General features: G+C 40.3%; 3 protein-coding genes across 3 annotated transcripts; all 3 read left to right on the top strand.

Moving 5' to 3' along the window:
• Positions 1-35,363: 35,363 nt before the first annotated feature.
• Positions 35,364-48,636, top strand: csf3r (colony stimulating factor 3 receptor; the record flags this gene model as incomplete). The annotated part of the gene is made up of 15 exons (XM_083903737.1): positions 35,364-35,427; positions 36,237-36,533; positions 38,583-38,715; positions 38,827-38,993; positions 40,173-40,342; positions 40,452-40,602; positions 40,904-40,986; positions 41,119-41,326; positions 42,962-43,150; positions 43,985-44,086; positions 45,613-45,759; positions 45,840-45,980; positions 46,092-46,188; positions 46,284-46,362; positions 47,857-48,636. 15 exons carry the CDS (start codon positions 35,364-35,366, stop codon positions 48,334-48,336), a joined length of 2,508 nt encoding a protein of 835 aa, XP_083759863.1. The 3' UTR covers positions 48,337-48,636.
• A 1,134-nt stretch (positions 48,637-49,770) lies between these two features.
• Positions 49,771-60,071, top strand: mrps15 (mitochondrial ribosomal protein S15). Its single transcript, XM_083910803.1, has 8 exons — positions 49,771-49,981; positions 55,170-55,238; positions 55,344-55,416; positions 55,510-55,558; positions 55,726-55,810; positions 55,917-55,975; positions 57,559-57,750; positions 59,786-60,071. Exons 1-8 carry the CDS (start codon positions 49,849-49,851, stop codon positions 59,891-59,893), a joined length of 768 nt encoding a protein of 255 aa, XP_083766929.1. The 5' UTR covers positions 49,771-49,848; the 3' UTR covers positions 59,894-60,071.
• Positions 60,072-60,949: 878 nt separating this feature from the next.
• LOC310924242 (cornifelin-like) lies at positions 60,950-64,001 on the top strand. Its single transcript, XM_083885905.1, has 4 exons — positions 60,950-60,975; positions 61,822-61,960; positions 62,075-62,211; positions 63,861-64,001. The coding sequence occupies exons 2-4, from the start codon at positions 61,852-61,854 to the stop codon at positions 63,957-63,959; spliced, it is 345 nt and encodes a 114-aa protein (XP_083742031.1). The 5' UTR covers positions 60,950-60,975; positions 61,822-61,851; the 3' UTR covers positions 63,960-64,001.
• The last annotated feature ends 8,088 nt before the right edge of the window (positions 64,002-72,089 follow it).

Raw genomic sequence — 72,089 nt, 5'->3', positions numbered from 1 at the left:
TCATTCACTGAAGGCACAGCACCATGTCACGAGGCCAGAAAGGAAACAATGCAAGGAGCACTTGACCTTGACTTTTCATTCAGTCCACTTTTTTTAAAGGCAGGCTTCAACAAGAAAAAGAACTATCCAGCCTTTCTTTGCCAGAAAAATAAATATTTTTTCTGGGTTTTCAGGGAGATAGAGATGATGGAGGCATGGCAGCAATCTCCTGGATCAGCCATTACAGCCTAAGAACTCTCTGTCTATTTCTCTTTTCCCATCTAGGCTTATTTTCCCCTTTTCTATACAGCATCATTTTCTCCCCCCTCCCTCTTTGCCTCCCCTCCATATAAAAGCCTTAAGAATGTTAGCACCTAGCAACACCTGCAGGGCTGGTCCAGATGTGCAACTGATCAGACTGATGTTCCCACCAGACTACACTTACCAGATGTTTAGGTGATTCATGTTCCAAATGCACATGTCATGTGATTATTTTGGCTGCAGTCATGATTGACTGATCACGCCTGAGGGACATGTTACACTAGTTTAATTGGCTCAGGACACAAGAGATTGTAGAATTTACCCTGGACACTTTCTATACTATTGTTCAAATGCATGAATAAAAAAATATCTGAAACTTCTGAAGAAGTAAAGGAATAGTTTTTGTAGTTTTTTGTTTGTTTGTTTGTTTTCTTTAAGAATCCCTCTTGTGACATAGAGGCTCACTCTCAAGACAAGGTTGTTACCAGGGGCATAGGAAAATGATTTGAATTTGTTTAGTCACCTAAAAAGCCTAGTCACCTTTATACGGAGCCGAAGTGACATGAGAAAAAAAAAAGAAAAAAATTATGAAAAAAAAAAAACACATTAAAATCTCGAGTTTCAAAGTCAGGTTTCCAAAAAAAATTAGATTTTTTTTCAATAATAAAAAAAAAATCATGTCATCCCAAAAATTTGAAAAAAATGTTTTCAAATTATTATATTTGTTTCAATTTTTTTTATCTTTTTTTTCAAAAAAAAATGTTCATATTTTTTTGGAAACTCGAGATCTCGACTTTGAAACTCGAGATTTAATTATTATTTTTTTTTTCGTCATTTTTTTTTTTTTTCTCATGTCACTTCGGGGGCTCTGTACCTTTAGGCTTATCTGATAAAAAAAAAAAAAAACCTACACCTGCTTAATTCCACAGTTATCTTCAAATGCTGCATATGATGTTAACTAACTTATCACAAAGTTAGAAGGCCTTTTCTTTTTTAGCTGGATACTGAAGTCTGTAAACCATTCACACCTCTCACCAAAGTCCATGGAGAAAATCTGCTTTTTTAGCTCTTGGGGACAATAGAGTTGCTGCTCTACTGCTGCCTCTGTGCAAGTCTGAATGAAGGACTATAAACACCATAGTGACAAAATAACACATTTTAATTTACTGGTGGAGGTAGCAATGGATGAACAACTCCACTGTGCCGTGATGTAAAATTGTTGATTTTCTCTATGGACTTTGGTGTGGAGAGTGAGTGGTTTTTAAAAAAGCCACACAAGCTTCAGTTTCCAGATGGAAAAGCTGAGATAACAGCAACAATAAATAAAATTATAAATTCTGATTAAATTTTTGAGCCACACTCCAATAAAACATTATATTTAGAGTAACAGTAAACAAAGCAAAGAGTAAAATAATGATGAAGCAATAGCAGAAAATGTCAAACTAATACTGGTGTGAAAAATAATGACCCTCTCTCTATATGTGCATCGCACTATGAGGCTCAGACTGCGGTTAATGCGTTCTGCTTTCAAGCTAAAGTAATTAGGGCAGTTTGGATTCAGACACAACACCTTGTAAATATGGAATATTTTAGGTTGTGTTGTAGGAAAATGTCCAGAAAGCTGTAATTACTTTGAAGGATATTAATCCATCAGACTCGCAAACACATGCAGACATTGATCTGCCGCAAGAGTTGGTCAGAATTCACCGCTGGGCGTCACGGGAATAAGGACGATCCGTTTAGCTTGATCGCCAAAAACTCTGCGAGGTGTCAGACACCAGTATGTGTTTGCCATTGCTTGGGGATTTTTTTATTCTTTCTTTTATCCAGCTTTTGGTTTCCCAGCCTCTGTAGGACCCTGACATCGCTAATTAATCTCCAGCACTGAGCCAGGGGTTTTTGGGGGACGGCGCCGTGCAAAGCGGAATCCACATTGTTGTGACGACGAGGCCTTGCAAGTAACTGTACCCCCCCCCCCCCCCCAAGTGTATGCCACTCTGTGCAGGTTGGAACCAGTCACAATGGCCATTTTGTTTACGATATCACTTGCAGTTTTACCGCCGACTGCTGCGTCTCCTAATTAAGAGAAGAATTTAAAAGGAGCCGTCGTCGTGCTGTCATTGTTAATTATACTTTTAGGCCTTATACAGCATTTTCAAAACTTCCTCTTTCCGTCCTTGTTTTGGAAAGCACGTAGAGAGGAGCAGATTGCGAGAAGCAGTCTGCGTTCATTAAGTTAAAAGATGACAAAGGCAGGCTGCAAAAAAAAAAAAAAAAAAAATTAATTGTTGTCTACAGAACAGCAAGCTCAGCATGCTTGGTGCAGGCAATGCTTTATAATGAATGTTGTATGAATGGGAGATGAATTGGGGGAGTAGTTAATGTTGTAATGGGAAAATAAATGGTTCGCCTCTTTCGTGTACACAATCATTCTCTGTCATTTTCTGCAGATATCTCACTCAGTGTTTGTTGAGACCATTTATTTTGCCCAGGAACTGTTGCTCCCTGTGTGCGAGTGTGTTTTCTCCATCTCTTTAGTGTGTGTGTGTGTGTGTGTGTGTCTCTCCGTTCACCGGAGTCCTTCTCTTTACTCCCTCTGCTGATTGGTATTCAAACTTTGGAGGCAAAAAACCAAGCCCTAGAGCTTGAGGAGTTCACTATCTGTTGTCCATGGTGGTCTGAGGAGGGATAGAGGAGCAGAAATGAGATAGTAGAAAATGGAAAATGGATTCATTCATTGGGGCTATTTTCATTATGTTCAAGGTTGCCGGGATCATGTGCTTTTATGCGTCTCAAACTTGCTCAAAAGCCACAAGGACGTAAAAAGATACATCACTGTCACAGTACAGGGGAGTCGTGAAGAAGCTATTTTTAAACACTGTTAAAACAACGTTTTGATAATGAGTAGCAGTGCATCCACCGTTCCAGAGGGGGGAGCTGCGCTTCTGAGAGCGGGTGTGCTGAATTATGTCACTTCCGGGTACTGGCCAATCACAACACACTCTGTCTTCTGGGTGAGAGAGTTGAGTCTGAAATCTTGCGGCTGGGGAACAGCATCAGAAAAGAGGATTTCTATCGGCTCGTTTACAGCAACTAGGAGGTTTTTGACCATAAAAACAAGTTAATGTATGTAAGTAGACCTCCATAACTAACATATATGTGCAACAGGACCACTCTATGGGAGCTTTAAACAGCTTGTTTCTGTCATTTTACAGCCTGAAGCCTTAGCGCTGTGCTTTGTCTCAATCAGTACAACCAAGCTATGGTTGGCCATTTCTTTGGACAACTGTCCTCATCCCAGTGTATAATCACTGGCACCTCACAACAATAGGTGGCGATATGCCCCTGTTTCCCGCTTGTTAGTTTCTCCAGGGGCCTGTTTCACAAAGCAGTTTCAACAAACTCTGAGTCTAACCCTGAACTCTGAGTTGATCTACTCTGAGAAAGGAAACTCTGAGTTTTTGGTTTCAAAACAGCTGATTTGAGTTAGTTTGTTCAACTCGGAGTAGTTTCACCTCGAGTTAAGCGCGTGCGCCACAAGTATAAAAAGACAGCATGAATGGAGCCCCGTTTCAACGAGTCACCATGACAACGAGGGAGCGGAGGGTGAGGAGCAGCTACTTTGTACGATGCCAACCGGTGAATAATAACCCATTGTCACTCATTAAAATATTAATAATCCTGGGTTCAACACATTTTTAGACCAGGTGGGAATGTTATGTCGGTATTCATTTCAGGGTCAATTGACTCATGCAAACAGTTTTTTACTGTCCTAGTAGTTAATGGGAACTTAAAGGCGCCATATGTAAGAATGTGGCCAAAAACGGTTACTAAATTCAAATTCAAAACACCGAGGTCTTTTAGGTGTCGTTTTCTGACGTAACTGGCAACCCGTGGTTGCTCGGCAGCTGAAATTCTACTGACTGCAATGATTGGTAGACGGCGGTAGGTGGCGCCACATGACGCCAAAACATGATTTCAAAACATAAACATAATTTGCAGTCTGCAAAATATTTTTTTTACTGCAAATATTTTGTCTGTACTGTTGTTGTTGGTGAGTTCAGTTTGTTATATGAACATTATTCCTGAGTCTCTGTGACATATTAGGAGGATTTTATGGCCAGTTGCTTTAGCTTTATTACATAATGCACCTTTAAGACCTTCAGTAGGTGAATGCATTCATTTCTTCTCAATCATTATGGCAGTGATGCAAATTCCGCAATCATTTCCAGTGAAACACCAAAACATATGAGCATAGTTGTTAGACTATGTGAGTTGTTCTGAATGTTTTTAGTAAAGCTTACTGTTTGCAACTTGGGACAGCTCTAAATATGTTTTCATTTAACATCATAATCATCAATTGTAATCATATTTTACAATTGTTCACTCACTAATGAATTTGAACAAGGGACTGAAGTACAAGATATCAACTTGTCTAACGGTGTCACTGAGCTCCATTGTATATATTGATATTTAGGGTATGCAAATACTAAGTGTACCTCTAATGTTAGTGTGACAGAGGCTTTAGACAGTATTCCAGTGTCTGCAACTTTTTTTATCCAAACCACATTTGGACTCCTCATCTGTCCAAAAGTGTGCCAGTCTGGATAACACCATGTTTTGTTTTTTTGGGGGTTTTTTTTCTCGCTGTTGTCTTCTTTTGTGTACCAGCTTCTTCATTTACTGAGGACAGTGACTGTGGAACATTCGCAGACTGTTTGCATCCAGTTGAATACATGCATGCAATTGTTGTTCAACTCCCATCTATCGCAACTTTTGGCACAATTTCAGCTGGACTAAAAATACTGATGCATTTTTAAATGCCCGGTCATATAATACAATAATTGTTTTTTTTCTATAGTCATGTCAACAAACTGAGTGAGTCTTTTCTTCTTTACAGTTTAAATGAGACAAATGTACAATTAATTTATCGTTATATTGCATTTTTAGTTAAATAAATCTGGTTGTCCGACAGCATTGGTTCTCAAAGTGCGGCCCGGGGCCCAATGGCGGCCCGCAGAAACATTTCTGGCGGCCTCGCAATGAATTACAGTTGATAGTTTTAATCCAGGAGCTACTAAGCTTGTTAAATGTTTATTGGACATTACTGGATACAGACCAATAAGTGTAAACAAAAATACTGGGTATTTACCTGGTTTCTATATGGTGAATTTTAGTGTATTATTGGGTTATAAGCTGGTAATAAGCAGGTAGCTACAGCCCCCAATTACTAGCTATTTACCCAGTAAATATATGGTAACAGAAATGTGTTACTTGGTATTAACCTGTATTTAGAAGGTAAGAACAATGGCCAAAATACTGGGTAATTACCCAGTAAATTATAAAGCGTTATTATATTAACGCTTATATTACTTAACGCTAAACTGTAGAACTGCAATCTGGTCATTAAAATGATTACAAATAGGATTTCTTTCAGTTTTTTTTTTTCCTTTGGCGGCCCTCAGTCCAATGTTGGGTTCCTAATTTGGCCCTCAGGTGTCAAAACTTTGAGAACCCCTGTCCTACGGTATAAAAGCTCTAGCACTATTATGCACTTTAAAAATAACATAACATAAAAAAAAAAAAGGCTGTGATATCCGTTTACCAATTCTCTTACAGTCTGCAACCTCGGTTTCAGGGTTGCATGACGAGGAGGTAAACGTGGAAACCCGAATGCAAAAAAAACATATTAAAGAATGCAAGGCTGCTCGTACTCTCAATGTTTATCTTTCTCACTCACACACACACACACACACACATTCTTGTACTTGCAGCATACTGAGGTCCGGGTGGCTGACAAAGTGAGGACCAGCATTTCCACTTTATAAATCAACACAATTACAAATATCTACTTCATGAATGACATCTACAAAGAACTAATGGTTGCAGTACCATACAATGTCTGCAGGTGGAGCCCCAGAGCAAAAAGTTTTTTTTTTTTTTCGTCCAAAATTTGAAAAATAAATTTTACCTAAAATTTTTGGTCCAGAATTTGACAAAAACGTCATACTATACTATGTCGACCAAAAAAAAAAAAAAATTGGGCCGAAAATTTTCGGTCCAAAATTTGACAAAAAACGTAATACTATACTATGTCGACAAAAAAAAAAAAAAAATGTACCCAAAATTTTTGGTCCAAAATTTGACAAAAAAACCATCATACTATACTATATCGTCCACAAAAACTGAAAAAAAATTTGACCCAAAATTGTTGGTCCAAAATTTGACAAAAACGTCATACTATGCTATGTTGTCCAAAAAATTTTTTTTTTTTTTTTTTTTTTCACAAATTGAGTATAGCATGTTATAGCAACCTAAGGAAGTGATTTCAATGAAAACAAAGTGAGGACCGGCCAAAATGTCCTCACTCCGTAAAAATGACCTCACTTTGTTGGTTAAAAACCTTCACTGGTCCTCAGTATGCCGCAAGTACAAGAACACACACACACACACACACACACACACACAACCCCTGGAAAAGACACACTTGGCAAATACTGTTTACTGATACGCAGATTGGGTTTAAGAGCGGAACGCTGAGCATTTCAATCTAAACAGTAAACACTCTTAATTGGATCGTGTGCTTATGTGCTTTGATGTGAATCCTCTAAGGACTGTATATTATCAGGGCCTAATTGATTCTGATACACACTTACACTACTCTAGAAAATTAGGGGCCTTAAAAAACAAACGCGAACAGTTTTATCACGGTTCTAATATAGCGCCGCGTTACACGCAGCAGCCATTACCGGGAACATTGTGCCGCCGCAGGTGTCAGGAGTTCACCAGTCATTGGGAAAATCCAGTGAGGTCTGCCTCTGTCTGTGTCAACATCTTGTGGAAGTGACACCGCCACCAGACCTCCCCGCTCATCACAAATGAGGCCCCAGAGGGGGTGCGACGAGGGCCGAGCGAGGGGGGCTCGCGGTCGCCCCGAGGTCGAGAGGTGGAGCCCCCCCCCCCCCCCCCGAAACCTGCGTCGCTGACCTCGTTTACTGTCGATTTGCCTCTGGAGGGCGTGTGTGTGTGTGTGTGTGTGTGTCAAGTGGTTTGACCTCATCCATACAGGTCTGCTTTAGAGTTCCTTGGAAAATGTCAGCCAGTGATACAGTGACTTTTTACAGATGGACAAGCCTTATCCACCACCACGGTGTGTATCAGACAGTGTGTGTGTGCAATAGAGAAATCCAAAAAGTTAAAAATAACAAAGACGAGTTTGAGTCGTAGTGGTGTAAATTGTTCTTCAAGGTACTTTATGTAAGAAATGTATTTAACGATTATTCGATTATTAATCCATTACTAAATGAATCGTCAACTATTTTGATAATCAATTCATTGGTTTGAGGGTTTTTTTTGTGCAGCTTCTTAAATGTGAATATGTTCTGGTTTATTTTGCTCCATATAACAAATAAATCATTAAAGGTGCATCACGTAATAAATCTAAAGCAACCGGCCGTAAAATCCTCCTAATATGTCACAGAGACTCAGGAATAATGTTCATATAACAAACTGAACTCACCAACAACAACAGTACAGACAAAATAGTTGCATTAAAAAAAAAATATTTTGCAGACTTCAAATCATGTTTTATGTTTTGAAATCATGTTTTTGGCATGTGGCGCCACCTACTGCAGTCTACCAATCATTGCAGTCAGTAGAGTCTCGGCTGCCCGAGCAACCACGGGTTGCCAGTTATGTCAGAAAACGAAACCTAAAAGACAGATTTGGTATTTTGAATTTGAATGTAGTAACCGATTTTGGCCACATTCTTACATATGGCACCTTTAAGTTCCCATTAACTACTAGGACAGTAAAAAACTGTTTGCATGAGTCAATTGACCCTGAAATGAATACCGACATAACATTCCCACCTGGTCTAAAAATGTGTTGAACCCAGGATTATTAATACTTTAATGAGTGAAAATGGGTTATTATTCACCGGTTTTGGTCTGTGATATAATAGGAAAACTGGAGAAACTAACAAGTAGAAACGGGACATATCGCCACCTATTGTTGCGGAGGTGTTTCACACGACAGTCAATAGGATTGCCAGGATTGCCCTGCCAGTGATTATACACTGGGATGATGATTTATGTATTTATGTTTTGAAATCATGTTTTTGGCGTCATGTGGCGCCACCTACCGCCGTCTACCAATCATTGCGGTCAGTAGAGTCTCAGCTGCCGATCGAGCAACCACGGGTTGCCAGTTACGTCAGAAAACGAAAACCTAAAAGACCTCGGTATTTTTTAAATTTGAACGTAGTAACCGTTTTTGGCCACATTCTTACACGTGGCGCCTTTAATCATACAGTTTTGACATTTATGAAAATGGAATTGGAATAGTTTGTTTCATTCTGTCTCTCTGGCAACCCTGGAGTCCGAGGAGGAGGAGGAGGAGGAGGGACGAATCTATCCAGTGTTTAGATTTGGGATAACAGTACGGGACTGGGATTGAACGCTATGGACGCAGTTTGACGTACATTTAAAGGGGAAATAAGTAGTTTATAGTGCCATCTAGAGGAGAGGCTGAAATTTACAACAAAGACCTGCTCCTCTGCTCACCCCCTCCCTTCCTTGAGCGCTACGGTATCCGCAGCTGGTCAAATGTCGTCCTCGTCGTCTTTCTCCGTGTCAGCAGATGAGGTTCGTGAGGCGAGGGAGAGGGCGGAGCTACCGCGGCCGTAGCAGACGAAGCGGAGAGAGTGGAGGCGGGACTTCCTGCTACAAGTAAAAGCGACGCTTGTTTTGTTCTCTCGCGTTTGTCCTTACAGGCTCCGGTAGAAACATGGCGTCTCGCTGCTAACGGTGGCTATGCAACCGCGGTCCGCGGTCATGTTATTTTACATGACTTTTTGAAACACTACGAAAATGAAACAAAAACTATTATACAGCGACTAGACAATGCAGGAGCACATAATATGTATAAAAAAGTGGATTTTGGGTTATATAAACCCATAAATACTACATATTGTACCTTTAACGTTAACGTACATATAGCCCCCGACACCACGTACAGTTGGGCTTTGAAGCACGGGAGCAGAGGATTAGGTCGTATAGCAACACGTCGAGAGTCGGTGCCACTTTTTTGACATCGCTGTCTCCTCCACCTTGGCCAAACATGGCCGTACTTCGCTTCTTTGGTTTCACGTCACCATGCAATTTGACTTCCATTAGTAGCCGCGCCACATTTCAAATAAAGCACGGCTCCTATTAATTACCAAAGCATGGGCTCGGGGGGTAAAAGGTGAATGTGCAATTACAGAATTAAATCAAGCCCCTGTTTAGCTTGTCACTTCTGACAGAAATGATTTGGGGTGAATTATTAAACGCTTCCACACGCGCTCAGCTGCTCCGTCGTCGGTGCAAGACGAATACTCCGGCTGCACGAATCCACGCTCTGCTCCTTTTTCTTTCTCGCAGATAAGACTTTAGTTATTAAAAAAATGTGTCCCGCGCTGTCCGTGATTAGAATAAACAAAAGAAAAACACTGTTTCTGTTTAAAGTTTACAAAGGTCCTCTGTTTTTTTTTTGACCACTTCAAAAAAAAAAGAGGTCAAGCTTAATGGGATCATTATAAATCTGTGCCGGTTGTGGTAATCATGCAGAAACTGGATGTCATTATCAAGGTTTCAGGTCTACTGTATTAGACATTTTAATGAGCTACCTGTTCAGGCAATTTAAAGTTCTAATGTGATGTTATTAATTATTATGATGGCAAAATATTCAAATCCGCCACTAATGGATTTTTTTTTTTTTTTTTTGGGGGGGGGGGGGGCTATTTACACATTTACTGTTACTCAAATTAGTATTATTATCATTGTCAACCAAGTCTGTGCAGACAGTCTAAGTCTGCATATAAATAGATATTTTAATTGTTTTTAACCCGGCCACTCACACACTCATGTGCAATATTCTCCTCGACAAAATGAAGAAAATGCCTTGTTTTTGTGCAGCGCCGTTGCTAGCGAGCATTCTGCAACGATTGCTCGTAATGAAGCAGTTCGCTGGTTTCAGTGGTTTTGGTTTTGCAGTGTCAATAGTAAATCAGGCCAGGGTGAGGTGTTGTGCTGCAGGAGAAGTAAACAGCAAATGTTCCAGTGTAATATCAATAATGCAGGATTTTGCGTGTACCTCTGCTCGTTCAATCATATAATATGTATCTGTGGCGTTTGGGTTACAGTGTTTGTTGTTATTTTCCGGTGCACTCCACAATTCGCAGATAAAACACACAGACAGTAGAATGGCAGTACGCAGAGGTGTGTTGGACAAATGTGTGTTTGGATTATCCTGGAGTCCGTGAAGCCCCCGGAAAAAACAAGCTGCCACAATGCTGCGTGAAAACTGCGATCCTTAACTGGATCAGACTGAGGCTATACGTCCACACTACGTTTCATTTTAAAACGGCATTTTTTCAAACAAAAAAATGTCCCCTGCATATAAAAAGTGGATGTATTCTTCGAAGCCTTAAAGGTGAAGTAAGTAGTTTATAGTGCCATCTAGAGGAGAGACTGAAATTTACAAAATCTGCTCACCCCCTCCCTTCCCTGAGCGCTACGGTATCCGCAGCCGGTCAAAGAGAGGGCGAGGCACTGCGGGCGTAGCAGACGAAGCGGAGAGAGAGGAGGCGGGACTTCCGCTACAAGTAAAGAGACGCTTGATTTGTTTCTCTCGCGTTTGTCCTTACAGGCTCCGGTAGAAACATGGCGTCTCGCTGCTAACAGTGGCTATGCAACCGCGGCCCGCGGTCATGTTATTTTACATGACTTTTTGAAACACTACGAAAATGAAACAAAAACTATTATACAGCGACTAGACAATGCAGGAGCACATAATATGTATAAAAGAGTGGATTTTGGGTTATATAAACCCATAAATACTACACCAGGGGTCACCAACGTGGTGCCCGCGGGCACCTGGTAGCCCGCGGGCAGCCAATACGGTGCCCGCGGGCTCACTTCACTTCACCTCACTTGCATGTATCCGTATGATCTGTCAGTAAAATATCTTTGATATTGTTTATAAAAACTGGTAATCGTTAGGAGTAAGCACTGGAAGGAATGTGTATGCAGTTGAATGCATAATATTAATCATTTAAATGGTAAACAAACAAAAAAATATTATATGGTAGCCCTCCATATTATTTTTTACCCTTAAGGTAGCTCTCTGACTCAAAAAGGTTGGTGACCCCTGTACTACACAGTGTCCCTTTAAAGGTGCCATATGTAAGAATGTGGCCAAAAACGGTTACTACATTCAAATTCAAAATACCGAGGTCTTTTAGGTTTCGTTTTCTGGCGTAACTGGCAACCCGTGGTTGCTCGGCAGCTGAGACTCTACTGACTGCAATGATTGGTAGACGGCGGTAGGTGGCGCCACATGCCAAAACATGATTTCAAAACATAAAGATGATTTGCAGTCTGCAAAATATTTTTTTTATGTGCAAATATTTTGTCTACAGTCGCCACCATGGGGAATAACTGCTACTTCAATTGTACTGTAACTTCCTAGGCCTTCACTTTTCAAACTTCAAGACGACATCAATTTCTTATAGTCTAACTTTACTTCCCCCCTATACCGTCTGCTTGTTTTTTTGTTCTTAAAAAGTTTTCGATTCAAGAAATGTCTTCTTACAAATGAAACTATACCCAAAACGACTCTAAAGGCCATAGCGCATATGCCAGTTCCTGTATGTGTCGCTGTAACAGTACCACAAAAAATACACCAAGAAGACGTGGAGCACATTGCATGAAGCTTGCTCACTGTAATGTATACAGTCGTATACATAATAAAAACCAAGCCAGGGGTTAGTAATAAAGTTAAAATAAAGCAAATAAGCCAAAACAAAATCCAAATCCAGAATAAGAATGATGAATGAATCAATGATGAGGAAGATAGTGACATCAAACAACAAGGTGGGGCCATGAAATCCTTGTTTTTCCCTTATTGGTTATATATATATATATAACAGAAGACACCAGAAAGAGTGTTTTAGTGTTCCCAAAACAAAAGTATGTATGGATAAAAAGCTAAAATACAAAACTTTTGTGGATTCTCCTAAACTCTGCTGTGTACAAGCCCCCAGTGGAAACTGAAAGCAGACTCTCTCCTCTGCAGCTGTTTACTTATTTTCAGAAAATACTGCAAATAAGAAACAACAATGGTGAGAAGTAATAGCACGGATGTGTGTCAGCTATTTACAGAGCTTTTTGTTTCAAAGCTCACACAGAGTGGTCCTGTTGCACATATATGTTAGTTATGGAGGTCTACTAACATACATTAACTTGTTTTTATGCTCAAAACCTCCTAGTTGCTGTAAACGAGCCGATAGAAATCCCTCTTTTCTGACGCTGTTCCCCAACCGCGAGATTTGAGACTCAGCTCTCAGACCCAGAAGACAGACTGTGTTGTGATTGGCCAGTACCCGGAAGTGACATATTCAGCACACCCGCTCTCGGAAAGCGCAGCTCCCCCCTCTGGAACGGTGGATGCACTGCTACTCATTATCAAAACAGTCCCTTTTATGACTTTGACCCAGAGTCAGAAGACACCGTCGCTCGTGAAACACCTCCACAACGGACGTTATTCTTCTTCTTCTGCGGTTCAATGTACGCAACCGGATGTGCCCGGACTAGTGCCCGGAGCAGGACGATCTGCTGTTCAGGAGAACCCGGTGTTTACGTAACCGGACCGGGTTTTTTCAGAGATCTCGCTGAGCCCGAGATTACAATAAAACACAACGTTCTCAGCAGTGGCTGAACTGTTTGTTTAGAACCTTCAGGGCTTCTTAAACAAGGTAATGGCGCAGATACACACTAAAAAACAGCGTTGATTGGAACTTCCGGTCTAGGTCCACTTTAAGTGTGGCCGTTAACAATCACCCAGGTAATGACTAGGTCATCTTTTTTTTTTTTTTTTTTAAGTCTCCATTTCTCTCCATTCAGACTAAATAAAAGGTTTTCGAGTAGCAGAGTTGTAGCCAGAAACTAAAATGGCCTCGTCGAGACTAAACCAACCACGAGTGACATCCTTAGATGACGGGGGACGTAAAACTAGTTTAGCCCAGGAGTTCTGATTCCACACACCTCCTGAACCGTGAGCCGCACTTAACGACCCAGTTCAATACCTGAATACACAATCAACTATAAGTGCACACAGTTTTTTTCCAAAGGACAGACAGAAAGTAACCACCGGGCAAATTTTGCACGATGCCTCGCCAACACTGGTCGAAGCCCTGGGCCGGTCTGACCTTGTGAACGGCGATTCCTCAAGGTCACATCGATTCGCTCTCGTTTTGTCCAAAGCAGGCGCGAGCGACCTTGTTGTTGACGAGTCTGTCCCAAATAGACGTGGCGTGTCTCTGAATGGACTCCCGCGGGTCGCGGCACTCATCGGAGGAACTTCCTGTCCTTGCTTCAATTTGTTTCCCCCCCCCAAACAAAACCTGTGTCTATGAGCAATGAGTTTCCCAGAGTCTGCATGTGCTTGGTGTTGAGCTCCCCGACCGTCTTCTTCTTCAGTCCCTGCAACCGGGAATCTCAACGTTTGCTCGAGGTAGACCCTGTTCTTACACGTCTCATAAAAACAAAAACAAAATCACATCAGAAGTCGTTGAACTAAAGGGGTCTGACGGACAGCTTCGGCTGTCGTTTCAATTACTCTCCCTGTGAGGATCTATTAGAGTAAGATTTCCGAATCTGCTCCATGTGTCTGGTTTTCTCTAAATTAAATAATTTCCAACGTATCTCTGTAGAAGCATCTTCACTTAAATATACGTTGTTATTTTGAATACTAAAATGATGGACTGTTTGTTAGTGCTGTTTTCCTCGTCCTCTCACTGAGTTCAGAGTGTCACAAGAGTGCCATCTGTTGGTTATGTTGGGTATTGTTTTTGTCCTTTTTTCCATGGAGCTGTTGTACACATTTTTTCACAGGTGTTGCTTAACAGAAGGTTAACCTTTAACAAATCCCGCAGTCTGTTTAGAATCTACTAAACTGCTTTGTTATGTTAATTTTTTTTTTTCAGCTATCCCTGGTTCTTTCAGTTGCATGTTTTACTGAGGGTGTGGTACGTTTTTTTTTAAATAAATAATCTTAAGATGTTTTTACGAGTCAGCTTATATTTTGAATTTGGGAAACAGAACACAGACAGAACACATCTAACGTTATCTTCACACAAATCTTTTTTCAACATGAAAAACCACAGCTGGATTTTTTTGAGGAAAAACACTTCACACGTCAACACCTGACTTTGATTCCTCGTTAAAAGAGAGGGTTTGAGCGTGTGCATGTGCGTGTACAGGTGGACCTGTAAGGGTTACTACACCGATCGACCCACAAAAATCGATCAGTCCGGAGCCGGAAAGAAGTGAGTCGTGTTGTGCACACTCGCCCGGAAACATGAATAAGGAAATGAGTGACGGAACAAAGTAAAGCAATCAACTGTTTGTGGAGGTGGAGGGAGGAGGTGGTCAGGAGTGGCCATATAGCTCGTAAAGGATGCCAGGCTGGAGGAAAAAAGAGCAGCAGGAGGTAAGGTTTTGATGATCACACGTTAAGGTGGTACAATCTGATCTGTTCTGTACTCCCACGGTACCCGCGCACACATTTTGCTTGGAACGTGTTGGACTCGTTCGCCTCTTTACCCTCGATCGATGGATTAATTACCCGTGTACGGTTGGAGAAAAGAGAGAGAGCAGGTGGAGCAGGATCAGCATCAGGACTTTTGCAAACACAAGATCAACCTGCTTTTTTTAAACACATCAGGGCATGTTTACTGCTTACTGCGGGTTCAGCGATCACAACATGGAAAAAGAGGGACTCGGTCCCTCGTCAACTTGCAGAGTCCGAGTATACATGCGGAGGAGAAAAAATCAATTCATTGGCCTTGTACGTCTGTCTCAGCCACCATAGGTTGCGCTGTGTCTCTGTATAAGCTAGTGTCTATTGAATCAGCAGAGTTTCCTTCCTCAGGGTTAACTAACTCAGAGTTTTCACAAAAACCTGCTTTTCTGAAACGGGCCTCAGAACTGTTTCTCATTCTCTTTGAATGGAGCAGCATTACATTTCCTTTTGCTTCACCTTTTTTTTGTGTCGCAATTTCAGAATTTCCTAGCGGCAGCACGAAGGTCGGCCAATCAAAACCCATTATGCAAATATACCTTTCGGCTGATCAAATTGTGTATTTCTGAATTTAGCTCAAACAATGCAAAGCCAGAGCTCTCATACGAGGCCGTCCTCCACATCTCCCCTTATTTATGTCAGACAAGTGCACTCAGCTCCGGTGGACACAGCAGACACTTTTAGCAACATGAGCGACTGTTGCTATGTCGTCAGTCTGGACCGGTGGCCACCGACGTGGTGTCAATAAGGTGTCAATAAGGTACTCACAGGCTCACTTCACTTCAATTGAATGCATAATATTCATCATTTAAATGGTAAATTGCATAAAATGTTAATATAGCGCTCCATATTATTCTGTTCCCTTCAGGTAGCGCTCTGTCTAAAAAAAGGTTGGTGACCCTTGCTCTGGACAAATCTGGGTACTGGCTAACCCCTGATAGCCCCCTCCACTCATTTTCTTCTGGTTTGCAGGGTGAATTTAACCAGGAAGTAACAATTTACTGAATGCACACAGGGGTGAACCCACTGGGTGCAAAAAATAATTCCTTTTGAATGGAAGTTTATGGGGAAATTAGTCTACTTCACACTTGATTTACGACGTCAGTAAACATGTTTCTGAGAAGTTAATGGCCTCAGTCATTATGTCCTTGTAGGCCCCATAAGGGGTTTTATTCGAGCTGTCAAATATAGGTCCCAAGCAGGGTTTTTTTCATGGTTTCCAAGGTGGCCCCACCTGTATTTGCCAACTCCAAGCCCGTGACCACTGTTTTATATGGTCTATGGTTCCTCATCGGCTGTAGTCGACATGCAAGTGCAACGTTTTCCCCCATAACGTGCCGACTGTGACGGTCTTTGTTATTCTTTGTCATCGGGCAAATCATCACACTCTTTTGTCCTTGATTTAAAGCGGACCTAGACCGGAAGTTCCAATTAACGCTGTTTTTTTTGGTGTGTATCTGCGTCACCCGGTCCGTTTTAACGTTGTTAAAGGTGAAGTAAGTAGTTTATAGTGCCATCTAGAGGAGAGGCTGAAATTTACAACAAGGACCTGCTCCTCTGCTCACCCCCTCCCTTCTCTGAACGCTACGGTATCCTCAGCCAGTCAAATGTCGTCCTCGTCGTCTTTCTCCGTGTCAGCAGATGAGGTTCGTGAGGCGAGGGAGAGGGCGGAGCTCCCGCGGGCGTAGCAGACGAAGCGGAGAGAGTGGAGGCGGGACTTCCACTACAAGTAAAGAGACGCTTGATTTGTTCTCTCGCGTTTGTCCTAACAGGCTCCGGTAGAAACATGGCGTCTCGCTGCTAACAGTGGCTATGCAACCGCGGCCCGCGACCATGTTATTTTACATGACTTTTTGAAACACTACGAAAATGAAACAAAAACTATTATACAGCGACTAGACAATGCAGGAGCACATAATATTTATAAAAAAGTGGATTTTGGGTTATATAAACCCATAAATACTACACATTGTACCTTAAATACAGCATTGCTGTGAATTGTATATGGTGTAAGCTTACTGAGGAATTCAATGTCTATATATTATTTTATTTTTAAGGACATAATTTGTGGTGTGGTGTGGTATTATTTGTTGTTTTGTTGCTCCCAATGACTTTTTGCCAACCTGTTGCACTATTACAGCCTGGAGACAGTGTTAAATCACCATATCTTTGGCATAGGTACGATTAGGTATGATCTGTTCCTGGGTTGTCGGATCGAATTTTATTTCACACATCTGTGATTGTGCAGCACATGCACACTTATATTGCAGTATTGAAACATTGACAAGCTCAGAGTCTATTCCCCACCGCATTGCACCAGCTATCCATTGTGCATGAGCTTTTGTGTAGCCCTGCTTGAAAAGTGTCTGTGTTTACCTCACAGTAAGTCTGTGCTTTTTGTCTTGTCTGCCCACGAAACAAGTCTCTCCTCGCTTGAAAAATGTGCAGACATTGAGGTGCTGCATTTTCCCTTCACAGGGCCTGAGCAATTGCTACTTCTGTGCTTTTGAAAAGGGGGGGGGGGGCAGATAAAACAACAAACAGCCCTAAAATAGCTCAGTTGCAGCTGTAGACGGAGAACATATTAGCACCAAGCAACAGCAACAAATAAATAACACTGCAGACCACACAAACACAGTCACAGCCCTCTCTGATTTCCTGTTTATCGTTTTCAGTTTATCACCGAATATTGTCTCAAATCCTCCGGGTTTTTATACGTCGGCACGGCGTCCCCAACAGAACCCAAACAAAACAGTCCATAAAGCAGTCGAATCTTTATATGTTCACAGACCAGCACACAGTAAAAGTTTACAGGACCCGTGGAGAAAGTCGAGCCAGTCAACTTGGCAGCCAGTGGAGCTTGTGTTGCTCATGTTTTTTTTTGTTTTTTTTTTCAGCTTTAGGCGACAAAGTTGTGTAAGTGTTTTCTCAAGAATCTGCTTGAGCCACAGACACAGGCAGCCCATGCAGTGGCATGGTCCTCGAGCAGGAAGTGATCTGCGTATACACTTGGTTATGGTACTTCTGTTCACTGAAATGTTAACTTGACATTGACATCATGAGAAGTTGGAGTGTAACTTCCGAAAAAGGCAATGAGGATAAGGTTGCATTCACACCAGCCCTTCTAAATCGAATCCTAGTTCTTTTGCTCGGAAAGTCTGGATGGTTTGGGGAGGTGTGAATGTGCAGCTGAATTCTGATCAGACAGACAGACAGACAACTTTATTAAAGCTCACATAGAGTGGTCCTGTTGCACATAAATGTTAGTTATGGAGGTCTACTTACATATATTAACTTGTTTTTATGCTCAAAAACCTCCTAGTTGCTGTAAACTAGCCGATAGAAATCCTCTTTTCTGACAGTGTTTTTCTGCTGCGAGATTTCAGAGTGAACTTTCACCCCCAGAAGACAGAGTCTTGTGATTGGCCAGTACTATCCAGCACATCCGTTCTCAGAAGCGCAGCGCCCCCCTCTGGAACGGCGGATGCACTGCTCCTCATTATCAAAACATTGTTTTAACAGTGTTTAAAAATAGCTTCTTCACGACTCCCCGCCACAGTCCCTTTAATGACTTTAAACCGGAGTCAGACCCAGAGTCAGAAGACACTGTTGCTCGTGAAATATAAATAAAATATAAATTAGATAAAATATGCATGGAAAAAATATATACACACATGCATACATACACACACATATACTAAAATAATATGCACAGATACAGTACATATGTATATATACACATACACACGTATACATACATGTTGTACCCCATATTGCCCAAGTGTGCATGTTTTGTGAAAGAAGAAGAACTCTGGTCCGGCCTAAAAATGTAGGTCTTTGTTCGCTTCAAGTGAACCAAATGCAAGAAGCGGACTACGACGCAGGGCGTTGCGATATACACGACCAAAACATATATACGTGCGTGTAGAACGATAGCCGGGAGAAATGTCTGAGCCCGTTGTTGCAGCATATATGTTTTGTATGTTCATATAAAAACCGTAGGATTTGCAGCTCCATGTTTTGCTTATGCGGAGGAAACGGAAGTTAAAGTCCCGCATTGACCAACGGATGAGCGAGTTTTCTCGTTTAGCATTGTCTCGTCTCGCCTTGGTCCGTATCACTAAAGTGTGAAATTATTTTTTGTTATGAAACGTGATGCAGTCCAAGGACGTCACTGATGAAATCTAAACATCTAAAAGAACAAGTATACAGCTTATGTTGTCAATGAACTTCCTCACTTAAAGGTGAAGTAAGTAGTTTGTAGCGACATCTAGAGGAGAGGCTGAAATTTACAACGACGAACTGCTCCTCTGCTCACCCCCTCCCTTCCCTGCATGCAGGAGCACATAATATGTATAAAAAAGTGGATTTTGGGTCATATAAACCCATAAATACTACGCAGCGTCCCTTTAACTGAACACAAGTTTCCGAACACTGTGATTTCTCTCGGAGAGGCTCAGCGAATATCTGCACTGCAAATATCTACATCTGCTAAATCATTTATCGCTAATATTTTAGTTGTTTCAAGCCTAATACGACTCTTAAAGGGATAGTGCGGTATTTGTACCGTGCGATTGTACGCGGCACTGACAGTAAGTCAATCTCCTGATGCCATTTTGTCATGTTGGCTCTCACTGAAAACATCATTTCAGTTTAGGAAATTAGCATTTTAAGCCCGTGGAGATACAGGAGCTGTTGTTGGTATACTGCTTTCTTATGTTGGCAAGAGATACATCCAAAGAAAGGATTTCAAACACCAAAGTCACAATAACACACATCTGAAATGACTGATTGTTATTGTTATGTACAGTCGTTCATTTTCTCTGTGGAATTTGATGTGAGCAGTTTACAGAGAGACAGAAACTGTCAGTATTTATCTGGAAAAAGGTCGTTTCGTGGCGAGATGAAGCGGACATCATCACGTTCTGTGCACGGCCGAGTCAGTGCCGACTCTTTGTCTGTACCTCGTACAACCACGCTTATGTTGACACTTCAATATACACTATGTAGCCAATATGCTTTGGAAAATGACAACACTTACTTTGTACCATCTGTTGGTGTCGGAGCGTGTCAGTGTTTTAGAAGCGAGCCCCGACCGCCGCGGAGTCTGCAGCAGCACGTCGGCAGCAACTTTGGCAGAGCGCAGAGCCCCTAACGCACATAATCACTGTAATTACATTCAAATAAGACAGGAAATAGATTTTGAGCATAAAAATAGGCTTCAGGTGGTGTTCAGGTGTCTTGCAGATTAACATAAAAGACATCACTGTGTTGTGATGCTCACACTCGGCTGTTTCTCTGGCATGAAATGACCACCACAGCCAACAATAAAAAAAATTTTTTTTAAATATGTTTATTCAGTAGCCTTCTGTTGCCTTCATTCACAGAAATAAACATGAGGGGTCAACCGATGATTAAAGAAATTATAAAGAAGTAACAAACACTTATGCCTTTGTGATGGTGTCATATTACTAGTGTGTTTGGCCTTCTTTACATCCCATTTCTATTAAAGCTCACATAGAGTTGGTCCTGTTGCACATATATGTTAGTTATGGAGGTCTACTTACATACATTAACTTGTTTTTATGGTCAAAAACCTCCTAGTTGCTGTAAACGAGCCGATAGAAATCCTCTTTTCTGACAGTGTTTTTCTGCTGCGAGATTTCAGAGTGAACTTTCACCCCTAGAAGACAGAGTCTTGTGATTGGCCAGTACTATCCAGCACATCCGTTTTCAGAAGCGCAGCGCCCCCCTCTGGAACGGTGGATGCACTGCTCCTCATTATCAAAACATTGTTTTAACAGTGTTTAAAAATAGCTTCTTCACGACTCCCCGCCGCAGTCCCTTTTATGACTTTAAACCGGAGTCAGACCCAGAGTCAGAAGACACTGTTGCTCGTGAAACACCTCCACAACGGACGTTATTCTTCTTCTGTGGTTCAATGTACGTAACCAGATGTGCCCGGACTAGTGCCCGGAGCAGGACGATCTGCTGTACGAAACATCGGCAAAGATCATAATGTGTACAATTTTATGGACAAAGGTCACGATGACATTACAAAACAGAACTTTTTTAGGTCAGTATTTTTACTGTAACCTAATTAAAAACAGTGCTTATTATTACAAAATGTAGATTGGATTGAAGCACTGGTATTCTGCTTCTATTTTCGAGGACGATAAATCAGGAACACAACCTTTTGTTTTCTGAGGAATTAACCCTGCATTCAGAATCATCGGGTTAGGGCGGAGAGCCTGTTAGTTTGAGATTGTGAAACTTTAAATCAAACCACAAAGCTGTGATTCTGTCTTTTCCTAGTTTTTGGTTGTGTCTACTAGTGAAGTAATGTACTTTCACTTCTTCATTATTAAACCATCCAAGAAGTGCTCACTTCTGCCAAAACTGTTTTTGCGGGGTCTTTCGTCAGAAATAATGTGGGAACCAGAACTTTGTTTCGGTGTAGAATTAATGATATTGAAGGGCGTATACGCTGGCATGTATTTAACATGTTCGTCGGCGATGCTTCGATTGGGGCTGTTGTGGTCGTTCAGATTGCTTTAAACTGAATCAAGGACTTGAAATGTCTCACAATATAAGTGGAATTGAATTGAATTGTATGATATTCTGTAACAATAATTAAGAATACCAGGGCTATCCAAGGACCAGTTCCCTAAAATCGAAGGACCGAACGTGCAGACAAGATGGGGGGGGGGCGACTTGCAAGAGCTGCTTTGCCCACGGCGTCTACTTTTATTGATTTTGCAGCACACTCGAGACAAGTGCTTGTCCTTGATCAGGGTCGGTCTTTGTCATTTTTTTTGGGTGAGACAGAGATCTTTGGGATTTTGCATTTCCCGAGCATCTCTTTTGCTTAAAGTTACTCTTACTCTTTGTTCTGCACGGAATCTCACGTCAACGGCGAAAGGAGACACGGTGGACAGTGTCCACGGCGTATGTCAAGCAATGCAGGGCATGAAACGGTACAGTAGGTGGCGTCGTGACAAACAAGGGAGACGTTTACTTTCTTTTTTTGCACAAAATTCAAGCACTTTCAATGACCCAGGTCTATTTTGGGCTAGTTTTCAAAAAAAGGATTTCAAAGACCCATGGGAACAAAAAAGAAAAAGGCCAAGATAATTCTAAACAGAAATGAAAGAACTCAAGTTTGTACATAATAAACTTGTCTGTATAAAGACATGTATATTATGCAGAGATGGGGGACAAATGTACTCATTTACTACTTAAGTGAAAGTAAAATGCCCTGGAATAAGAAGTACTGACTGATCTTATTTACTCAAGTAAATGAAAGTAAGCACGAAAGCAAAACTAAAAAATGAATTTTCAACTTCTACATCACTCAGGGCTATTTTTGATTACCTGACAAAAGGAATAAAGATCTAGGCACAAAAAAAAATAGGGACATTTTCTTCGATTAGCGGTTAGCATATACCGTGCGCTAATTAGCATATACCGCGGGACTTTTGTTCCCCCCAAAAAAAAATAAATGCCGGGGGGTGAAGGAGGGCGCTGGACGTTTGTACGCGGAGCACCTCCGAAACCAAGTTTCCTGATCGGTATCTGGTCGGAGCGACGAGATCCAGAAGAAGCTGGAGTCCTCCAGGAACAAGATGGCCGACGTAAAAAAAAAGCAACAGCGGAATGCGGGAGGGCCGGCTACGATCGTACAGTCGAGCGAGAGGCTCGGACACAAAGTGCACAGGCTCGATCTAAGCTCTAGTTGGAGTAACTATCCTCGGCGACTACTTCTTTTGTGTTCGAAATGTGCAAATCCTTTCGTGTGCACGACGCACATTGGGCCCGCGCACGGAAATACTCCTTTGTTTTTTGTATCGTGCATCTAGATTACCTAACAAAACATCCATCTGGTCTGATTTCTGCAAGAGATGCGTCATCTTTTTCCTTAAAACAATGTACAAGTTTCTTCCTGTACACAAGCTCAGGGTATATGTGTGTGTATGTGTGTATGCGTGTGTGTGTGTGTGTGTGTTCTGTAACTTACCGCTTCTCTCACTGTCTCACACAAGACTCTCAGTGAGCCCACTATAGCCTGCGCCCACAACTGACCTGCGGTAAGAGGGGAAATCAATAGTCAATTCCATTTTGCAGCCAGCGTGTGACAGGTACCAGATAGAAGTGGATTGGGTGCGTGTAAGGTGCAGGAGCGTGAGAGCGAGATGTCTGACATCCACACACACACACACACACACATTTGGACAGCATTCTTTGTGAGGACAATCATAGCCATAATCCATTCCCTTGCCGCTTACACTAACCTTAACCCTTACCTGTCCCTACTATTGACCTAAACCCAAGTCTAACCCTTACCCTAAAACCAGGTCCTTACCCCAATGCCCTTTAATGTTCTCGTTTGAACTTTATAGGTCACACACACACACACACACATTCTTGTACTTGCTGCATACTGGGCACTGGGTTGCTGACAGAGTGAGGACCAGCGTTTCCACTTTATAAATCAACACAATTACAAATAATTGTGTTGATTTACTAGTACAAAGTACTACTAGTTTACTAGTACAAAGTACTTCATGAATGACATCGCCAAAGAACTACTGGTTGCAGTACCATAAAATGTCTGCAGGTGGAGCCCCAGAGCAAAAAGGGCTGGAAATTTTTTTTAATTTTTTTTTAATTTTTGGTCCAAAATTTTACAAAATCATCATACTTATACTATGTCGACCAAAAAAAAAAAATTTGATCAAAAATGTTTGGTCCAAAATTTTGACAAAAACGTCATACTATACTGTTTTCCAAAATTTGAAAAAAAAAAAATTAACCAAAATTTTTTGGTCCAAAATTTGACAGAAACGTCATACAATACTGTCGTCCAAAATTTGAAAAAAGAATTTGACCAAAAAATTTTGTTCCAAAATTGGACAAAAACGTCATACTTTACTGTCGTCCAAAATTTGAAAAAAAAAATTGACCAAAAATTTTTGGTCCAAAATTTTACAAAAACATCATACTTATACTATGTCGACCAAGAAAAAAAAACAATGTGATCAAAATTTTTTGGTCCAAAATTTTGACAAAAACGTCATACTATACTATGTTTTCCAAAATGTGAAAAAATAATTTTTACCAAATTTTTTTGGTCCAAAATTTGACAAAAACGTCATACAATACTGTCGTCCCAAATTTGAAAAAATAATTTGACCAAAAAATTTTGTTCCAAAATTTGACAATAACGTCATACTTTACTGTCGTCCAAAATTTGAAAAAAGAATTTGACCAAAAATTTTTGGTCCAAAATTTGGACAAAAACGTCATACTATACTATGTTTTCCAAAATTTGAAAAAAAAAAATTTACCAAAATGTTTTGGTCCAAAATTTGACAAAAACGTCATACAATACTGTCGTCCAAAATTTGAAAAAAGAATTTGACCAAAAATTTTTGGTCCAAATTTTGACATAAACGTCAAACTATACTATGTCGTCCAAAATTGGGAAAAAAAATTGACAACTTGAGTATAGCATGTTATAGCAACCTAAGGAAGTGATTTCAATGAAAACAAAGTGAGGACCGGCCCAAATGTCCTCACTCCGTAAAATTGACCTCACTTTGTTGGTTAAAAACCATCACTCTTCCTTAGTATGCCGCAAGTACAAGAACACACACCCTCTCTTTCACGCTCACTGTGTCTCACCGTCTCGCTCGGCCAACCATCTCCGAGGTGCAAGAGGCCGCTCCCTCCTTGGTTGCTTATGGGGGTCACAGACATATTAGGCATTATCCAGTGTGAAAGCTGAATACGAACATAGCCATTGTTGAAAGAAATCAGACACGTTTCAATAGAGGCATCATAGGAGGTTTGATGAGTTTCCTCAAACACATATTTATTAATTTGTGTGTAAATTAAATGCATATCACCAGACGCTTTGTCCACGACATATGCAAAACTGAATCCATACACATGTTAGGATTATGACTGTGTGATGATAAGAGTAGGATGAAAAAAAAAAAAAAAAGAGCTTGCACCTTCCGTTCTTCAGGAACATATGGTTCCTCCATCTGGAGAGGTGTGATAATATGGGCAGCCAGTGCAGCTCTCACACACACACACACACACTGCAGGCTACATGTCACTCTCAGAAGCTGAGTGACTGACTGCTTGCATTGCAAACATTATATTTTGCTTTGTAATTATGAAAATGTTAGCATTTATTATTTCCATATTCCTATTAGCATTTAGCTCATGATCAGCCAGCTATAGTTTAACCTCTCAGAGCCTCTGTAGCAAACCTGTTTATGTCAGATTCTCAACAGATAGTCTCCTCAGTTGTCATGGAGATGGATTCCTGTTCTGAATTGTTGGTAAAATGTTGCCATTTGCTTTTTTCGTACACTCTTTCATCACTTTCTTGTCCAATCACTGCAAGGGTCGTTGTTTCCAGACTTCTTCCCCTGTTTTTATAATGCTAGATCTGTTCTGTCTCCTGGGAACACACGACACAACTTTTACTGTCATTAGCGATTTTCTTGGAGCACACACTCGGTTAGACTGGGTTCAGCTGATTTTTTTTATGATTACTTAAAAAAAAAAATCTGTCACAAAAAAGAAGTCCGTCACAAAAAAAAATTCTGGCAAAAAAAAAAAAATCTGACAAAAAAAAAAAAAATTCTGGCAAAAAAAAAAAATGTGGCTCATAAAAAAAAAAAAAAAATCCGGCATAAAAAAAAAAAAAATCCGGCACAAGAATTTTTTTATTTCTTTTTGATTCAGATTTTTTTGGGGGGGACAGAAATTGTTTTTTTTTTACATTTTTGGACCTAATTTTTTTGGGAAAATAATTTTCAAATTTGGGATGGCATATATGTCATTTTTGTCAAATTTTGGACCGATTCTTTTTTTTTTTTTAATTGTCTAATTTTGAACGACATAGTATAGTTTGACGTTTTGGTCAAATTTTGGACCTACATTTTTTTTTTTTTTTTTTTTTTTTTTTAAATTTTCAAATTTGGGATGGCATATATGTCATTTTTGTCAAATTTTGAACGACATAGTATAGTTGTAAGTTTTTGTCAAAATTTGGACCAACATTTTTTTTCAAAAAAATTGTCACATTTTGGACAACATAGTATAGTATGTCGGTTTTGTCAAATTTTGGACGCCATAGTTATTACAAATGGGATTTCTTTCAGTTTTTTTTTCGTTTTTTTGTCCCCTTCTCTAAATAGACCATATTAGAGAATGGTTGTTTGTCTCTATGTGGCCCTGTGATGCACTAGCATTTACCCTGCCTATCGCCCTTTAACAATTTAAAAAGTACTCAGTCACAGTAATGTCAGTAAATGTTATTTGTTAGTTTCAACCTCTGCAAATCATTTGTAATTATGAATGTGATCAAATCTGATCCGCATTAAATTGGACTTGAACAATGCGGCTGGCAATGTGAACACAATCTAAATTCCCAGCTTTTGTATAAAGATTTAAAATGTTCATTGACGCATACGGTTGTTTCTGGTGTAGGTGTTTAACAGTATACCTTTATCTGTGACTCATCATTTGATTACAGGGATGATCTTGCAACTCGGAATAGTAGGAATGGCAATCGCAGGAACAAAAGTCTTAAAGAGTATACCATTAATATTTTTTTTAGATTCGAACACAGGCGTTCATTATGAGCAGCGATTACAGGAGGTTGCGATTGCAGTTAACTACAGTAATTCTACGTGCAGCAGCAGCAGAAGAAGACGGGCTGCGAGGCGGATATTTCCAGCGGTGACTAATTTGGGGGTTAGTCACATACTCTGATGTGAATAAGGATCTACAGAGGAGACAGCGTTCCATTAAGTACAGTACGAGAACCGTAATCAAACCCAGCGAAGCTTCATCAGTTCGACTTAGCTTCGGGGCCCTCAGCTAATTTTACTGCTCACTGAGACGTAGCATGTAATACCCAGTAGATGGAGAAACACTTTGTTCATTACTGCTGATTAGAAAAAAAAAAAAAAAGCTCAAGCAAAATATGTCAATGCGCGATAACCAGTTAATGTATTTTTAATTAGTGCTTGCTTTTTTTTTTTCCCCTCTTTCTCTCTCGGATACATATTTAAAAAATGCACATGTATTTCCTCCTTCAGCGACCTCTTGATTAATAGTCGGCTTCCGTTGTGTTTGTTTTGAGGGGCGAGCAGGGGGTACAGCTGTTAGATTAAAAGTCGAGAGGGCGAGCCCGGAAATCGAGCCTCACCCGGAGAATCGTTTTCGCAATTTAATAAGCTAATAAACCAGATATGGCAAGTATTTTTTTTCCGAGCGCCCTTGGAGGAGGGTCGACGTGTGATTTACAGTCACGTTTAAGAGCGTGTTTCTATCGCCAGGGCTGCGGACAGGCACGCGGAGAAGACGACTGTGTTTTGACCCCTGCTGCAGCGATGCAGCAGATTTTCTCCTTCGACGGTCACACACTAAACACCGAGAGAGGTCAGGCTGAACCACGTGGTGAGTTTAGGGCAGGGGTCTGCAATCTTTAGAAGTGAAAAGAGACATTTTTGGCCCATTTTCACCCAAATAAGATTAATCTGGAGCCTAAAAATGAAGATAAAATCACTTGTATAGAGTATATACACATATATACTCTATTTAAAGAACCACAGTTTGTCGCAAGTTGATACCCGACCTTTAGAGTATAGAAAAACTACATATAAAACAATTTTTTTATAGTATTTTGTTCGCTTTTGGGGGAGGTTTTTCAACTGGATGTGGGATAAAAAACAGAAAGAAATCCCATTTGTACTAATTTTAATGACCAGATTGCAGTTCTACAGTTTAGCGTTAAGTAATATAAGCGTTAATATAATGTAATTTAAGCATTAATATAATAACGCTTTATAATTTACTGGGTAATTACCCAGTATTTTGGCCATTGTTCTTACCTTCTAATTACATGTTAATACCAAGTAACACATTTCTGTTACCATATATTTACTGGGTAAATAGCTAGTAATTGGGGGCTGTAGCTACCTGCTTATTACCAGCTTATAACACAATAATACACTAAAATTCACCATATAGAAACCAGGTAAATACCCAGTATTTTTGTTTACTGTCAGGTCTGTAAATCACCACCATGATAAACAGAACGTCTAGCTTTTTAATTATTTAAAGAGAACAACTCTTTCCCTCGAGCGTCTCGCTCGAGTGAAGCGAGCTGCGTTCATTCTTAAAATTAGAGCGACGCGGTAAAAATAGGGAGAGGGAAATGATCTTCCACAAACAGATTCTATATCTGTCCCGTGTGCTGCAAACACACAACACGTCACAACTCTTCCTGTTTCAAAGTAAAAGTCCACTCCACCATTTCAGTTCTCTGAATCCATTCATTTATTTCAATGAATCAAAAGAAAGCAAACAGATATTATGGTCTAATAGACGTATATAACGTCTTTTTTCTAATGTTTCAAACTGTCTGTATGGAGTCCAAATTTTTAAATGCTACATCACTGCATAAATCATGCAAATGTGTGCCTAATGCAGCATATAATTTACAGAAACATTGTTAACTCTTTATATCATTTTGTTGGTTTGGTAAGTTCATTAAAATGTCATTTTATGTATGTATTTTATGTATTTTGAAACATACATACATACATCTTCAGTAAAAGCTTGGGAAAATGTTGCTGATTTGTTTTGGGGGACCCCAAAAACATCTCCCACGACACATCTGTGGGTCCCGACCCAGTGTTTTTAGAATCAGTGCTCTCATCTATCCTGGTCCTGTTGCAAATATATGTTAGTTATGGAGGTCTACTTACATACATTAACTTGTTTTTATGCTCAAAAACCTCCTAGTTGCTGTAAACTAGCCGATTGAAATCCTCTTTTCTGACGCTGTTCCCCAGCCGCGATATTTCAGACTCAACTCTCGCACCCAGAAGACAGAGTGTCTTGTGATTGGCCAGTACCCGGAAGTGACATATTCAGCACACCCGCTCTCAGAAGCGCAGCTCCCCCCTCTGGAACGGTGGATGTACTGCTCCTCATTATCAAAACATTGTTTTAACAGTGTTTAAAAATAGCTTCTTCACGACTCCCCGCCGCAGTCCCAGAGTCAGAAGACACTGTCGCTCGTGAAACACCTCCACAACGGACGTTCTTCTTCTTCTGCGGTTCAATGTACGCAACCGGACGTGCCCGGACAAATGCCCGGAGCAGCACGATCTGCCGTTCAGGAGAACCGGTGTTTACGTAACCGGACCGGGTTTTTTTCAGTGATCTCCCTGAGCCCTGAGATTACAATAAAACACAACGTTCTCAGCAGTGGCTGAACTGTTTGTTTAGAACCTTCGGGGCTTCGTAAACAAGGTAATGACGCAGATACGCACTAAAAAAAACAGCGTTAATTGGAACTTCCGGCCTAGGTCCGCTTTAAACACATCTGAGGTATGAGTAATAATCCGGCAGCATTATAACGCAACCTGTAAAAATATCTAGCGATTTTGTACCAGATTTGATTATTTTTCGCTCGTCTCTCTCTCTCTTCTGGATTTCAACAACCCACACACTGTCTGTTATCTTCTCATAACTATGGGCCCCATCAGTCACATGTTCCTTCCTGGAAAATAGTGAAGTTTCACAAATCCACGACAAGGATGTTGTTGTTGCTGCTGCTGCTGTTTGGCTAGAACTCTCTCTCACACACACACACACACAGACACTCACACACACATTCTCCAATCTGTGTTGTTTTGAGCTCCACTCTTTCATCGAAGGTGCTATCGGGGCTGATGAGAACTACTTGTGTTTCCTGGGTCTTGCTGCAGCTGCTGTGTGGTGAGTGGCGAACGCTCTCCGACGGCTTATTTTAACATCAAGTGATTTTCGGCTCCTTTCATTTTGACTCTTGTGCCAGATTGAAAGGGGGGAAACTGTGTGCAACGTTTACAGACCCTGAGCTCGTATTACAGATTATTATCATTATTATTATTATTATAATTATTACTGATGTTTTTTTTAGCCGTTCTCTGTATTTGCACATTTAACAGTACGTGAATTATTAAAGCTACAGAGGATTACAGAGAATTAGATGATCATTTTTATGGTTAGGACACTAAAAATGGCACTTTTGGCACAAATTCATTCTAAAATTAGCCATTTACACCAAGGATACTTCAAATTTAATGGCCAGATGTGTCAAATAAAAACAAAACCGACAATGTTTGTCTTGACAATAAATATATGTTTCAATTTAATTCTAAAATAAGGCATTTACTTAGGTTATTTTTAATTAAATGGTCAAATGAAAACAAAGACAAAAGTTCATCAAAAGACATCAATGTTCTTGTTGACAATAAAAAGCTTCTAAAATATGGTATTTACACGAAGGATACTTTCAATTTAAGGGACAAATAATAAGTAAATCGTCAATGTTGTTGTTGACAATAAACATAAGGTTCAATTTAATTATAAAATGAACTATTTTACACTCTGGATACTTTACTTTACTTCAAATTTGATTGTCAACTGTGTCAAATAATACGCAAATCATCAATGTTGTTGTTGACAATAAAGGTCAATTTCAATTTAATTCTAAAATAAGACATTTAAACCAAGGAAACGTTCACATTAATGGCCAATGTGGCTAAAAAAGAACAACAGCAACTTTTGGTTAATTGATAATTCTAAGATTATCATTTTACAATAAGAAAATTTTAAATAACAAGGCTGTTGTCTTCCAAATAGTCGTCGTATCACTATGGAAGTAAAACATTAGCACGTGAAGGTGGAGAAGATGTTTTTTGCACTCGTCAAGACTCTAAAAAGCGGACGTGAAACTGATTCTTTTCCCCCTGTTTTTGAACTCGGGAGTTTTTACAACACGCTGACACAAAAGGTCATTGTGTCTTAAGGTTTTTATGATCATTGTCAAGTAAACCCAGGAAAAAAAGAAGCTGTCGTTTCATGTTTTTTGTCATTTAGAGCTCAGTGGTTACTTGTTTAGGTGTAAGAAATAAGACAGAGAGAGAAAATGGGGAAACGGTGGTTAGTTTCTCATCGCGCTGCGTCGAGGATGTTGCCAAATCCTCATATAGTGGCTGTTTTGCAACCTCCAGCGGGAAAGGAAAGGGAAGCTTTAGCAAACTGTTTTTTTTTTTTTTTTTTAATGGTGGTCACATGACACGGTGAGGCACGAGAAAAAAATGGATCCAGATAACGAATGCAGAAAATTGTACAGTCTTCATTTTAAGCATGTCAAATTGCGCTTGTTGACGATAAACACACAAATTTAATGGCAAATATTTTCTTATTTATTTTCTCTCGCCGCTCTTCTTTCTCCCAATTGTCTGTTTTTGTCTGCGCCACAGGCAATTACCTATTAGTGGTGAGCAGAAACCATAAAACGTGAAAGCAGGGGGGGGAATTGAGGCCTTTATGCACACTGCTGATAAGAAACGGGGAGAAATTCCATTTCCCGTCACATCGCTAAACGCAGACTTCACTGAATAGTTGGATTGCTGTGTGACTGAGGCCAGCGATACGACTGTGAGTTTGAGTGATAGTTGCATTTTTTATGTAAGTCTAACCTACTCGTCTTGTGAGGGTTTCCTGCAATTTGACTGTCCTGATTCTTTTTTTTTTTATTTTTTTTTATTAAAAACTCTTGAGTTTGAATCGTCAGGTGACCGTTGACAGTAAAGTAAACATGTAGACGCGGCCGGTAGGTTTTAGTCTGACGGATTATAACGGATTTGAAAAAATCCTCCTCAGGCTCAGAGCGAGACAGGGAGACAAAGACTGCAGGAAGTTTCTCAACACTGTGGTCACGCACTTACTGGCTCTGTTTTTCCTTTGTGTACTTTTTGTGTCTATGTGTGTGTGTGTGTGTGTGTGTGTGTGTGTGTGTGTGTGTGTGTGTGTGTGTGTGTGTGTGTGTGTGTGTGTGTGTGTGTGTGTGTGTGTGTGTGTGTGTGTGTGTGTGTGTTTGTGTACTTGCGACATACTGAGGACCAGTGAGGGATTTTAACCAACAAAGTGAGGACATTTTGTCCGGTCCTCACTTTGTTGTCATTGAAATCACTTCCTTAGGTTGCTATAACATGCTATACTCAATTAAAAAAAAAAAAAAAAAAATCTAATTTTGGACGACAGGACGTTTTTGTCAAATTTTTGGCCAAAAATTTTAGGTCAATTTTTTTTTTTTAATTTTGGGTCAAATATTTCTTTCAAATTTTGGGTCAAATATTTTTTTTCCAATTTTGGTAAAAAAAAAAAAAATTCAAATTTTGGGTCAATTTTTTTTTCAAATGTTGGGTCAAATTTTTTTTTTATTTTGGGTCAAAAATTTTTTTCAAATTTTGGACAACATAGTATAGTATGACGTTTTTGTCAAATTTTGAACTAAACATTTTTGTTGATGTATGATGTTTTTGTAAAATTGTGGACCAAAAATTAAAAATCGAAAAAAAAAATCCAGCCCTTTTTGCTCTGGGGCTCCACCTGCAGACATTTTATGGTACTGCAACCAGTAGTTCTTTGTAGATATTTGTAATTATGTTGATTTATAAATTGGAAATAATGGTCCCTACTTTGCCAGCAACCCAGTCCTCAGTATGCAGCAAGTACAAGAATGTGTGTGTGTGTGTGTGTGTGTGTGTGTGTGTGTGTGTGTGTGTGTGTGTGTGTGTGTGTGTGTGTGTGTGTGTGTGTGTGTGTGTGTGTGTGTGTGTGTGTGAGAGAGAGAGAGAGACAGAGCGTGAGAGGGAGGATTTCTTTGTGGTCAACTGGCACAAAAAGCTTCTCTTCCCTGTTGATGTCTCAAAAACTAAACTAGAGGTACAGTGTGTAAGATTTAGCAACATCTATTGTAATAAATAAATAATATTGTCTATTAAAGTGGACCTAGGCCGGAAGTTCCAATTAACCCTGTTTTTTAGTGTGTATCTGCGTCATTACCTTGTTTATGAAGCCCTGAAGGTTCAAAACAAACAGTTCAGCCACTGCTGAGAACGCTGTGTTTTATTGTAATCTCGGGCTCAGCGAGATCTCTGAAAAAACCCGGTCCGGTTACGTAAACACCGGTTCTCCTGAACAGCAGATCCTCCTGCTCCGGGCACTAGTCCGGGCACATCCGGTTGCGTACATTGAACCACAGAAGAAGAATAACGTCCGTTGTGGAGGTGTTTCACGAGCGACAGTGTCTTCTGACTCCGGGTCAAAGTCATCAAAGGGACTGTGGCGGGGAGTCGTGAAGAAGCTATTTTTAAACACTGTTAAAACAATGTTTTGATAATGAGGAGCAGTGCATCCACCGTTCCAGAGGGGGGTGCTGTACTTCTGAGAACGGATGTGCTGGATAGTACTGGCCAATCACAAGACTCTGTCTTCTGGGGGTGAAAGTTCACTCTGAAATCTCGCAGCAGAAAAACACTGTCAGAAAAGAGGGTTTCTATCGGCTCGTTTACAGCAACTAGGAGTTTTTTGACTTTAAAAACAAGTTAATATATGTTAGTAGACCTCCATAACTAACATATATGTGCAACAGGACCACTCTGTGTGAGCTTTAATAACATATTTCACAGAATTTCAAAATAAAAGTGTTTATTTTCAAATGCAATGGTGCATTTATCGTTTAAATAAAAGCAAAAAAAAAAAAGCATGTAGAAATATTTGAGTGGCGGGCCACATAAATTGGATTGGGGTCCGCACAAGGGCCCCAGGCCGCATGTTTGAGACCTCTGATTTAGAGTGTCCAGTTAACTGAATCAGCATGTTTTTTTTGCAGTGTTTTTGCAACATTCTTTTCAAATTTGTGGGAGGGAGGGAGAGTGTGCACACTTTTGCATCACCACTGCAAGATTTTCGGCAGATTCTGCGTTTTGTTTATATTTTTCTATCCTCATTGCCTCATAAATCACAGTGTACACAAACCACATGCACGTACTGTACGTTGTTATGGTTATAAGTCTTCCTTGTGCCATATCTTTTTTTTAAAAAAACACACGTTCCATGTTCTAAACGTGAAATTGTCACATGTATATATCCAAGTAGCCCAACAATGTCAATTGTCCTGTTTTTTCTTTCTTTCTACGGTACAGAAGGGCACAGTCGAGCTGTAAAGGCATGCCTGTGACTCGTCAGCGGTGCTTCTTGAACCTGCGGCAGGATTTCGACACGTTGTAAACATAAGCGCTCGTGTGATGGTGAGTATTTCAGACATCCTGTCGTCAAAATTCATTTTTAATTCCCGTTACACCTGCTGTTGTGATGTGACTGTGGAACTCAAATTTCTCAAATTTCTCAAATTTAAAAAGGAGGTTGTTAACATGTCAGATTAAAAGCAAGATTTAAAGAATGAGACTTATAATCGGATTTAAAATCATCAATAGTAAGTATGGGGACCCGAAATACAGTGTAAACTAGTTTTTATTTGTTTAGCTTGAATAGAATATACTACCAATGAGTGTATAATCACTTTAAATTAAAACTTGCCATAAATTGCAACTGGCCATAAAATCCTCCTAATATGTCACAGAGACTCAGGAATAATGTTCATATAACAAACTGAACTCACCAACAACAACAGTACAGACAAAATATTTGCATAAAAAAAATATATATTTTGCAGACTGCAAATCATGTTTATGTTTTGAAATCATGTTTTTGGCATGTGGCGCCACCTACCGCCGTCTACCAATCGTCGCAGTCAGTAGAGTCTCGGCTGCCGAGCGACCACGGGTTGCCAGTTACGTCAGAAAACGCACTCAAGTATTTTTTTTTTGCTTTTATTTAAACGATAAATGCACCATTGCATTTGAAAATAAACACTTTTATTTTGGAATTCTGTGCAATATATTATTAAATTAAAGGTGCATTATGTAATAAATCTAAAGCAACTGGCCATAAAATCCTCCTAATATGTCACAGAGACTCAGGAATAATGTTCATATAACAAACTGAACTCACTTGCATTAAAAAAAATAACATTTTGCAGACTGCAAATCATGTTTATGTTTTGAAATCATGTTTTTGGCATGTGGCGCCACCTACCGCCGTCTACCAATCATTGCAGTCAGTAGAGTCTCAGCTGCCGAGTAACCACGGGTTGCCAGTTACGTTAAAACCTAAAAGACCTCGGTATTTTGAATTTGAATGTAGTAACCGTTTTTGGCCACATTCTTACATATGGCACCTTTAAGGCTTTCGATGGCCACCGTCCCACATTGCCATTTTAATTAGAGCAACCGAAATAGACAAAATTGACAAACAATACAGTTTGCATTCTTGAAGCAGACACTTTCTACACAAAGGAAGAAAAACAACATTCAAGCTGGTCTGTTAAGACCACCATAGTTCCCTGGTGCATTTGGGGTAAACAGAGTCCTCATGTTGTTACCATCTGCATTAGTGTGTTGCCAATTCTTTCACACTATTATCCAAAATAGTTCACTTGAAAAGACGTGAAAATGTGGAATTTAGTAGTAATGCTTTTCATTTGTGGCTCCTTGACAGGTTTTGTCGCCATGATATCCTCATGGGTGTCAGTGATTGTCATGCTGGTGTCATGTGTGAATGGAACGAGGACCGGTGAGTGTTGGGGGCCAATTCCAATTCCTATCTTAACCCTCGAGCTCAACCCTTAATCTTAACTGGCCCTCAAAACCAAGTGTTGAGGTGTTATTTTGTCACTTAGAAATGGGACACCCCTTAAATGCAGATACGTCTTCAGACTGTAGGGGGCAGAATAACGCGAAAGACGCGTCCAGTCTGTCAACTCCAAAAAAGAAGAAGAAGGAGAAGAACACATTTACGTGAGGATTATTTATTACGATCCGTTTGTCAGGGTTAGATCGTAAAAATAAAAATAAATGTTACTCAACAATGACGTCAGTAATCCATAATATGGGCCTAAACTAAGATAATACAATGGTTTTCATCATTTTTATATCTCTATTACCAAAGAAAATACTTAATTTGTAGCGTACTCGTTTCGCGGCTTTCGACGCCATCTTTGTTGTGGCAAAACACGCAATGCATTCTGGGTAGCCCTTGCTCCCAAGGGTGGTCTCGGTAAAATCTCAATATTGAGGGCGATACAGCCCTTAAACTCGCCCCTCAACTTAATTTTTCTGAGAATCGGGACAGCACTAGAGGGAGCACACATTTTTGAGATTGAGGGTTAAGATTAAGGGGTTAAGCAAGGAATTGGAATTCACCCTTGGTCTCAGAGTATAACGACAAATCTAAATGGAAATGTTCACCCATTTAGGAACATAGACAACTGCTGTTGAACCTGCTCGTCCTCTTGCTTTACAATAGCAGCAATAACATTTAAGACTGGGGGTTTTTACAATTCTTCAGAAATAACCTTTTTCAATGTGTTTTCTCATCGCTAGAGGGAGTCAAACAACCATGTGCCAAAATACAGGCGTCCAACTCCGTGGTGCCGCTGGGGTCACCCGTCACTGCCACCTGTGTCATCGGAGAACACTGCCTCCAGGTGGTCGGACAAGGTGTTCAGATAGAGTGGCACCTCGGGGATCAGATAATTCCCAGCAGCCCCGTGGTCAGTGAGGGCAGCGCGGCTTCTCGGGTCGTCGTACAGAGCTTCAATCACACCCGGGCGTTCCTCACCTGCTGCATCCGGACCTCTCCCACTCAGGTAGTGGGAGGAGTGGAGATCAGAGCCGGATGTGAGGAAGATTCTAAAATCCTTTTGCATGTTTTTTTCCATTTCCGATCATATTAAACTGGGATAGTTCGGGGTTTGTGATCTAACGTTTTGTGAGTGACACTGACACAATGAACCACATTCAGACCTGGTATGAACATCTGTTCTGACTGTTCTGACAATCATATTCATATAGGTAACTCGGTAAAGAAGCTAACTGTGACCCTTCACTATGAGGGGCCGTGTAGGCCATAATTCCTTTTTTTTTACCTCTCACATACACAATTTTACCTCTCACATACAATTGTTTTACCTCTCACATTCACAATTTTACCTCTCACATTCAATTGTTTTACCTCTCACATACAATTGTTTTACCTCTCACATTCACAATTTCACCTCTCACATACAATTGTTTTACCTCTCACATACAATTGTTTTACCTCTCACATTCACAATTTCACCTCTCACATACAATTGTTTTACCTCTCACATTCACAATTTTACCTCTCACATACAATTGTTTTACCTCTCACATACAATTGTTTTACCTCTCACATTCACAATTTTACCTCTCACATACAATTGTTTTACAGCTCACATTCACAATTTTACCTCTCACATACAATTGTTTTACCTCTCACATTCACAATTTTACCTCTCACATACAATTGTTTTACCTCTCACATACAATTGTTTTACCTCTCACATTCACAATTTTACCTCTCACATACAATTGTTTTACCTCTCACATACAATTGTTTTACCTCTCACATACAATTGTTTTACCTCTCACTTTCACAATTTTACCTCTCACATACAATTGTTTTACCTCTCACATACAATTGTTTTACCTCTCACATTCACAATTTTACCTCTCACATACAATTGTTTTACCTCTCACTTTCACAATTTTACCTCTCACATACAATTGTTTTACCTCTCACATACAATTGTTTTACCTCTCACATACAATTGTTTTACCTCTCACGTTCACAATTTTACCTCTCACATACAATTGTTTTACCTCTCACATACTCTCTTTTACCTTTCACATACAATTGTTTTACCTCTCACATTCACAATTTTACCTCTCACATACAATTGTTTTACCTCTCACATTCACAATTTTACCTCTCACATACAATTGTTTTACCTCTCACATACACAATTTTACCTCTCACATTCACAATTTTACCTCTCACATACAATTGTTTTACCTCTCACATACAATTGTTTTACCTCTCACGTTCACAATTTTACCTCTCACATACAATTGTTTTACCTCTCACATTCACAATTTTCCCCCTTACATACAATTGTTTTACAGCTCACATTCACAATTTTACCTCTCACATACAATTGTTTTACCTCTCACATTCACAATTTTACCTCTCACATACAATTGTTTTACCTCTCACATTAAAAGTTTTTACCTCACACATTAAAATGTTTTTACACATTACACATTACATGTGAGAGGTAAAACAATGTAATTACCTTCTAATTACAGGTTAATACCAAGTAACACATTTCTGTTACCATATATTTACTGGGTAAATAGCTAGTAATTGGGGGCTGTAGCTACCTGCTTATTACCAGCTTATAACCCAATAATACACTAAAATTCACCATATAGAAACCAGGTAAATACCCAGTAATTTTGTTTATGTTTATTGGACATTACTGTATGACCTGGATTAAAACTATTGGGGGCCGGCAGAAATGTTTCTGTGGGCCGCCATTGGCCCCCGGGCCGCACTTTGAGAACCAATGTCATAAGTATTTCATCAGCCAGACCAAAACGTTGTATACCTACAGTTTCAAAACCTTACAGATAAAACAACTTGGACTTTGATATTTTTAAAAAGCCCGTGTTATCTTATGAAAACCATTTTATCTGTGTAATAAAAACCAATAGATTCTGTTGTAGTAAAATAAATGATGACTTTTAGCTGAAAAAACGACACGCATTAAAGACACGTATAGATCTAGTTACCCTCATTTAATATGACTAATACGTCCCACTTTTTTTTATCTTTCATTGCTGTAACCACCTGTCCATCTGTAGATCCTCCAGAACCGCCACAGAACCTCAGCTGTCAGACAAACCTCACCACCCCCAACACGCTGACCTGTAGCTGGTATCCTGGACAGCAGGAAACCCACCTCCTCACGCGGTTCTCCCTCCATACAAAGATACGGTAACGTCCGTCGATGCAGCCAAACAGTTTATTTTAGGAATGATGCTGTCGTGAATGTTTAAAATATCATTTATAAACTATGTCTTTTTCACACATTTCCTTCCTTTTCAGGGATTCCAATGAAAACTATACCTACAAGCTGCCGACAGGAAGCCACCACTACATCATCCCTCGCGCCGGCTTCGTCCTCTTCTCTGAAATAGAAATGTATGTGAAGGCCGTGAATGAACTCGGAGAGGCGACTTCAGCGCCGCTCACTTTCGAGCCCGTCAGTGTGGGTGAGAATTATATTTACTGATGTTTTTCTATAGCCAATATACGTTATTTTGTATTGTTGGGGAATATTTGATATGGATGGTTTTAGAGAACGGTTAAGAAGGCCCTGAGCTAATTTGGAGGAATTTATTCAAAAAAATATATGTGGCCAAAGAGATTATATGCCCTCACGATATAATAATCATCTGTCGAACAACATTTATCATATTTCATTAGAAACAGGAAGACAATAATCATTCATTATCTATATTTTGGGCTCTGATTTGTTTCTTACTGGCACAGAATGAACATTTTTCTCTTGGTGCCATCCTTGAAACTATAGCTCAGTTTGTACAATAACATGTTCGCCTAACAACATGGACTTTAAACTATCAACGGCTCTTATGTATTGTAGTTATTTTAACCTGACTAACCTGTGCGTAAAACTATTAAGATATAAAATAAATAGCTACTTTAGCTGCTAACCAAATCAAAAAAGTTCACTCAAATTCAAGTTAACACATTTTCTACATTAGCTATAACTTTAAGTTATTTAAACTAAGTTTAAATGACCTAGTTCAGCTGTTTGCCAACAACCATTTTTTTTTAATTAAAGATAGAAAGAAACTGTTTATTTAATACAGAGACCCCGAAGTGACAAGAGAAAAAAAAAAAAATGACGAAAAAAAAAAAAAATTTAAATCTCGAGTTTCAAAGTCAAGATCTCGAGTTTCCAAAAAAAACAGAAAAAAAATTGAATTTTTTTTTTCATAATTTTTTGAAAAAATATGAAGAAAATTGTTATACTTTTAATTTTTGCAAAAAAAATTTTTTTCATAATTTTTGAAAAAATATGGAAAAAATTAATTAAATTTTTTTTAAAAATTTAAAAAAAAAAAAAAAAAAATGTCATGATTTTTTGGAAACTGGAGATCTTGACTTTCCAAAAGATTATGAATTTTTTTTTTTTTCTCTTTACCTCCACCATGCTTTCATCCATCTAATGATGGATCTTATCATCTTTATTCATCCTTTCCCCCTCTAAAAACATCCACTTTCTATCCATAGCTTCCCTCTGAATTTCCTGGTTTATTTCCCCTACTCTTATTCCTCCTGGAATTAGTGCATGAGAAAATGTTTTAAATTCACTTGGGAGTGGGAAAAAAAGCGTCTGTTTGTCTTGTGTGACTTTTTGATTCCAGCTAAGTTTGACCCACCAAAGATTGTGACGGTTGAAGCCGTGCCTAAACGATATGGATGCCTGAAGCTGAGCTGGAGCTTATCGCGGCACCAGGCCTGGATGCATGACGATCGCCTCAACCTGGAGATTCGACTCAAGACGGCGGACAGCGGTCGATGGAGCGAACAAGCGGTGAGCGAAATACATTTGGTGTCGATATTGGCAAATTAAAGCTTACTTGATTTGCAAGGGTTTCACTTTGTAATCGTACCGTAATGTCATATTTGTGTTTGCTCGTCAGATCCCAGTGAGTCGGGTTAAATCGACCAGACCTGTGAACCTGTGTCGCCTCCTTCATGGGACTCAGTATTTTGCCCAGGTTAGAGTCCGATACCAGCAGAGCCCCTGGAGCGAGTGGAGCAGCAGCCGGTCTGGCGCCACCCTGGAAAGTGGTACGGCCCTCAGATCGATTCAGATCGACACAATCGGTCACTCTAACGTTCACCAATCTGTTGCCCTTTTTCTTCCATTTCCTGCTCTTTTTCAATATATGCTAATGTGCTGCAGCTCCCACTGCTTTGCTCTGTATAGCTCAGGCTGCATTGATGTATTGAGCTCATGCCACACACTCTCAGACCTGTCTCTTATAGAAAAAGTTTTACTTCCTAAAGGCTGAGGCTGAGAAACGGGGGATTTTTTTCTTATTTTTTTTGACGAGCTGTGAAGCTGACAGCCGTCTCTCTCTCTTTCCAGCTCCCACCGGACGCCTCGACTCGTGGATGAAGCTACCGGGGGATCACGCGCGCAAACAACTCAACGTACACTTGTTTTGGAAGGTGCACACATCACACGCGTCGCTCGACACCTGTCACAAACTGATGTTATTTGCTGTTACGGCAACTGACTGAGCGTGTGAGGGCTTGCCTTTTAAAACGTCTTCTCGATTGTTTTTTTTTTCTTTTTCTAAGCCATCAAAACAATTCCGCGCCAACAGCCAAAACGTGTCGTACGTCGTCTCGGCGCAAAAACTGTCAGGTGAAAAGGGAAGGCTGTGCTCCACGACGGGGAATTACTGTACTTTCCCACTTCCCAAGAAAGGGAAGGCGGTGTACCTGAGTGCTGTAAATGGAGCTGGGAAATCCTCCCCCACTGAGGTTCGGATTTACCAAAAAACAGGTAAATCTGTGACATATATATATATGTATATATGAGATATGTGTCCATTAGTGCTCTCTACCACCCATGGACAAAACATGGACATTGCCATCCAGTGTGCAACGTCAAACAAACTGGGAAGTAACAGTTTATTGAATGACTGGGGTTTGAATTGAAGTCTGTGTTGGAAATGAGCTTCTACCTCTACTCGTTTGATTGATAACGTCAATAAACATTTGCCTGAGGAGTTAAAGGCCTCAGTCGATAGACGCTTATGTTGATTTTGTAAATATTGTTTCTTGTTTTAGCTATCAAATTACATCCAACAACCAAAAATGTGTCATACATCATCCGAATTCAAGACCTGTCAGGTGAAAATGGAAAACCACGATGTGGAATTAATGTACTGGGAAGTACAGCACAGTAGAGTACAGAGTGTTAGGGTCAGATTTTTTTCCGAAATATACGGTGAGGTTTTTGAAACTGGAAGACGTCCACATCCACATTTTATATTATGGTCCAAGTGTAAGACGAGTCTACAAGGAAGCACAGTAGTATCGGATGTTGTAGTGTAGTGCAGGTCAAAATAAGATCATGATAGTCAAAGATTTACAGGGTTACAACAGCAAAGACTTAAAAAAAAAAAGTAAAGGTAATAAATAATAAACAATATAGAAAAATAGCCATTGTATGTGTAACCAGAATATATGGCATGAGAACAAGAGTTTGTTTTGCGATTACGTACAGGTTTAAAATCCGATCCAAGGGCCAATTCCAATTCCTATCTTAACCCTCAAGCTCAAAACCAAGTGTTGAGGGTTATTTTGTCACTTAGAAATGGGACACCCTTTTAAATGCAGATACGTCTTCAGACTGTAGGGGGCAGAATAACGCGAAAGCTGCGTCCAGTCCGTCAACTCCAAAAAAAGAAGAAGAAGAAGAAGAAGAACACATTTACGTCAGGATTATTTATTACGATCCGTTTGTCAGTCAAGTTATTAGGTTGTCAGTTAGTTATAAGATGATACTCATACAAATATTCAGCTGACAGTTACCACACACCACGACTTATTGAAAAGTAAACCATAGCAAACCATCGATTGTCCGCACCGGCCGACTATTGACAAAAGATCGTAAAATAAAAATAAATGTTACGCAACAATGACGTCAGTAATCCATAATATGGGCCTAAACTAAGATAATACAATGGTTTTCATCATTTTTATATCTCTATTAACTAAGAAAATACTTCATTTGTAGCGTACTCGTTTCGCTGCTTCCGACGCCATCTTTGTATGTGAAAACACGCAATGCATTCTGGGTAGCCCTTGCTCCCAACTCGGAAAATCTCAATATTGAGGGCGATACAGCCCTTAAACTTGCCACCTCAACTGAATTTTTCTGAGAATCGGGACAGCACTTGCACTAGAGGGAGCGCACATTTTTGAGATTGAGGGTTAAGCAAGGAATTGGAATTCACCCATAGCCTGTGTTTTACGGAGAGTGAGTTTGGTTTCCACTGGGTTCGCCTGGGGAATCGTGCTGTCGCGACACAGACCAAAAGCACAAACACCTCTTACGAACACAAACATATGGTTTATGGTATGGTTGAGTATAAAACACATAAAGTGCATGAAAATATTTTTTGTTTCTCAGTGGTTCACGCTGCGATATCAGAGGTCACGGTCATTCCTCGTGGCGACGGAGGCCTCCACGTCCAGTGGGAAAATCTGGACGTGTCGAGTCCCACTGGTTACGTGGTTGAATGGAGGCCTTTGTTAAGAGACGTCTCCTTCACCAAGTTTGAAACTGTAGAGAGAAACCACTCCAGCCTCATTATTCCAGGTATGTCTCACCATATTTGTATGACAGATTATCATCATGGGGTCGTACCTATGTTCCCCGGGTCCTATGTTCCCCGGGTCCTATGTTCCCCGGGTCCTATGTTCCCCACTTTGTGGAAGCCTGGGCGTGGAGCTCCAGGGTAAAGGGTTAGGGTTAGGGTTAGAGGGTTGGGGTTGGGGTTGGGGTTGGGGTTGGGGTTGGGGTTGGGGTTGGGGTTGGGGTTCGGGTTCGGGTTGGGGTTAGGGTAAGGGTTGGGGTCCTATGTTCCCCCGGTCCTTTTGGGTGAACAGCGGGGAACATAGAACCCTTTTTTAAGAGAAAGGGTCCTATGTTCCCCGGTCTCTTACAAAGTGGGGAACATAGGACCCTTTTTTAGAGAAAGGGTCCTATGTTCCCCGGTCTCTTACAAAGTGGGGAACATAGGACCCTTTTTTAGAGAAAGGGTCCTATGTTCCCCGGTCTCATACAAAGCGGGGAACATAGGACCCTTTTTTTTGAGAAAGGGTCCTATGTTCCCCGGTCTCTTACAAAGCGGGGAACATAGGACCCTTTTTTAAGAGAAAGGGTCCTATGTTCCCCGGTCTCTTACAAAGCGGGGAACATAGGACCCGGGGAACATAGATACGGTCCCATAATCATCATCACATCAACATTATGTACTTCTTAGATCTTTTCCGGCCCTCTGTTGCTCACCACTCTACAAATAATCAAACAATCAATGTTCTACAAGAGCCTCTTTCACTCTTGTGCACGAACCTGCGGCCACTTCACAGTCTGTTAGGAGCTCGCTGGCGCCGATCCGCACCGCTCTAACCTCTTCGATCTCATCAATAGGAGGCTTCGAGGCCTACAAGCCCTATGGGATCTCTGTGTATCCGAGGTTTAAGAACGGGATAGGCTTTCCTCGGACTGTTAATGCCTACTCAAGACAAAAGGGTAAGTCCCCAAAGACGTCAGGGAATTGCACAAACAAGCAAGCAGGAGGTGTGAGAGCTTGAACTTTGAAGAAGTCTTGTATAGTGTTTGCCATTTGTGTGAAACAGAATATAATATACACCTAATAGCCTCTTTATTGGGTAAAAGAAGCCTCCGAATAATGTGGCAGCAGTGCATCTGGTATGTGATGGAGCCCCAAAGTTCAACGTTTGTTCGTTCAGAGATGGTCTTCTGCATACCTTGGTTCTAATGAGCAGTCATCTGAGTGGCCGTTGCAAGTTGGTTAAGCCCAATTTATACTCCTGCGTTAAGTGCTCTCTGCGTCGACGGAGAGCCTGTCGTAGAGCCTTTGCGTCGTCTCCGACTGCACGAAATATTTTTTTAAGTGTCCGTCACTCCGTCAAGGGACAACGGAGACGGCAAGAGCTGCGATTGGTCCCTCAGGACAGGCCCGAGCTAACGCTGCTCTGTGCCGGCTCACAGTGCGCACCGAGCGTCCACAGAGGGCGGAGCTGATCACCGCCGACAACGTCGCTGCCAAACTATAAATACGTCATATCTTAAAGGGACGCTGTGTAGTATTTATGGGTTTATATGACCCAAAATCCACTTTTGTATACATATTATGCGCTCCTGCATTGTCTAGTCGCTGTATAATAGTTTTTGTTTCATTTTCGTAGTGTTTCAAAAAGTCATGTAAAAATAACGTGGTCGCGGGCCGCTGTTGCCTGACGCCACGTTCCTACGGGAGCCTGTATAGACAAACCCGAGAGAGAGCGGATCTTTTTACGCGTTTAGAATGGAGGACCACACGTATTTCACAGCAGATAAAGGAACACCCGGTACCTGACTATACGCCCGTCCACAGAGGCGGAGCTGATCACCACCGACAACGTCGCTGCCAAACTATAAATATGTCATATCTGAATACACACAAACCTCATGTTTAGACTCTAAATGGCCAATTTCTCACCTCAAATTATCTTAAAACTGCGTTCCGGGACACAGAAAAGTGAGAAACGGCCACTGTTTCAACAACAACAGTCTTTCTCTCTCGGACGCCATTGCTCACTGTAGCCAAAAGCACAACAACCTTGCGTAGCGTAGTTTTGGTACTATTCTCCGGAAACACTAGAGATGATTGTGTTTGAAAATCCTAGCAGATTGGCAGTCTCTGAACGACTCAGACCAACAACCACATTCTGCTGCTCGGTTTGAACATCAGCAAGTCCTCTTGACCATGTCTTACATGATCAAGTGTTGCTTCCGTGTAACCGGCTGATCGTTTGTAAGGCTGTACATAATAAAGTGGCTAGTGAGTGTAGCGCGAGCTATGAGAAACGTCTGATATGTGATGAAACGATGCCCTCTTGTGGGGAAAATGAATAATGACTTTTTCTGCTCTCGAGGATTCAAAGCTGTGATATCCACTATCACGCTGGATTAAAGCTAAAAAAAATTTTTTTTTAAAATCCAGTCAATTATCACTCATGGTGAATAAATTCTATATTTCTTTTCGATGAAAGCTCCAGCCATGGTTCCAAAAATCAAAATTAAAAAGACCTGGCAGTCACATATTGAACTGACCTGGGAGGAGATACCATTGGAGCAGAGAAATGGAATAATCCAGAGCTATAAAGTCATCTACTGGGACACGAAGGGACACATTAATGGTAAGTGGAAAATCATTTTTTTTATTTGATCAAATATAAAAATTAAAAACATTCTTGATGCCATCTGACTTTTATTTCAGCTGTGAACGCTGACTTGCGAGAGAGACGAGTGGTCCTGAAAGACCTCAGCTCTGTGGCTCTGTATGAAGCCTTCATGATGGTCAGCACATTTGGAGGAAGCCGGAATGGGTCAAGGATTAATTTTCAAATTGAGCCTTTTGGTTGGTTGGATTTTTTTTTTTTTTCTAGAAATGTCACTGAAAGAACAACAGGGAGCATACTGTTTTTATTTCAGATATTAAATTTGGAACATGTGTCTCCTTTTCCCCCAGATGCGGTTACTGTTGTGATGATTGTGATTTCCTCCGGTGTTGGAATGTCATTGTTGCTTATTATCATAGTCCTGGCTTGTTTCTCCAATCACAAAAGGTGAGAACGTTGCACCACACTGTGTGTAAAAGCTATGGAGCTGTGATGATGTGCTTTTGTCAAAAAGGGGGTTTTCTGTGCTTTTTGATTTCCAGACTGAAGGGCCGCTTTCTGCCTGTCGTTCCCGATCCGGCTAACAGCAGCATCAAGAGATGGACGTCAGATTCAACACAGGTGAGGGGGAAAATTACATGGAAAGTTCAGTTATTAGTGTGCAGCGGTCAGCACTGACTGGTTCTCAACCACTGTCGCTGAAAACATGGCTGCCAGTGGGCACAAAAGACAGATTTTAGCCACAAAAAGCTTATATTAAAGGTGCCATATGTAAGAATGTGGCCAAAAACGGTTACTACATTCATATTCAAAATACCAAGGTCTTTTAGGTTTCATTTTCTGACCTAACTGGCAACCCGTGCTTGCTCGGCAGCTGAGACTCTACTGACTGCAATGATTGGTCGACGGCGGTAGGTGGCGCCACATGCCAAAAACATGATTTCAAAACATAAACATGATTTGCAGTCTGCAAAATATTTTTTTTTAAAGCAAATATTTTGTCTGTACTGTTGTTGGTGAGTTCGGTTTGTTATATGAACATTATTCCTGAGTCTCTGTGACATATTTGGAGGATTTTATGGCCAGTTGCGTTAGATTTATTACATAATGCACCTTTAACGTTGTTACTGCGTTATCGGCAATGTTCACTTGCGGGGACATACAGCTATAGGGGGATTTCAAACACCAAAGTCACAAACACATTTGAACTTCCTGATTGTGACAGCAGTGGATCAACAACTCCGGTTACATTGTGCATAATCGCTGATTTTCTCCATGGGCTTTGGTGTGAGGAGTGAGTAGTACTCAAAGCGACTCAAACTTCAGTTTCCTGTTTGAAAAGTTCTCTCAAACAGCAAAATAAAACAATATTGTTAACATAATGTTGACATAAGCTGGCACAGATTTTATTAGGTGAACTTTTTGTTAAGTTATTGAAATTTTATTGTCCATGTATTACAACTGACAGCCATGTTTCTAGTGAGAGTGTGCCTCCGTGTTTCAGGCTTGTTTCCACCACCAACTCTACATTAATCACTATTTCTTTAAAAGCAAGTTCAATGTTATGTTCAAACATTTGAAAAAAAAAAATTCCAAAATGTTTTTTTTTTTTTTTTGAAACTCGAGATCTCGATTTTCAAAGTCGAAATCTCGAGTTTCCAAAACATTTGGAAAAAAAAAACATTTTCAATTTTTATTTTTTTTCCAAAAAAAAATGTTTTCATATTTTTTTTGGGAAACTCGAGTTTCAAACGATCTCGAGTTTCAAAAAAATGATGAAAAAAAAATTTGAAAAATTTTTTTTTGTAAACTCGGGATCTCGAGTTTCCCAAAAAGACATGAAAACTTTTTTTTTTTGAAAAAAAAAAAAAATTGAAAGTCGAGATCTCGAGTTTCAAAGTCGAGATCTCGACTTTGCAAAACATTTTGAAAAAAAGTTTTTCAAATAGTTGTTTTTTTTCAAAAAAAAAATTCATATTTTTTGGGGAAACTCGAGATTTCGACTTTCAAACTCGAGATCTCGAGTTTCCAAAACATTTTGAAAAAAAAAAATTCTATTTTTTTTTTTTCAAAAGAATTGCAGTGTGATATTTACCTCTTTATTTCCATTTGCAGTACACGCATCCTTCCTTTGACAGCGACGAGCCAAATCCAGTGTACCTGTCCCACCTCAGTTTCCTTGACATCCCAATGAAACTAAGCAAAGAAGATGATGATCTTTGGACGAACGCTGCAGGTGACACCGGCGTCCCGGGAGAGTCCGTTTGTGGTTCTGCGTTAATTCCCGGATACTCTGGTTCAAACAGTGAATCTGTTCCATACGCCACTGTGATCTTCTCTGGTCCATGGAGCAGTCCTTCACCCGCAGAGCCTGATCACGTCTACCTGCGCTCTGAGTCCACGCAGCCGCTCCTGGAGACCGACGAGCCTTTCAGTCCAAAGTGCTACCAGAACACGGCGACTGTAAATGAGCAGTGTTTCTTTGGATCGGACCACGATTGCGTAGCTGAAGAGGGAGCGGACCCCGCAGCCATTATTTGGGATGACTTTCCTTTCCTACGAGCATTAGCCATGAATGATATGGAAAATGACTAAAAAGTGCTTTCCTGATTCTAAGAAGATCTGCTTTTACAAGATTCCTGTCAATCAGAGGTTTGTGTACCGAGATGATTGTGATTCATTGGCTGTAAATACACAGTGTATGCTAGAGTTAATGCTTAAATCAAGTTTTTGTCATTTGTTTTTTCATCTTTGTGGATATGTCACCTCTTTTGAAAATGTTTGTCTCAAAATAAATGGATATATTGCTGTAGTTATAGTACTGGGGGTTATACAGTAGGAAACTGTGCAAGTAAAATGTTATTGCTGCTTCGTTGTGTCCTGTTTTTCATTATACTGTTGTCATTTTTGGACCCACACTCCCTTTAATTATTCTTGCCAAATATAAGATATTATACATACATACAGTATATATATAATTTGGTGTTTTGGTGTATACTTTCCATGGTGACACTGACTTCAAATCAGTAAAAATAAAATAATAATTGTGCAAGAGGAACAGGACACTTTTTGCTTGACTTCCACTTTTTCTTAAGTAAATTAATTTGCATATTTAAGAAAAAGGATAATTTTTGCCTCTTCCAAATGATTCCAAACTAATGCCAAATGATATCATGAGCCGTTTCTTGCTATATGCGGACTATGTTGCCGCATAGGGCCCCCGCAGCCACCAGGGGGCCCCCAAACTGCAAGTTCAGACTCATATTTTATTATATTTTTGAGAATTGAAAATACCTGTCTTTATTTGCATGTATTGGATGCATTCATTGTGCATATATTTGCAAAGCGTGTAAGTGTTTGTGGGGTAATCAGAAAAAGTTAAGAATCTCAAAAAAATAGGGGCCCCCAAATAGTTATCTCGCATAGGGCCCCCCAAACAGCTAGAAACGGCCCTGGTGGTGAAGGAAGCAGCTCTGGGTTTTGATTTCAGTGCATTTATATATTATTTGATGTGCTTTTGTATTTTTGTATGACTATAAATATTAAAACAATTGACTCAGACAATGCCAAATTGGATGAGGCCGAGATGCTCACGCATTTTTGTATTTCGTTTTATTGCTTCTTGTGTTTTTATATTAATATGTAGGATTTTAAGGCATCTTATATCTTATACAATATTTACATTTAAATAAAATTTAAAAATAAACTTTTGTTTTGTGAGTAGCTTTCAAGTCATGTGACCCACTGATTCCAAACTGATCCCAAACCTATATTTTCAATCGTTTCTATGGGTTTGTTTTGGTTTATGTTTTATCATATGAGAAAAGCCACAAAAACAATCCATGCAGACATATACTAATTAAACTTTTCAGCATATTTATCAGGTGTCTTCTAATGCCCTAATTAGTTTTCTAACTAATCAGTTATTCGCATTGTCACAGCGATGTGTTCTGGGATCGACACGTACGCCTAGGACGAGAACACCACCGTGCTTACTCGGCTAGCTTAGTCTATTCAAAATGGCGGACCTCATGTAGCGGTCGAGGACGCGTATCTGCTGTATTTTTCATCCCTTCCGTGACATAATTTCACTTCTTTCCGTGAAACATGTTCGCTACCGTAGCTCTGCGGGCCGTCCTGAAGCCCCGCGCCGGTGTTTTGCGGGAGTTTTGCTCCGCTGCGCTGGCGAAACCGTGGACGCGCTGCTCGGCTTATTTGACAGGAGCGAGAGTCCGCTGCGGTGAGTGCGGGGCGAAAACAAGGGGAAACAAGTGTTGAGAGAAATGTTTCGTAAACTCGGTCAAATTCGTGGAGCAAATGGACGATTAACGTATCTTTCAGAGCCGCTCGCTGTTTACTGGCTGTCTGGCAACACTTAGCAATGCTTAATATTAACAGTAGAGGGCGCTGTGAGCTGGGTCAAAGTCAACTGTGTATCACAGACGATATCTATGGAAACACTATTGCATGGAAAATGGCCAATGTATTACATTTGGGTACATGAATTGTGAGTGTTTTTGAGGTGGCTATCTTCCTATGGAAGTAAATATGTGCCATCTGAGTTTGAATTTGAATTTTTGAATTTTTTTGCATCGAAATTAGACTTTGAATTTTAAAAAAACATCAAATTTCAAGCACTGTTTTTTTTTTTGCCATTCATTTTTTTTTTCAACGTTGAAATAAATTCAATGTAAAAAAAATTGATGTCTCAAAAAATTCAGTTGCAAAAAAATTCCATGTCTCAAAAAATTCACTTGCAAAAAATTCAATGTCTCAAAAAATTCACTTGCAAAAACGTCAGTTAATATCCGGGTCACCAGAGAGAAGCAATCGATCCCTGTCTCAATTCATCCAAGTATAATTTGAGCATCTCGAAGCAGAGCCAAGTTGTCTCCTTTCTAAATATGGTCGTCCTAATTAAAGGCCAGTAACTTTTATCTGTTTAAAATATCATCTTTTTGCTACTGGTTTGTTATATCCTCATTTTTCTCTGCTGTTTGTGATGACAGGGTAGTCAGCATGATGACATTTTGCAGTCAGCCAGGCGCTTATTGCATTTACTCAGTTCGTCTGATACACAACAAGGAGCAGCCAGTGGTGGCGCCACAAATCAAGTTATGAGGTTTAGTATTAAACTGTAATTCATGTATGGCCAATGGAGCGTACGTTGATTGGTGTTGGATGAATTGAGACGGGGATCGATTGCTTCTCTCTGGTGACCTGGATATTAACTGACGTTTTTGCAAGTTAATTTTTTGTGAATATTTTTAGACTGAATTTTTAGCAACTGAATTTTTTGAGACATCGAATTTTTTGCAACTGAATTTTTTGAGACATCAAATTTGTTTACACTGAATTTATTTCTAAGTTGGAAAAAAATCAATGGCAAAAAAAAACAGTGCTTGAAATTTGATGGTTTTTAAAATTCAAAGTCTAATTTCGATGCAAAAAAATTCAGTGTTAGAAATTCGAATTCAAACTCAGATGGCACAGATTTACTTCCATATCTTCTTATCTATCAATACTTTCAATATATAAGTGCAAGCTTATTGTTTCTAAACAGTTTACAATTCAAATTCAAGCTTATTTGCAATAGGAACTTAATAGCATAGTCAGTGTGCACTTGATGCAATTAAATACGTCTCTCTCATAGCCAATGATATCTATCAAACATTATTAATATAAATAAACAGTTGAATGGAGGATAAAGCAGTAGGTAATGGATGGATGAAAAGTAGTTGGGCAACCTAAAAACCACATCAGCATACCGTAAAAAAAAATGAATCTGTTAGTAACATCCAGAAATTGATTTTATACGGAAAAACAGCTAGATATTATACAGTTGGAATAACACTTATTGCAGCTGGTTAATGAGGGTGGGGTTGGTGTCACTGTGTCTAGTCCATTGGTTCTCAAAGTGCGGCCCCGGGGGCCCAATGGCGGCCCGCAGAAACATTTCTGGCGGCCCCGCAATGAATTACAGTTGATAGTTTTAATCCAGTAGCTACTAAGCTTGTTAAATGTTTATTGGACATTACTGGATACAGACCAATAAGTGTAAACTGGGTATTTACCTGGTTTCTATATGGTGAATTTTTGTGTATTATTGTGTTATAAGCTGGTAATAAGCAGGTATCTACAGCCCCCAATTACTAGCTATTTACCCAGTAAATATATGGTAACAGAAATGTGTTACTTGGCATTAACCTGTAATTAGAAGGTAAGAAGAATGGCCAAAATACTGGGTAATTACCCAGTAAATTATAAAGAGTTATTATATTAACGCTTAAATTACTTCTACTAAACTGTAGAACTGCAATCTGGTCGTTAAAATTATTACAAATGGTATTTCTTTCTCGTTTTTTTTTCCTTTGGCGTCCCTCCGTCCAAAGTTGGGTTCCTAAATTGGCCCTCAGGTATCAAAACGTTGAGAACCCCTGGTCTAGTCAGTGTGACATGATAATTACTCACATTTCCCTGATGAGGACAGAAGATAAGATAATGATTACGAATCAGAAAAAGACATGACGTGCGATAAACTAGAGTTAGATCAAATGTAGGCCTTGCAGAAGTAAATGACTATATTTACAATGAATGATGAAGTATGCATTTGCATATTATGTTCCTGGTATAGTATTTGACAAACAAATTGTCTTTTGATTACAGGAAAACTACATTTGAGTAAAATAACAAGTACCTCTCTAGAAAGTGACAATAGAAAATGTCTTTGGACATTAAATTAATTTTTTAAACCTGACGACAGCCTTATGATATCAGCTGTTTTTTTGAGTCATAATCACTCACTTAGACTGACTAATTTGGGGGGATTATTTTTTTAACGTAATCATTTGTCTGCATTCAGCGTCTCCCTGTGGGGTCACCACTTAGATTTATTACTTTAAATGAAGCATCTGCAGTAAAAAAAAAAAATCTATACACCTTATAATATTAAGCTGTCCAACAGTGTTATTAGTGAGAATGCTGCAGTTGTTAGTCACAGCAGAAATGTTAGCTCTGCTATGAATTAGCTTGGGATTCTTTAAAAGTGATGAAACTATGTTCTTGAGTAAGAATGTTGACATTCAGATCAGGAGGCTGCACACAGCTTGTGAATTCCTTTCCGAGCATTTTCTGATTTTGAAATGTTTTGACGCGAAGTTACCCATCCCTATAGTTTGTTATAGGGTTGGGTATTGAGTAAATAATGTAAAACATAGTACAAAGCTAAGGTTTGCAAATGGATGAGCAAAGAAAGGGGATGAGAAGGAGGCAGTAGTGCGAAATAGGGCCGCAACGATTAGTCATATCGATTACGAAATTTGTATTATCTTCTGGTTTCTTTGCTCCGTGTAACAAAGAAATCATTAAATCTGAATAAAAAAAAAATATTAAAGAAAATAAAGACACATTAGAACACTTATAACTAGAGCTGAAACGATTAATCGATGAATCGATTATTAATCGATTACTAAATTAATCGGCAACTATTTTGATAATCGATAATCGGTTTGAAGCTTTTTTCATGATTAAAACAAGATTTCTGACTGTTTTAGCTTCTGAAATGTGAATATTTTCTTCGTTTCTTTGCTCCACATAACAAAGAAATCAATAAAACTGAATCATTTTGGTTTGTGGACAAAACAAGACATTCAAGAACATCGTCATTTCCAGATTTGACAAACACTGATCAACGTTTTAGGACATTTTATGGACCCAACGATTCATCGATTAATCGAGAAAATAATCAACAGATTAATCGATTACGAAAATAATCGTTAGTTGCAGCTCTACTTATAACCCATTTTTTTTATCGAAAACGTAATTATTATCGTTAGTTGCAAAATCACAGATGTTGTAACACTGTCTGCTGTCAAACTTGTATTCCCCAAGTATATATCTGTTTTCATTTTTTTTTTACATAACATCACCAGGGTTTCAAGGTTTAGAGCAGGGGTGTCAAACTCAAATACAAAGTGGGACAAAATTTAAAACTGAACAAAGCCGTGGGCCAAGGTTGAACAAATTAACCTTTTAATAGGGACCCAAACAAGTTTTGCATTGAATATTGAACAAGCAAGGCTTATATAACTTTATAGTGACATGCAAAATCGAGTTTCAAATAATAATAATAATAATTAAAAAATATCAATGGCATATCAAATAAAATTTAAATAAAAATTGAATGCACCTTAAATACAGGATAAGCGGTAGATAATGGATGGATAAAAATTGAATGCCTCTTTTCTATTTGCAGCCTTCTGAGGTAAATATCAAAATAAACTTTTTCCACAGGCTAATAATAAATTTGAAAATAAAATAACAATAATGAATGAATCAAACATTCAAGCCTTGAAGTAGCAAGAGAAAGTGCATGAATAAAACGTTAATTATTGCTCAGTTTGCTACACTGATTTGCTTTAACACTGAATATGGAACAAGCAACGCTTATATAACTTAATAGTGCAAAATCAACTTTCAAAAAACAAACGAAAAAACATCAATGGCATATTAAATAAAATTTAAATAAAAAATTGAATGCCTCTTTTCTATTTGCAGCCTTCTGAGGTAAATATCAACATTAACTTTTTCCACAAGCTAATAAATTTGAAAATAAAATAACAATGAACACAAAACAACAGCAGAGCATTATGGGATTTGTAGTATTAGCGGTGAATGCGGTGCCGCTGTATAATACCGGCCGGCCGGCCAGCTCTAATGTTAATTTGATATTGCCTCAAGGGCCAAATGAAATTACACGGCGGGCCAAATTTGGCCCACGGGCCAGAGTTTGACACCCATGGTTTAGAGGATGATTATAGGCTATGATAGTATATTGCTAGTCAGCCAAGGGAAGTCAAGTGATCTTGTAACTGCTGGAATTACTCGCTTGAATAAACGGTACCACATAATAATCAGAGATGCTACTTATTTTATAAGTAGCATCTCTGATTATTGTCGTCTTCCTTGCCATGACTTCATAAAAGACTTGACATAAAAGAGTTGTCAAGTTGCTTAGAAGCAATAGGCTCTGACTGTTTGGCTCTTCTTGGTGCACTGTGCAATAGCACAATTTTCTTTCTTCTTATTGTAATATGATTTTAATGCTATTGCCCCTGATATGAACTTCACAACCTGGAGGTGCTGCTGTATGTGTGTGTGTGTGGTTTTCATTATCGCTGTTTTTATGTATTCACGACGTGAACTCTTGCCGCGCCACAAATTTCCACCCTTGGGGACAAAGAAGTTGATGGCAACATATAGAGTGCACATACTTTCCATACAGTCACAATATGAAGCGTCTGCTAGTGCACACAGTTGCAGACATACGCTGCAGATTTGTGATGACGTTTAGATCGGCAAGTACGAATCATTTTTTAATCGATCTGTGTCCACATTAAATATGTGTTTTCCTCCCTCTGTGTCTTCAGTTGCAGGAAGCTTTGCCTTTCCGCCACCAGTGAGACATTATGCCCGGGCTGTAAAGAAAAAGAAGACTGGTATGTTCTGGGACGACATTGTCACCTCACCATGTTTTTGCCTTTAAACAAAATAAATAAAAATAAAGATGATTTATTCATTATTCGCTACGTTGTGTGTTGCAGAACAGAGTCAGCTCAGCGATCTTCCTCCCACAATGCTGAAGATGGAATATTCAGCCGTACCTCTCGCCCAAACGTACGTCTATACTCCACCTTGCATCGAATGAGTAGAAATAAACATGTTTTATGATTAATATTCATGTATTTATTGGCCCACTTCTGTTAATAGGACTGACGATCTTGTGAAAAGACTCCTTTCACTGGAGCTGGCTTCTCACGTAAGTTTTATCTCTCCGCAGATTTGACTCACCCGTGTTTTTCTTCCAGTTATTTTGTTGATTAAAGATTGATTTTCTTGGAAAAATGTTCAGTGACAAATCACTTCCAGAAAGTACTTGCAAACAGGAAGTGGAATATACGTTTTGTTTTGTGTTCTCGTCCTCAGCATGACAAGCTGCAGCTGAAGAGGGAACAGCTGATTGCAAAAGTGCAGAGGGACGAGCACGACCGCAGCTCAGTGGAAGTTAGGGGTGAGTTGCTTTGATTTTGACGTTGCACTTTGGTGTTTTTCATCTGAATACGATAGAGATAGTGTGTTTTATTGAAACCCACTAATTAATGTCATTTCCCCTCCAGTGGCTATTTTGACAGCAAGAATTCGGAACTACCACGAGCATCTGCAGAAACACCACAAGGTAAATGAAGGAACATGATTTTACTGTCCCCCCCGCCGCCCCTTTGCAGACAAATACACATTTTAGATGATGTAATATGTTTCAGGACGGTGTACTCACACCACTAGAACTTTTCACATACGAACATGTCCCCACATTTCCTTCCTGTCTTCCTTTTAGTGTGAAACATGCGTGAACTACAGGATATCCTGTGTTTACTCCCCCCTCGCGAACTGAAACGATGTTTTAACACCCGTTATGGTTGGAAATTTCCACATTACAACAAGCTTCTTCTATTAAATCTGACATGGGCGTAAAGTAGAGGTGGGGCGTAACGGACTGTTTTTTCTGTCGAGTTGTCATTTAAAGGGACAATGTGTAGTATTTATGGGTTTATATGACCCAAAATGACCCACTTTTTTATACATATTATGTGCTCCTGCATTGTCTAGTCGCTGTATAATCGTTTTTGGTAACGCTTTCTTTTACAGTCCCCTAATTACCAGGTATTTACCTAACACAAACGTGTTACTAGGTAGTTACCAATGGTAATAAGAAAGTAAATACAATGAAACTATGGCCAGCATACTGGACATTGACCTGGTAACTCAATCTTGATTTACCATACATATAACGGGGAAATAATTACCTGCTTATTACCAGTGGTAATTTTCCAATAACACAATTTAATTTACCAGGTAATTACCCTGTATTTTGGCCATGGTTTCATTTTTTTTCTTACCTCCTTATTACAGGCTAATACCTAGTAAAACATTTTTGTTATCATATATTTACTGGGTGAATAGCTAGTTATTAGGGGACTGTAGCTACCTGCTTATTACCAGCTTATAACCTAATAACACACTATAATTTACTATATAGTTACCAGGTAAATACCCCACATTTTGGCCATAGTTTAATTGTACTTACCTCGTTATTACCCACAGTATTTACCCAATAACACACTCTAATTTACTGTAGTTACCAGGTAAATGCCCAGTATGTTGGCCATAGTTTCATTGTATTTACTTTCTTATTACCATTGGTAATTACCGAGTAAGACTTTTAGGTTACCATGAATTTACCAGGTAAATACCTGGTAATTAGGGGACTGTAAAAGAAAGTGTTACCTAGTTTTTGTTTCATTTTCGTAGTGTTTCAAAAAGTCATGTAAAATAACGCGGTCGCGGACCGCGGTTGCATAGCCGCTGTTAGCAGCGAGTCGCCGTGTTTCTACGGGAGCCTGTAAGGACAAACCCGAGAGGAACAAATCAAGCGTCGCTTCGCTTGTAGCGGAAGTCCCGCCTCCTCTGACGGAGCTGATACGATATACAAAAGACACACTTGTACATCTGAATAAATACTAGAACCTCATCAGCTGACATTTGACCGGCTGAGGATACCGTAGCGCTCAGGGAAGGGAGGGGGTGAGCAGAGGAGCAGTTTGTTGTTGTAAATTTCAGCCTCTCCTCTAGATGTCACTATAAACTACTTACTTCACCTTTTCTTCACTCAATGTCCTCATGTCCTTCAGTTTTAGACCGTTTCAGTCGCATTTCAAGGTCAACCACATTCGTTTAACGTGTTCTCTCCGTTCATTCCAGGACAAAGCTAATAAGAGGCGGATGCTAATGGCCATCGACAAAAGGAAAAAGCTTTTGAAGAATCTCCGGCTGGTCAACTATGATTCCTTTGAGAGAGTGTGCGAGCAGCTGGGCATCACTTACACTTTCCCCCCAGAGTATTACAGACGGGTGACTCGTCGCTGGCTGGCCAAGAAGGCTTTGTGTATTAAGGTAGAAGGAAAACAAGCACATTATTGTTTACATGAATATTTTCCTGTGTATTATAATGTGGGTTTTTTTTTCTTTTTCTTTTGGCCGTCAGCCAAAGGATTCCACATTAAAAAGCGAGTATACTAATCAGGGTATCCGCGGGGTCTTAAAAAGTCTTAAATCCAATAATTTGAATTTAAGGCCCTTAAAATGTCTACAATTCTCCATAAATCTCATAAAAGGTCTTAAATGCAATTTTGAAAGGTCTTAAAAATCCATTAACGTGACTTTTATGTAAAACGTGCAGAAAACTTCAGTCTCGCTTTGAAATGTTTCGAATTTTGAGGATGCCGATAACAGAACTACCACACGGAACTAAAGTAGTTGGTTCCGTGTTGTTAGTTCCGGTGAGAATTTATCGAGCACCTCTAGCTAGTGCACACGCGCCGTGGTGTGTTACAGCTTAGCGTAGCAGTGGAGAAAACTTAGCGTAAGTGCAAGTTCAACGATTTGCAGCTCCAATTTTCCTTTGTGTCTTTTGTACTTTTTTACGCAGCGTGGACGTGAAATGGGTCTTAAATTGTATTCATTATGGTCTTTAAAAAAGTCTTAAATTTGACTTGTTGAAACCTGCAGAGACCCTGACTAATATACTCCTCTGTACTTAACTAAATACAAGGACTCTTTAGGATGAAGTTGTGTGTCCGGTGTTCCTGCACATATCTCAATAGAATATGCGTTGGTTGATTCAGGGAACTAAAATGTTTGTGTGTGTTCACTGTTAAGCGGGAACAAAACAGACACTTCAATTGTGAAGAAAAATCATTTTTATTATTTTTTTTTTTGACATGAAATTCACAGCTTTGGGGGGGGGGGGGAAATATTGCGATACTGCCATTTCCGAAAAAAGGAAGAAATGTCACTAGCATAAAGCAAGAGCCTCCCCTGAAACCTAGCCTAAATGAAAAAGCAGGACGTTCTGTGACCCGGCCTTGTCGGTGCTTAAGCCCAATTTATACTCCTGCGTAAAGTGCTCTGCGTAGGCTACGCAGAGTCCTCTGCGTCGTCTCCGGCTGCACGGAATATTTTTTAAGTGTCCGTCACTCCGTCAAGGGACAACGGAGACGGCAAGAGCTGCGATTGGTCCTCAGGACAGGCCGAGATAACGCTGCTCTGTGCCGGCTCACAGTGAGCACCGAGCGTCCACAGAGGGCGGAGCTGATCACCGCTGACTTAGTCGCTGCCGAACTATAAATACGTCATATCTTAACACACACGGCACATGTTTAGACTCTAAATGGCCAATTTCTCGCCTCAAATTATCTTAAAACTGCGTTCCGGGACACAGAAAAGTGAGAAACGGCCACTGTTTCAACAACAACAACAGTCTTTCTCTCTCGGACGCCATTGCTCACTGTAGCCAAAAGCACAACAACCTTGCGCGGCGACCCCTACTGATCGGGCGGGAAATTGCAGCGCCTATCCGTCACCACGACGCAGAAGTATAAAGGCTCGAGTGGTCTACGTGGTGACGCAGACGGATAACGCGTTACGCAGTCGGAGAAGTATAATGTGGCCTTTATTCGCCCACTCACCCTCGTGGCTCGCAGCAGGGACACGAGGAAAAATGGTTGCGAATTAACACGTCCAAGTCTGCAATATCTTAAAAAACGACCCTTTTCTGACAGGAAAGCTCACTCTCCTGCACCAAAGTCCATAGAGAAAACCAGTCATTTTATGCCGCAGCACGTAGGAGTTGTTGATCCAATTCTTTCTCCACCAGCCACTTAAAATGTTTTATTTTCTGACTTTGGTGTTTGAAATCCTTCATTTTGGATTTAAATAAAGGACACAAACTTGCCAACTTAAGGAGGTATAGGGTTCTTTTATTATGGCTAAAATCTGTTTTGTCTTACGTCACGCTGGTTTCCGGTACTGGTCTTATCACAAAGTAGTGTCTTTACAATTTCGGTCGAGTTCAGTGTATGTTTATGGCGTTTGTGGCACGTCAAAGTCGCAGCTCCTCCCCTGCCCTGACACTGGTGTCTTTTCACAGGTTTACCAAGAAGTGCAGAAGAAGAAAGCGGAGCAGAGACTTTTGATGATGAAGAGGAGAAGCTTTGCCTCCAAAGCCACAGAAGCAGCAGAGACGCAGCCGGCGTAATCGTTCATACGGCAATACTACATAAAGTCTACATAAATACTCATCTTCACCAATATTTTACTTTTACACCTTAAGTTAAGGTAACATGGATAACCTGCCTGTACCGCATCTTAAAATATCATTAGTTTGCGCTGCTGGAAACGTTAAAAAAATCAAATAAAGTGACCTGGAAAATATATTTAAATTTGTAATTACTTTGTGTGGTGAGGTACTTGGAAAAAATGTGCGTCACTTGTACAAGATATGTTCACCGATAACGGTAAGTGCAGCCAAAGCTGGTTAAACATCCTGTTGCGTCATCATTTATCAGATAAAATATTTCTCCTAAGCTTAATTTGATAATCAGTTAGACGTCATTTGTTATCACACCAATGCAACTCTGCTGTTTATTAATTTGTTTTTAATTTGAATAATATGATGGATCAATTGCAACTGTCCATGCGCACCCATTGCACACATACATACTGTATAAAAGGCTCATTCTGGGTTAATTAAAAACAGTTCATACAATGAAATGATTGTATGCGTAAAAAGTGAAAAAGTATCATAATTTTATCTTTCATTTCCCCCCCCAAACTTTTACACACTGCACCTTTTTAAGATCCACCCATGCGTGACAAACCTCAACATTCTGATTCCTTCAGTGTGCAACAAAAACAACCACAGTTTTGTGCCGTGCCGTGCCGTGCAAATGCTGCATGCATTTTTTTACAAACGCAGATTGATTCGAAATGCGAGTGAAAGGGGAAACATGGAGTGATTCTGCTGTGAAAGTTTGGCCTGAGACTTTCTCACGAGTTCACGGCTCGCCTGAACTCTGCCGATGCGTGACGCGGGACAGACCAATGGAAGCCCAGGAGAAGGAGACTCCCTTCCCTCGCTTATTTAGGGTTAGATGTTAAACCGTGATGGCTTACGAACGTCCACAGGTCTTTTGTCATCTTTCGAAAACGCGGCAGTTTGACAGCCAAACCCCCAGCGTTTCACAGCACGAGATCGTCACAGTTTCCTGTGTGGTGTGGTGTGGTGTGTGGGGTGTCAGTTCGATCAGGAGGGAGTACACACTGTCACCGACTCTTCTGGTAAGCGACACCTCTTTTTTCCTTCTCGTGGCGAATGCGTCTCAGTTTTTCCACTTTTAAAAAACCTTATACTTATTCTGAATTGTGTGCCTCGATTGTTTAAATCTTTTAAAAGGTTTTGGATTCAAATTGACTCGATTAACTGCTTCATATGTATGTTTCTTTCTGCATGAGAGCACACACGGAATCATAGTATTGGTATTTATGATTCATGATGGTAACACATGATTGTCACAAGGATGAATTCCAAAACAATGTAATTTATAGCATTTTTTTTGTATAACATTTTGGATATTGGGTATTAGATGATGAACTGATACTGATTGTGTTCTGAATTTAGCTCAAATCTTGATCAAAAAGCCCACAAACATTTGAGTTTTCATTCAATTAAGTCATTATTATTATCCAGGAAATGAATGAAAGTAACAGTAACAAACAATGTATTAGTTGAACTGGCCTGGCTCGGTTAAAAAAATACAGATTTTACTGAGTTCCCGATCTGCAGCACACGCAAACAAAGAATAATCATCCAAACGGACAATAGACGGATAAAGGTAATAAAACAAAACCACAAACTATACAGTTACAATGAAGATAGCAGGATAGCATCTCATCTCTCACATTAATAGGTGTTATGAAGTAAACCTGTGAAATGTTTGCTGACTTTGCGTAGTCTGAATGCCGTCACTTGTACCTTTCGCATCATTTCCTTCTCTAGAAATGAATAGTATCTATGTATCACGTTTAAAAAGCAAGCGTGACGCATTAAACGTCAGTTTTCATGGCCCTGGATTCCAGCACTGACAACTGACAACAGCAGCTTGACTGAATGTGTTTTTCCACCAGGCGACTTAATCAAAGACGAGCAAAAAAAGTATGTCAAACCCAGTTGTCTCCCAACCGAGTGCAGGCGGCTATGGGACGAACGTCCAAACGGGAAAGTGGAGCACAGGCCTGTGTGACTTCTGCAGTGATTTGCCCGTCTGTGAGTGCAATTAATTTCTGTCCGTGCACCCAAAGAATCACTAATCGTTTTTTATTTCAATTACCTTCACGGTGCCATATATATATATATATATATATATATCTGTCTGTGCAGGTGCTCTCGGCTTTCTCTGCCCAATGGCACTGGGTTGCTACACGGCGGATAAATATGGAGAAAACTGCTGTCTGGGTTGTCTGCCAGGAGGATTAACGGCCATGAGGACTCACATGAGACTGACCTACGGTATTCAGGTATGACGCTCGTACGGGGCCGTTTCTAGCTGTTTGGGGGCCCCTATGCCACATACTATTTGGGGGCCCATATTTATTTTTTTTCAAACCGATTACCCCACAAACACTTACATGCTTTGCAAATATACGCATAATGAACGCATCTAATACATGAAAATAAAGACAGGTACTTTTAATTCTCAAAAATATAATACAATATATGAGTCTGAACTTGCAGTTTGGGAGCCCCCTGGTGGCTGTGGGGCCCTATGCAGCTGCATAGTCCGCATAATATGCAAGAAACGGCTCTGCACTCGTGCAAAACATGGTATACATAGGCAAACTTCTTGTGGTCAGGACAAACTGGCACTTTTGAAAGACAGAAAATGCAAACGGTACAGGGCCGTTTCTAGCTGTTTGGGGGCCCCTATGCCACATACTATTTGGGGGCCCATATTTTTATTTTTTTTTTTCAAACTCGAGGTAACTTTTTCCCGATTACCCCCACAAACACTTACATGCTTTGCAAATATATGCATTTTGAACGCATCCAATACATGAAAATAAAGACAGGTACTTTTAATTCTTGAAAAATATAATAAAATATGAGTCTGAACTTGCAGTTTGGGAGCCCCCTGGTGGCTGTGGGGCCCTATGCAGCTGCATAGTCCGCATAATAGCAAGAAACTGCTCTGCACTCGTGCAAAACATGGTATACGTAGGCAAACTTCTTGTGGTCAGGACAAACTGGCACTTTTGAAAGACAGAAAATGCAAACGGTACAGGGCCGTTTCTAGCTGTTTGGGGCCCCTATGCCACATACTATTTGGGGGCCCATATTTTTTATTTTTTTGCAAACTCGAGGTAACTTTTTCCGATTACCCCACAAACACTTACATGCTTTGCAAATATACGCATAATGAACGTATCCAATACATGAAAATAAAGACAGGTACTTTTAATTCTCAAAAATATATAATAAAATATGAGTCTGAACTTGCAGTTTGGGAGCCACCTGGTGGCTGTGGGGCCCTATGCAGCTGCATAGTCCGCATAATAGCAAGAAACTGCTCTGCACTCGTGCAAAACATGGTATACGTAGGCAAACTTCTTGTGGTCAGGACAAACTGGCACTTTTGAAAGACAGAAAATGCAAACGGTACAGGGCCGTTTCTAGCTGTTTGGGGGCCCCTATGCCACATACTATTTGGGGGCCCGTATTTTTTATTTTTTCAAACGCGAGGTAACTTTTTCCCGATTACCCCACAAACACTTACATGCTTTGCAAATATATGCATTTTGAATGCATCCAATACATGAAAATAAAGACAGGTACTTTTAATTCTCCAAAAATATAATAAAATATGAGTCTGAACTTGCAGTTTGGGAGCCCCCTGGTGGCTGTGGGGCCCTATGCAGCTGCATAGTCCGCATAATATGCAAGAAACGGCTCTGCACTCGTGCAAAACATGGTATACGTAGGCAAACTTCTTGTGGTCAGGACAAACTGGCACTTTTGAAAGACAGAAAATGCAAAAAATGAGGAAATGATGGGTTTTTCCTGCCGTTTAGAAACCTGAATTGCAGCATGTGTTGTAACAGACAGTTGTTCTATGTTGTGATTTCTCTCACTCTCTCTCTCTCTCCTTTGTGCAATCTTGTCACCGTAGGGAACTGTATGCAACGACGCCTTGATGTCCTGCTTCTGTGGACTTTGTGACTTGTGCATGATGGCTCGAGAAATCCGTATCAGGAACGGAGAAGTTTAACCAAACCCCAGACGTTTAAAAAGATTCTGTTCTGCTCCTTTCAGTATTTTTCTCTGTGACGTTGTGTCTCGCTTATTTTAATGCAGACAACAATTAAAATATGCCAATCAATGTATTAAATGTAATATGTTTCTTTCCTGTGTGTGGCCGTGCAACCTCGTGACCAGACTGTGTTCCTACCATGCAAGCGTTCTGTGTAAATAAATCCCATTGTTCAATCGTGCACAGCTTGAGTGATTAGATTTGAGCATGATGTCAATAAAGATTGTTCAATTGAATGTTTCGTTACATTTGCTTTTTGCGAGACTCGAGATTATGACTTGATTGTGATTATAATCACAACTAGCACCGCAAGCGGTGGTAACGGGTTCGAGCTTGACGCTACGTCGCGATCCGCGCCCACCTCGTCGCTTGCGCCCTGATCTCGTCTCTCGTTCATTCGCTGCTTGTTGTCGTAGTTCTAATTGGTGCCGTTCGTGCGGATGTTGGGCTGTGGAGTAAAGTAATATATTATTTCCTGTTAAGTGCGTTACACTTTCTGTCGGGAGGACATTGTTTGCGTGTCCAGGATAGGTTCCTGGTCTCACGTGTCAAGTTCCGTGCAGATTGATCAATGTACGGTAAAGTTACAGGGCACTTCCTGTTTAAAATGGCTGACTTCCTGTTGGGTCAAAGGTGTGTCCATTAACATGTTCAGGGAAGTTTTATTGACTCACATATCATGTTTCGTGGCAATCGGGCAATGTATGGCAAAGTTACATTCTACTTCCTGTTGCGGCAGATCCACTTCCTGTCAGGAAGTCGTCTGTTGCTGACATGGTCGGAGTGGTTTTGTGGTCCCACATATCAGGTATGAGGAGGATACAACAATCCTTGTTATAGCAGCATAAAAAAGTTTGATATGTAATGTTATATCCAGCAACCAGGGGGCGCTGTTTTTTAAATTGAAGATTTTCATACGGACTTTTTCAGGGCCATACTGTCATCGATCCAAGGAGGTTTGGTTCAAATCGGAACATGTTCCACAAAGTTATCATCATAAATGTACTTTTTTTGGGTAATAATACTCTCACCACTAGAGGCGCTGTTTCTGAACGTGACCGTTTTTTCATATTCGTCTTTAAGACCTATCGATCATGAACCACGGCAAGTTTGGTTCATATCTGACCTTCCAATGCAAAGTTATAAGAGATTTGGTCAACATCAGAATGATCGCCAACTTTAGCGCCCCCTATCTCGTACGCCGTGCGACATTTTAGAAAGCTTTCACCAACTTTTGATCCTCTACCTGTCCACATTGACCTCGCCAAGTTTGAAGGTGATAGCACAAAAGCTCTAGGACAAGATAGATTTTATAGCAAATAAAATTCTTTCTGTTTCCACCAGGGGGCGCTGTTTTCGAAATTGAATATTTTCATGTAGACTTGTTCAGGGTCGGACTGTCATCGATCCAAGGAAGTTTGGTTCAAATCAGAACATGTTCCACAAAGTTATCATCATAAATGTACTTTTTTTGGGTAATAATACTCTCACCACTAGAGGCGCTGTTTCCGAACGTGACCGTTTTTTCATATTCGTCTTTAAGACCTATCGATCATGAACCACGGCAAGTTTGGTTCATATCTGACCTTCCAATGCAAAGTTATAAGAGATTTGGTCAACATCAGAATGATCGCCAACTTTAGCGCCCCCTATCTCGTACGCCGTGCGACATTTTAGAAAGCTTTCACCAACTTTTGATCCTCTACCTGTCCACATTGACCTCGCCAAGTTTGAAGGTGATAGCACAAAAGCTCTAGGACAAGATAGATTTTATAGCAAATAAAATTCTTTCTGTTGCCACCAGGGGGCGCTGTTTTCGAAATTAAATATTTTCATATAGACATTGTCAGGGCTGGAGGAACATCAATCCAAGGAAGTTTGGTTCAGTTTGGACCAGGACTCGCAAAGTTATAAGAGTTTGTTTTTTTGTCGCAATAATCCGACTTTGCACCTCGCACCTCGCTACACCGTTAAAGAATGCGCTATCATATTCAACACGCATCATCTACCATGTGTTTTCAATGTTTCAGTGTCATTTTGAGTCAGATACGTCAATCTCTGTAAAAGTTATTACCGAAATCGTAAATAAACTTTTTTTTTGTATATTCTCTTCCACCACCAGGAGGCGATGGTTTCAAACGTGATCATTTTTGCATAGGTGTCTTCAGCAACTACCCATCATCAATCATGGCAAGTTTGGCTCCGACTTGATCTTCCATCGCAAAGTTATAAGCGTTTCGTTGCGTGTTGGGAAAATTTGGAATTTTCGCCAACTTTGGCGCCACCTATCTCGTGCGCCATGCAATATTTCAAAAAACTTTTCAGATTAGATCGTACCTCAACTGGTCCACATCAACCTCGCCAAGTTTGAGGGTGATTGCTCAAAAACTGTAGATTTTGGTATCTACGGCAAGTTATGCTGTAAATTCGCCAAAAACGCCTCCGTTTTCGCCTTCAATCCAAGATGGCGGCCTTCCTGTAGGTTTCACAGAAAACTTGTGATTGACTTTTGCCCATGGCACAACCTAATGAACGTGTGTACCAAGTTTCGTTCATGTACGTTATTCCCGACAGGAGTTGACCTAGTAGCACATTTTTGCGTCAGTCTGAAGCCCCGCCCACTTCCATTTTTTGACGCACATTCACCGAACCACTTTGGTTCGGCGATTTAAGTTAGGTCTGATGTTGTCCCAAAAATTTGCGTGGTTTGGGATCCGTTTAGGCCTTCAAAAAGGCACATTCCTCGTGTGAAGAATAATAATAATAATAATAACTAGCACCGCAAGCGGTGGTAACGGGTTCGAGCTTGACGCTTCGTCGCGACCCGCGCCCACCTCGTCGCTTGCGCCCTGATCTTGTCTCTCGTTCATTCGCTGCTTGCTGTCGTAGTTCTAATTGGCGCCGTCCGTGCGGATGTTGGGCTGTGGAGTAAAGTCATATATTATTTCCTGTTAAGTGCGTTACACTTTCTGTCGGGAGGACATTGTTTGCGTGTTCAGGATAGGTCCCTGGCCTCACATACCAAGTTCCATGCAGAGCGGTCAATGTACAGTAAAGTTAGAGGGCACTTCCTGTTAAAATGGCTGACTTCCTGTTGGGTCAGAGCGTGTCTATTAACATGTTCAGGGAAGTTCCCTTGACACACATATAATGTTTTGTGGAGATAGGGCAACGTACGGCAAAGTTAAATTCTACTTCCTGTTTTGGTGTTCCACTTCCTGTTTGGAGTTTAGCTTTTGCAGACATGTCCAGGATAGGTTCCTGGTCTCACGTGTCAAGTTCCGTGCAGATTGATCAATGTACGGTAAAGTTACAGGGGACTTCCTGTTTAAAATGGCTGACTTCCTGTTTGGTCAAAGGCGTGTCCATTAACATGTTCAGGGAAGTTCTATTGACTCACATATCATGTTTCGTGGCGATCGGGCAATGGATGGCAAAGTTACATTCTACTTCCTGTTGCGGCGGATCCACTTCCTGTCAGGAAGTCATCTGTTGCTGACATGGTCGGAGCGGTTTTGTGGTCCCACATATCAGGTATGAGGATGATACAACAATCCCTGTTATAGCAGCATAAAAAAGTGTGATATGTAATGTTATATCCAGCAACCAGGGGGCGCTGTTTTTTAAATTGAAGATTTTCATACAGACTTTTTCAGGGTCAGACTGTCATCAATCCAAGGAAGTTTGGTTCAGATTGGAACAGGATTTACAAAGTTATACCAGTTTCTTTTGTGTTGCACAGTAGATGGCATAGTCTGCTGCCACCAGGGGGCGTCGTTAAGACATTGAATATTGTCATATAGACTACTCCAAGGCATCAATCCAGGGAAGGACATTGGATCCTCCATCGCAAAGTTATAAGTGTTTCGTTGTCTGTCTTTTCAAATCAGAATGTTTGCCAACTTTAGCGCCCCCTATCTCGTACGCCGTGCGACATTTTAGAAAGCTTTCAATAACATTTGATCCTCAACTCGTCCACATTAACCTCGCCAAGTTTGAAGGTGATAGCATAAAAGCTCTAGGACAAGATAGATTTTATAGCAAATAAAATTCTTTCTGTTTCCACCAGGGGGCGCTGTTTTCGAAATTAAATATTTTCATGTAGACTTGTTCAGGGTCGGACTGTCATCGATCCAAGGAAGTTTGGTTCAAATCGGAACAGGATTCACAAAGTTATCATCATAAATGTACTTTTTTTGGGTAATATTCCTCTCACCACTAGAGGCGCTGTTTTCGAACGTGACCGTTTTTTCATATTCATCTTTAAGAACTATCGATCATGAACCACGGCAAGTTTGGTTCATATCTGACCTTCCAATGCAAAGCTATAAGAGATTTGGTCAACATCAGAATGATCGCCAACTTTAGCGCCCCCTAGCTCGTATGCCGTGCGACATTTTAGAAAGCTTTCACTAACTTTTGATCCTCAACTCGTCCACATTAACCTCGCCAAGTTTGAAGGTGATAGCACAAAAGCTCTAGGACAAGATAGATTTAATAGCAAATAAAATTCTTTCTGTTGCCACCAGGGGGCGCTGTTTTCGATATTGAATATTTTCATGTAGACGTCGTCAGGGCTGGAGGAACATCAATCCAAGGAAGTTTGGTTCAGTTTGGACCAGGTTTCGCAAAGTTATAAGAGTTTGTTTTTTTGTCGCAAAAATCCGACTTTGCACCGCCCACGCTGCTACACCGTTAAAGAATGCGCTGTCATATTCAACACGCATCATCTACCATGTGTTTTCAATGTTTCAGTGTCATTTTGAGTGACACTTTTACAATCGCTGTAAAAGTTATTACCGAAATCGTAAATAAACTTTTTTTTTGTATATTCTCTTCCACCACCAGGAGGCGATGGTTTCAAACGTGATCATTTTTGCATAGGTGTCTTCAGCAACTACCCATCATCAATCATGGCAAGTTTGGCTCCGACTTGACCTTCCATCGCAAAGTTATAAGCGTTTCGTTGCGTGTTGGGAAAATTTGGAATTTTCGCCAACTTTGGCGCCACCTATCTCGTGCGCCATGCAAGATTTCAAAAAACTTTTCAGATTAGATCGTACCTCAACTGGTCCACATCGACCTCGCCAAGTTTGAAGGTGATTGCTCAAAAACTGTAGATTTTGGTATCTACGGCAAGTTATGCTGTAAATTCGCCAAAAACGCCTCCGTTTTCGCCTTCAATCCAAGATGGCGGCCTTCCTGTAGGTTTCACAGAAAACTTGTGATTGACTTTTGCCCATGGCACAACCTAATGAACGTGTGTACCAAGTTTCGTTCATGTACGTTATTCCCGACAGGAATTGACCTAGTAGCACTTTTTTGCGTCAGTCTGAAGCCCCGCCCACTTCCATTTTTTGACGCACATTCACCGAACCACTTTGGTTCGGCGATTTAAGTTAGGTCTGATGTTGTCCCAAAAATTCACAAGGTTTGAGATCCGTTTAGGCCTTCAAAAAGGCACTTTCTTCGTGTGAAGAATAATAATAATAACTAGCACCGCAAGCGGTGGTAACGGGTTCGAGCTTGACGCTACGTCGCGACCCGCGCCCACCTCGTCGCTTGCGCCCTGATCTCGTCTCTCGTTCATTCGCTGCTTGCTGTCGTAGTTCTAATTGGCGCCGTCCGTGCGGATGTTGGGCTGTGGAGTAAAGTCATATATTATTTCCTGTTAAGTGCGTTACACTTTCTGTCGGGAGGTCATTGTTTGCGTGTTCAGGATAGGTCCCTGGCCTCACATACCAAGTTCCGTGCAGAGCGGTCAATGTACAGTAAAGTTAGAGGGCACTTCCTGTTAAAATGGCTGACTTCCTGTTGGGTCAGAAATGTCTATTAACATGTTCAGGGAAGTTCCCTTGACACACATATAATGTTTCGTGGAGATAGGGCAACGTACGGCAAAGTTAAATTCTACTTCCTGTTTTGGCGTTCCACTTCCTGTTTGGAGTTTAGCTTTTGCAGACATGTCCAGGATAGGTTCCTGGTCTCACGTGTCAAGTTCCGTGCAGATTGATCAATGTACGGTAAAGTTACAGGGGACTTCCTGTTTAAAATGGCTGACTTCCTGTTTGGTCAAAGGCGTGTCCATTAACATGTTCAGGGAAGTTCTATTGACTCACATATCATGTTTCGTGGCGATCGGGCAATGTATGGCAAAGTTACATTCTACTTCCTGTTGCGGCGGATCCACTTCCTGTCAGGAAGTCGTCTGTTGCTGACATGGTCGGAGCGGTTTTGTGGTCCCACATATCACGTATGAGGATGATACAACAATCCCTGTTATAGCAGCATGAAGAAGTGTGAAATGTAATGTTATATGCAGCAACCAGGGGGCGCTGTTTTATAAATTGAAGATTTCCATATAGACTGCTTCATGGTCAGACTGTCATCAATCCAAGGAAGTTTGGTTCAGATTGGAACAGGATTTACAAAGTTATACCAGTTTCTTTAGTGTTGCACAGTAGATGGCATAGTCTGCTGCCACCAGGGGGCGTCGTTAAGACATTGAATATTGTCTTATAGACTACTTCAAGGCATCAATCCAGGGAAGGACATTGGATCCTCCATCGCAAAGTTATAAGCGTTTTGTTGTCTGTCTTTACAAATCAGAATGTTTGCCAAATTTAGCGCCCCCTATCTCGTACGCCGTGCGACATTTTAGAAAGCTTTCAATAACATTTGATCCTCAACTCGTCCACATTGACCTCGCCAAGTTTGAAGGTGATAGCACAAAAGCTCTAGGACAAGATAGATTTTATAGCAAATAAAATTCTTTCTGTTGCCACCAGGGGGCGCTGTTTTCGAAATTAAATATTTTCATGTAGACTTGTTCAGGGTCGGACTGTCATCGATCCAAGGAAGTTTGGTTCAAATCGGAACAGGATTCACAAAGTTATCATCATAAATGTACTTTTTTTGGGTAATAATCCTCTCACCACTAGAGGCGCTGTTTCCAAACGTGACCGTTTTTTCATATTCGTCTTTAAGAACTATCGATCATGAACCACGGTAAGTTTGGTTCATATCTGACCTTCCATCGCAAAGATATAAGAGATTTGGTCAACATCATAATGATCGCCAACTTTAGCGCCCCCTATCTCGTACGCCGTGCGACATTTTAAAACAGTTTCAATAACATTTGATCCAAAACTCGTCCACATTGACCTCGCCAAGTTTGAAGGTGATAGCACAAAAGCTCTAGGACTAGATAGATTTTATAGCAAAGAAAATTCTTTCTGTTGCCACCAGGGGGCGCTGTTTTCGAAATTAAATATTTTCATATAGACATTGTCAGGGCTGGAGGAACATCAATCCAAGGAAGTTTGTTTCAGTTTGGACCAGGACTCGCAAAGTTATAAGAGTTTGTTTTTTTGTCGCAAAAATCCGACTTTGCACCTCGCACCTCGCTACACCGTTAAAGAATGTGCTATCATATTCAACACGCATCATCTACCATGTGTTTTCAATGTTTCAGTGTCATTTTGAGTCGGATACGACAATCTCTGTAAAAGTTATTACCGAAATCGTAAATTAACTTTTTTTTTGTATATTCTCTTCCACCACCAGGAGGCGATGGTTTCAAATGTGATCATTTTTGCATAGGTGTCTTCAGCAACTACCCACCATCAATCATGGCAAGTTTGGCTCCGACTTGACCTTCCATCGTAAAGTTATGAGCGTTTCGTTGCGTGTTGGGAAAATTTGGAATTTTCGCCAACTTTGGCGCCACCTATCTCGTGCGCCATGCAAGATTTCAAAAAACTTTTCAGATTAGATCATACCTCAACTGGTCCACATGGACCTCGCCAAGTTTGAAGGTGATTGGTCAAAAACTGTAGATTTTGGTATCTACGGCAAGTTATGCTGTAAATTCGCCAAAAACGCCTCCGTTTTCGCCTTCAATCCAAGATGGCGGCCTTCCTGTAGGTTTCACAGAAAACTTGTGATTGACTTTTTCCCATGGCACAACCTAATGAACGTGTGTACCAAGTTTCGTTCATGTACGTTATTCCCGACAGGAATTGACCTAGTAGCACTTTTTTGCGTCAGTCTGAAGCCCCGCCCACTTCCATTTTTTGACGCACATTC

Source organism: Microchirus variegatus, assembly GCF_963457635.1.
Source record: "Microchirus variegatus genome assembly, chromosome: 2".
Classification (NCBI taxonomy): Eukaryota; Metazoa; Chordata; class Actinopteri; order Pleuronectiformes; family Soleidae; genus Microchirus; species Microchirus variegatus.
This window is presented reverse-complemented; position numbering and strand designations above follow the sequence as displayed.

What these genes read in the sequence shown, in the direction of transcription:
- mrps15 (XM_083910803.1), top strand. Translation starts at nt 49,849, where the DNA reads ATGTTCGCTACCGTAGCTCTGCGGGCCGTCCTGAAGCCCCGCGCCGGT. An exon ending in GCCGTACCTCTCGCCCAAAC is followed by an intron (nt 55,417 to 55,509) that starts GTACGTCTATAC and finishes TTCTGTTAATAG; the next exon opens with GACTGACGATCTTGTGAAAA. An exon ending in CAGCTCAGTGGAAGTTAGGG is followed by an intron (nt 55,811 to 55,916) that starts GTGAGTTGCTTT and finishes TTTCCCCTCCAG; the next exon opens with TGGCTATTTTGACAGCAAGA.
- LOC310924242 (XM_083885905.1), top strand. Translation starts at nt 61,852, where the DNA reads ATGTCAAACCCAGTTGTCTCCCAACCGAGTGCAGGCGGCTATGGGACG. An exon ending in CTGCAGTGATTTGCCCGTCT is followed by an intron (nt 61,961 to 62,074) that starts GTGAGTGCAATT and finishes CTGTCTGTGCAG; the next exon opens with GTGCTCTCGGCTTTCTCTGC. An exon ending in GACTGACCTACGGTATTCAG is followed by an intron (nt 62,212 to 63,860) that starts GTATGACGCTCG and finishes TTGTCACCGTAG; the next exon opens with GGAACTGTATGCAACGACGC.